Here is a 72,089-nt window from a genome sequence, read left to right as displayed (position 1 = left end):
AGACTAGCTAAAATGATAACTGCTATACCAATCATTGCAATTTTTGATAAAATGCTAAGCCACTTCTATATCTGAAAGCAGCTTGTTTTCTTGGTTGGAAAAAAATCTATGATATTTCAATCCTTTAGGGAATAAAGGATTTATTTCTAGATATTTATATAAATATTTATAGAGTGGCTGTATCAGTGAGATTGGCAGCATAGAAATTTAATAAATAATGTATGTGTAAAAATGTGTAGAGAACCCATAGACAGCTTAATGATTTGTAATTTTTAAAAATATCTTTTTGATCATCTTTTTGATTTGTGATAATGACATTGGCATTTTTCCATGGTCATGGGATTATTATTATTTTGGTAAACAGCAGGTAAACAATTTTGCTAATATTTTGTGATTCTCTTTCATAAGACTTGACATCATGCGGTCCTTCCATCTTGGCCAGTTGCTGTGCTACTTTTAAGGTAGTGAATTCTGCTTCTGGTGGCCTTGTATTGGGATGTCAACATTTAGATACCTGATAGTATTGTCTACATTTCCAACATATAAGAGTAGAAATCTTTGATAAACTCTTAAGATTTCTTGCTTATATTTTGTGATTGAGTCATTCTATTTTTGGCCTTGAAGAACTGCTTCTGTCCAGCTATAGTTCTTGTATTATTTTTGGAAGTCTTTTGTTCTTTTTTAATGGGCATCTGTGCATAAGCGGATAGTTGAACTTTCTAATATCTTCCTTCAATTGTTTTCAAATAGTCTTGTTTAACTCAGTATAGTCTACATTGTTTGGGGTTGACTATTCATTATAATGAATTGTCTTTAATCTTTTCTGACATTTTGCTTTTTGGACTGTTTCTTGGTACCATCAATTTCAGTTGTGTTTTAGCAAACAGCACAGCTCTAGTTATACAGCAAGTGGCTTCAGCTAAGTTCTCATTTAAGTGTTTGAGTGCACAGAAACACTCTGATAATTTCACATGAAATTCATCCTTATAACTCTTGAGTTTTTATAATGGATACAGCTGCTACATTTTACAGCAATTTTCTCCTCTCCTGTTCAATGTTGATTTTTAATGTTGTGCACACTAATCAATGATCAATCCCAATACTGGATTAGTTGAGATGAAACAATCCAATCCATAAAGATAGATTGATTATTGGACAAAATAAAATCTTCTTTACTAGTACTGCCATTTGGACTTTTCCGAGTCCCTTTGGGCTGTACTATTTTTGGAATACCAATTTATGATGAAATATGTTATTCTTCTGAAAATTCTGTGAATCTTGATTCATGTCCATCTCAATTATCAAATCCAACATTTCTGATATGTGTTTTGGGGATATTTTTCTCCATTCCTTGAATTTCATGTCATCCATAATGATTTTGAAGATATGTTTCTTCTGGTTCATTTCATGTATAATCATTTTGTAGAATTATTTCATTTCTCCATCAATTGAGATTACGTGGTGGATCCATATATGTATATTGAAGAATAGTACTGAGATAATTTAACTGTTAGATAGACTACTTGTCTATCTGTTGAATTCAACTCAGCTTACTTGTAATCTACCCAGTCTACCTGTTGATTCAATTCTTATTTTGTGATAATATAATAAATGACCAAATTTAAATTCAAGCAATTTCACATCTTTACATTAAATGCACATAATCCAATTATAGCCCATATGATTTATTCCAGCTCATAAATTTTGATTTATCTCAAAGGGATCTAACATTTAGCATGTTTTGTAGTTGTGAATTATTGAAGTTTGTGAACCATGTCTTACACTGGTCAAATGTAGATTAGTAGATTTCTATAAGTGGTTCACATTTCAGGACTCGTCATACTAACATATGCTTCAATGGTTATAGTACCAATAAATTGCTGTGATATGGGGGATTCTCTATCTACTATTTATATCTCTGATTGTATGTATGACAGTCATTGGTTAACAAGGTAACTGGGACCAGACTTCCTCTTGCTAAGCAATGTGGTCATAAAATGCAACAACACATGATCACATTTCTTAACAGCTTGATATCCCAGCAATTTCCATTACTATTATTATCCAAATCTTACTGGTCATTAGGTGAGGACCTACCCTGATCCATCCTATTCATGGCTTGGTCCCTGTCAGCCATGAGCCTCAGCAAGAGAAGAGTTTGCCTCTTCTTGAACTCCCCTACCCACCTTTCTACCCTACAGCTCTGGTCTTAGATCACCTTGTACAATGGCACTCCTTGGCAGAAGTGATGATGCCAATACTAGAATTGAAATGGAGGCCTGGGGCCTTCAGCACTCTCATCTAGTCACTGCCACCCTTAACCTCTACTTCAGCCCTGGCATCATTGGTGTTCCTACTGCTGCCAAGGGGTGCTCCCACAAGCCCACATCATGACCAACCACCCTAGTATCACAGCAAAAGGTTGCAACTACTTCCAGTGCCCTGTGCTCCATTGGCCCTACCGCATCCATCTGTCACCATCTTCCCTTACTGACAAGATATGCATGGTTTGACCCTATGTGAGGCAGCTGCTGTCCATGTCAGGCCTTTTTCCTCAGGCTGTGAGCAGTGTTGTCATGTGTTTTGGAAGGTTTCTAAGGCCTTCTGAAACTTAGTGAGAAGGCCGCACCTGCCTTTCTCTACATTGTGTGCACCTTTCTCCAAATCACATATGTTGTTTTCACAATTCTTCTGAAGGCTTCTGAGAATGGCACACATGATTCGGAGAACAGTACACATAGCCTTAGGGATAAGGTCTGGTGTAGCCAGCAGCTACCTTGTATAGGGCCAGGCCAGTTGCATTGTGTCAGCAGCCAGAGAAATAAAATAGCAAAGGGGGTTCCACCACAAAACCGCGGTAGACTAAAGTGCGTGTGACTAAAGCGCGGTGACAAAACCGCACCGTCAAAACCGCGCGACAACAGCGTGCCGACAACAGCGCGCCGACAGAAGCGCGCTGTAACATAACCCTAAAAATAACCCTAAACCTAATGCTAAACCTACCCTAAACCTAACCCTAAACCTTACCTTAAGTTAAATCGCGCTTCTGTCGGCGCGCTGTTGTCGGCGCGCTTTTGACATCGCGGTTTTAGCGCCGCGGTGTTGTCGGCGCGCTTTTGACGTTCGCGGTTATGTCGTGCCACGAGCAAAGGGTAGCTAAGCATGGCACTACCAGTGAAGGGGCACTATGAAGGTTGGCAAAGGTAAATGTGGCTTTTGCTGATGTGCTGGCGTCACTGGCCACTGGCCAAAGTGAGGGGCTTTAAGATGCATCCCTTGGCAATGTGGTGGTGGTACTGGGTGTATTGGGTCTGAAGTAAAGGCCCATGCGTGGTGGCAGCCAGCTGAGACTGCTGAAGCCCCTAAGCCTCTATTTCAGCTCCAGTGTTAGCATTGCCATCACTGTCAAGGAATGCCTCTATGCAGGGCAGCTGAAAGGGTAGAGCTGTGAAGGGAGACTGATAGGCTGCCAATCAACCAAATTTTGATCATGTGATTACAGGGGAACTGCAACTTTTGTTACTTTGGATACTGGACATAAATATCATTCACTCAATGCTGCCAAAACTTTGAAGGTTGCTGAATGAATGGTTATTAAGCAAAGGCAACCTGTATATGCTCATAAACCTGTATATGCTCATAAATAGATTTTTGTATACATTTACATTTTTTTTCTGATCTTGTAGAATAATTTCATTCCTATATTGCCATCTAGTGTTCAAAATATTTAAAGTATATTGTAGGAGATTATCTTTGTGTCTAACTAGGAAATATAATGAAAAAAATAATAAAAGCCCTGCTGTGAAAAAGTCCAAAATCACAGATTCAAAGAAACATTTAACTATAGTGTCTTTAGCTGAATTTTTGTAATCTTTTTCAGTGTTAGGGTTTCTTGGAAGTTTCATCAATTATAATGGTTAAAAATCCGAAAAACAGTGGTCCAGATAGAAAAATGACTGGTGTTGAGCTGTGTCTATAGCAGGCAATCTTTTCTCTTGATGGGTTTTTTTCAAGTTTTACAAAGAACATAAAAATTAATACAATCTAATAACAAATAAAGGCATAAAAGGAAGAAAAGAAGAAGAAAAAAAGACAGAAAGAAAGAATAAAAAGAAATAAAAAGAAGCTTTAACTTTTCTTCGCAGCAGATATAGATACAAAGTTATTTCTTACTTTTTGATTACAAAAGAAAAATCACTATTTTCTATTACCCAGGTTTTTTCATCAAAAGCAAGCTACGTATTTTAATGAAATGACAGAGCCTTTAGGCCAGTGTTTCTCAACCTTAGCAACTTGAAGATGTCTGGACTTCAACTCCCAGAATTCCCCAGCCAGAATTGAAGTCCGGACATCTTCAAGTTGCCAAGGTTGAGAAACACTGCTTTAGGCATTATAGATTGACTTTGCTCCACTACAGAGCAAAATGCCAATTGGGAAGATTCAATCTCCTTCAAGAGAGACTGAAGGAGCTGGACATGTTTAGCCTTATGAAAAGAATATATGACAGCATTCTTCAAATACTCGGAAGGATGGCATATAGAAGAAAATCAAGATTTATTTATGTATTGGTTTGGTTGATATTCCATCTTTCCTCAATACACAAGGCTATACGCACTTAGCACTTCTCCAATTTTCTCTCATAATATGAATCCTGTGAGTAAATTGGATGGAGAGACTAACTGGGTCAGTCAGAGAATCTCTATGACTGAATTTAGACTTGAATATGTACCTTAACCACAACAGCCCAGAGTCTTGTTCTCTATCATCCAGGAGTACAGGATACAGAATCCTAGCTTTATGTTAAATGGAGCTGATTCCTACCAATTATTAGACCCCCCAACCCCATTATGGTAATAGTAATTTAACCACTCACAGAGGTGGTGAGCTTTCCTCTTTGGATGCATTTATATAGAGGCTGGACAGCTATTTACTTGATTTGCTTTCACTTGAATTCTTGCTCTAAGAAAGGAGTTGGACAATGACTTTCCAGCATCTGTTGTGGGTATGTAATGAATGGTTTAAAATTATTTGTGTAAATGAGATACATCTTCGTCATCCATCTTCAAAAATCACTGAATTGGTGATTCCTGTTGCTTCAGATTTGAGGGCAAAAAGGTACTGAAACCAAACAGATCTTCTTCTGGCACTTGCCTTCATTAACAACAGCAGCAACAACAACGACAATAACCACCTTTTATTTCAATGTGGGATCTTTCTGTTTCTTTGAAGAGATGGAAAGCACCTGAGCATGGGCAAATGGAATGCAGTCTTTCTCCCCCTATAATGGCTGTTTTTCATTTGAGATGTTCATAACTTTGGATCACAGTTCCTGTTTTTGCAAGGTGTCAACAAGGACTTTGGACTTCATTAGCTCTTGGAAAGGAGTTCATCTTGCAGAAGGTGAGCCAAAGAGACAGTACTGAATGCCTAGCGAAGCAGCCTTCCCCTTGTGTGTGCGAGATGCTGTTGCTTCCCGCAGGGCCAGATGCAGCTAGTGTTTTACCCTCCCTTCCTTCAAATAGCAGTGTTTGGGGCGGGGGTGGAGGGAAGAGAAGGTAAACTTTACTTAACCTAATTAATTTTAATCACAGCTTTCCAATCTCATACTGTGTAAAGAATTACGAATGGGAATGCATTAATAGAGGCTATGACTCGCGCTGCAAGATCATTTTGACTGGTGCATTTATATTTTCTACATGGGTTCTTGCAGGAATTGTTAGAATTTAAAGCAAAGCAGGTTTGTCCTTCCAAAATGACTGAAATTTGAAGAGACCGATTGGGATCAGTCAACTGGATAAACTAAGTCACTTGAAATCAGCTTTCATTTCAAAGAACTGCATGACTGTCAATGAACAAATCACCCCCGAAAAAAACATTTCCAGTTGTTGTAGAGTTAATGCCCTCTTTGGCACTGGCATTCTTGTTCTTAAATAGTTTTTTTAAAGGCTGATTGTGCAACAGTTAGAGATCTTCAGAGCATTCAATAACTCATAAGAGTGTCATCTGAAAGGAAGAGTCCCACTAGTCCACTTAAGTCACTTTCATTGTCATGGCTGCCATCTTGAATGCCTAGGTCGCCTGTGGATGGCCTCAGTGGTGGGCCTTGAATAACTTAACAACTGATTCTCTGGCTGGGTAGGCGTGGCCTTTTGGTCATGTGACTGGATGGTTACCTCACTCATAACACCCAGCCTCATCTCCCGGCCACTCGCCTCAAAGGCAGAGGTGGGATTCAGCTGGTTGGGGCTAATTCCACCACTGGCTGGCCTCGCCCCCACTCATTTTGCAACCTGTTTTTTGGCTGTTTTCAGGGCCATTTTTTGGACCATTTTCAGGCTGTTTTGGGGAGCTACATTACTGCTCAAAGTGTGATGGATGAACTTACATGATCTCCCCAGGACCTACAGTGCCCCTCTGCTTCAGATGAAAGTTCAGGAGATGTTGCTTCATCTCATTTAGAAGATACCAGTTTAGATTTACCAAAGGGAAAGGAGCCCAATAGGAGAGCCATATGGCTAATGTAAAAAAAAAAAAAGGTTTTGAACTAGGTGCTAGTTTAGTACTGAGGAAACCTGGGTTAAAGTCCACCTTCAACCCTGGAAGCCCTATTCCTCTTCGGTGTTTTGGAACTGTACATCTATATGTAAGCAAATGGGCTATTTTGAATATTAAGTCTATTATATTCTTGGCAGAGACGTCAGATGGTATTTAATGGATACTTAGTGGAATAATGGTTGAAAGAACAGCTACTACATTGATTACAAAGGAGCAATTCTTTTAAACTGAAGGTTATCATGGGCTATAATGTCTAGACTGCTTCTCCCGATAATGATTAGTTGAATATTATATGCTAAAAAACAAGATGTCAACAGCATCTTGGACTTGTTCCTGCTGAGCAATCTAAAAGGGAATGTGGTCTTGCCAGTAACATGGATGGAGTGTTAGGGGGTAATTCTTTTTGGTTGGACAGGTAGTAGTAGAAAGCAACAATTATTTTGCTTTTATTTTTCCTCCATTGATTATATTCCATATGATTCATTCTACAGTAATGTCTAATTCACTCATTTAGTTTGTGAGCTAGAATGGATATAAACATGCAGTGTAACTTCTCCCTTTCTATTGTTCCTGTTCCTTTGGAATGCATAATATCCTTCAAAACTCATATGGGCGGGCAAGGATAGTTGATGCGCAAAATATACATTGCAACGCTTATTGCAAAGCCTCTCAACTATCAAACGACAACCCGGCCTTCACGTGGTGCCCCCCGTTCCCACCAATCGGGCTCTGTCGACCCTTGGGACTGGCGTCTCCTTGGGTATATCCAGCCGAAACAGCTTCCATGGATCGCCGTATCCATTCCTGGCTGCACCACCTGACAACCCTAGCCCAGGACCGAAAACAGTGGCGTCAAATTTCCATGGAAGTCGCCTATACCCACGATGGGTGAAGAGGCGTCAAGTACAAGTACAAAACTCATAGCGGTAATCTCACCACTTAATTTGGTCTTTCTGAGCTAAGAACTCAAATTCATCTTATTTACTTCTCACATTCTTAATATTAGTACATAGGCAAGGAAGGCTATAGGCCCATCATGGCAAACCTATGGCTGTTGCCCTAGCTTGCTCCAGCGTGTGCTGGCCAGCTGATTTTCCCTTCCCAGAAGTCTCCAAGCGATGCCAGGGAAGTACAGGGCTCAGTGGAAGCTCTGGGAGGGTGTTTCTAGCCTCCGGGGGGAGCATGGGGAGGCAGTTTTTGCCCTCCCCAGGCTCTAAGAAAGCCTCTGGAGCCTGGGGAGGGTGAAAAATGGGCCTATCGGAAGTCGGAAAACAGGTTGTTTCCATCCTCTGGAAGCTTCAGGAAGGCCTGCTAGGCCCAAAATGGGGTGGGGGTGGGGTATTGTGTATGCGTGCATGGGGGCGCAGGGCTCAGGGGGAGATTGAATTATGGGCATGGGTGCAGGCAAAAGCGAGCATGCCCGTGGGTGCATGCACATGCGTATCACGTGGGCAATAGCATGCGCATGCTCGCTTTTGGCACCTGAGAGAAGAAAAGGTTCTCCATTACTGCTAGAGGCTTTGTGTTCCAACATTCTTTTAGATTCTCCATTCAGTAAGTTAAGAAACTTCTTGTCAGCAACATTTTCACTTTCCACAATACGTCCATCTTTATTTGAAGTTCTCACTTGAGAAATTTCATTTCTAGCCACCGTAGAATTCAATTAAAAATCCTCTTGGTCAAAATCACTACGATTTGACCAAACACATTTTTACGAAAGTATTTCTGCAAATACAAAACCACCTTCTCATTGGGAACAACTATAGACCAGACATCAGATCATGGCACCTGAAGGCAAAGTAAACCTCTGTTGTGCATCCTTCTCCCCCATTGTTCGGGAGGATCCTTCCATCATTCAGGGCAGGGTTTGGGGAATACGGAAATAAGTGCAGGGATAGACAATGAAAGCAGTTTCCATAGGGGGTAGAAATCCACAAAACTCCAAAATAGAGTGGAGCTTTCTTTTATGACTCTGAATTATTCCTAATTCATTCTTTTTTGCATTTTTAAGTGTATTTGGAAATGGTTTCTTTAAGGCTTTTTGGATATTAAAAGTTGTGGGAGAGAAATGTTTCCTTTAACTAATCCACATCTTCCAATGTTATATTCTAGACTTCTTTCACCACTGCTGATAACCACCGGTGGGGTTTTATATTGGCCAAAGACAAAGAGAGAGAGGGAGGGAGGGGGGAAATAAGAGACTGCATTTCCTCTTAATCTACAGACATATTGGTCTGCATATGCAAAGAGCTGAAGCTATTCACCGACATAATCTACACCATATGTAAAAGTTCCATTGCAAGGTATTCTCTGTGGAACATTAAATATCCCAGCCATTCATCAGATAACTACTAGCTATTAACTCTTGGCAAGTAACATTGGCTCACGGACAAATTACAGTACAAAGGAATCATTGGTTTTGCTTGGATTTAGAATCCCTGTTGTATTAAAAACCAATGCCTTGACATCGAAAAAGATCTTTCCTCAAAACAAAACACGTGAAAAAAGTATTTTTTAAAAAAACACAATGATGAAATAAGTAAGTGAATGAGACCCATTTAAAATTGGAACTGAAACCAAAGAACATTTCATTCACTTATTTAAAATTTTAAATGATACAATTGCTTTCTGCTTTCTTCCCTCGTGTCTAATATTTTAAATTATTATAACAAAGGAGTTTAGTATTATTTCCTTCCTTCTATAACATTTCTTTGTTCTTTTATGCCCCTTGGATTTTTTTTATTTTTGGGGGGAGGGCCAGCACTTACTTCCAAACATTTCTAGTCAATAAAGTAAGTAGAGTTATTGAAAAAAAGGGTATCAGACAAATAAAGTACAAACTTTTCGAAGCAATTATTGCAATTGATTTCCTCAGAAAAGATTCTTAATAAATGCTAGAATTCAAGATTCTGCTGTTAATCTCTAAACATTCAGAATAAAGAATATTTAATATTTTTTGTCACATGGCAATTAATCAGTGGAGGGTTACGACCGGTACGCCACGGTATGGGCGTACCGGTGCCTGCTGGGAGCACCAGGTACCGTTCTGGTACGGTGCTCCGGAGGGCCCACCCACCCACCCACCCATGCTCCTTACCGGTATTTTGAGGTTTTCGGGGCTTCCGTGCACGGAGTAAATGGCGCCTGTGAGACACTCCGCCAAGCAGCTGGAACATCGTGGGTGGTAAGTACGCATCTGCGCGCTGCACGCATTCAGGTGCTGGACGCCCGGACCTGTTGCACCGTACTGGCTGCACCGGGATCCGGAACCCACCACTGCAATTCATGTAGAAACTTAAAAAGCTAAGGGAAAATCTCTTTCCATTTACTGAGAAAACATTTGGCTGCAGTGGAATGTTCTTTTAGGGGTAAAAGTCTAATAAAAAATAACCAATAATTCTAGTACCATGATGGCAAACCTATGGCATGTGTGCTAGAGGTGGCACGCAGAGTCCTCTCTGTGGGCACTTGCGCCATTGTCAGCTACTCTTCCAGTTTCAGGGGCATGCATGAGTGCTGGCCAACTGGTGTTCCGTTGCACCGGAAACCCAAAGACCAGCTGGTTGGCATACGCACCTAGTCTTCAGGTTTCTGGCACTCCAGCACACGCATGTGCACCAGTCAGCTGGTCTTCGGGTTTCCGTGTTCCACATGCGCGTGTTCCGGTTCGGGCACTCAGCGCCAAAAAGGTTTTCTACCACTGTTCTAGTGCATAGGCTTCCTGTCTCAAGCTGAGAGAATTTCTCACTCCAGAAAGGGGTCTGATTACCATGTATCCTGGGGATGAAGGTTTCCCTTCTCTGAATCAACTTTCTATCACCTTAATCTTACTTTCTATTGGCATGTTCTTTATTAGCCTTTCTTTAGATAGAATTAGGGCTATATGAGGTAAGAAATGGAAGAAAACATAACATATAATCTTTGTATTCTCCAAGATCAAATTGAAAAAAGAATCAGATGAATAAACTGTACCTTGAAGTGCATTTTAAATATAAATCAACATTTCTTTTGAGTCAAGCACAATTCCTGGCGACTTCACTGATTTGTCCAAGCAGGTTTTCTGGTAGAAATACAGGGGTGATTTGCAATTATTTTCTTCCTGGTTGTTTTTCAATTTTCCAATTCAGCCTATAGGCATGAAAATCTCTGTTGGTCATCCAAATGTTAACTAGGGTTAAGTCCGTTTTGTTTCTTACCCAGGCAAGATTAGCCATGTTGAAACTTTCAAGGATTTGCTCTGGCAATTTTCAAGCCAAATAGTCTTTTTTCTCTCCAAAGAAAGATGATACTTTTTATTTTTGCATGTGTACCACATTGAGAGCATTAACAATGCAGAAATTGTGAGTAGCTTAGAAACTGACTTGATTCATACAACTATTTTGTGAGAATTATCATAGCAGCTTGTGAATCAAGAATTGTAACTACCGTTTTCCACTTGTTGACTTAGAATTAGATGACCAAGCTGGAAACAAACGTTTGTGGGCTAATGTATGAAAGAATATATACTATTTTTATTTTTGCTTTAGTTCGCCTTTCAAGGGGGATACAATGTTCTGGTTCTTGCTTAGAGCCAGAAGAGCAAAATCTTCTTTGTCCTCATTCATTTCATTTCTTATGTCTTTTAGACTCCCAATTCTGTTCTATTGGCATGTAGCAGTTTCCGAAAATCTAGAATATAACTTCTCGCCAATGTTGCAGTCATTTCTCGTGGACCACAAAACTGTGAACTCTTAGTTTTTCTCCTTTCAATATAACGAGTATAGCCCCACACAGCACACAATAGACAGATCTTCACCTATAATTGCAGTCTATGATGTAAGAGGTTATACTTTAACATTTTCTCTTTGGAAAAGCAGAGCATCATAACTGCATCCAGTTGGCTAACCTGAGAGATGTATGCAGTAAACAGCAGTGCTTCAGATAACTTCTGCTATTCCAATTCTTATTTTCTCCTGGCCAGTGACTATAAATATGCATTCCCTTAAATTGATAGCAATGTCTATTTCAGCCACCAAATCAAATTAGCTAATATGGGTTTCAGGAATTATATTTGTCCTTTATTTATGTAAAATAATTTTGGTTTTACTTGCCAAGTATAAATTTATTTTAAAGACTTGTTTCAGAGCACAGACCCTGATGTTTATCAGCAATCTCCCAGTTTAAAGAAACACACAAGAGGGAAGAAAATATTGCAATCCTATAATTACCTACTCTTATGTCAACTCTACTGAATTCAGGCATGACCAGATAGCAAGGCTTCAATTCTATATGCACAAACTCTTACCGGGGAAAAACGGCCTAATAATAGCAATTGTACTTAGACTTATATACCACTCCATACAGCTTTACAGCACTTTCTGGGCAGTTTAGAATTTCAGCATATTGCCCCCAACAATCTGAATCCTCATTTTACCAACCTTGGAAGGATGGAAGACTGAGTCAATCTTGAGCCCCATCAAGATTGAACTCCAGGCTGTGGACAGAGTTTGCTTGCAATACTGCATTCTAACCACTGCGCCACCAGGGCTCTATTAAATATAGCTGTACTTGTTGATGAGAAGACAACAGAATGTCACATTCTAACTCTATGCATGCCAGTAATACATAGAGTTTTGTGAAGTCGAAGTTACATTAAAGAAGTATTTGGGGGTCACCATGTGGATTTGAAATATCTTATCTTTTCTTTCATGCTTTGAGAGAATAGCTAGCACAGATCAAATGTTTTCAGAATGTTCTATAAAGGACAATTTTATATGACGCAAACCTGAACTGAAAGCCAAGATTTCAAATAGCGCTTGGGTAGTTTAACAATAACAATCACTGCTGTAAAGTTTCAAGTCATTCAATACCCAAAGTTGTTCCAAAAGCTTAAGAAATGTATTGCCATGTTGAGGCTACAATCATATATTTTCTTCATGAGAAAAGGCTGTGTTGAATGCAGGTCCTATTTGCAAGGAACAGGCGAAGGATTTGGCTTCGTATTTCATACAGAACAAAAAATATAGTTCCAGTACTCATAGCTACCTTTCAATGTAAACATTTCAGTTTATAACTCCCCCCAAGAGGCAAGCCCAGTCAGATTGTGCTGCCAAATTTTTAGTTAAAAAAGATTTTGGTGGGCATGAAAAACAAGCAAAAGTATACTTAAGGTTTCATTAGACCCAATAGTTTCCATCTAATATTCCTTCGCCTCACCCCACAAATATTCACGGCCAAAAATGTCATTTATGCCTGTGATATGATTGCCATGTTTCTTCCAGCCCCCATAGGATGGAAAAAAAAATACTTAAACAAGGAAAAGTGGCATCTCTGGCTACAAGAAATTGCTTACCCCTGGTATCTGAAGATGAAATTTAATGTATTTCTATCAAACAATTCTAAGTACAGATTGATAGGTATATTTTTAATTATTTGATAAATTTGGTTTTTTTTAATTAGACTTCTTTCAAAGACCTGATTTGCAAAACTCATATGGTATTTTCCACAGTACTTTTGAAATTTGGGGCACAGAGTCATATATGAAACCATCATTTTGTTGTGTGTCTTGTTATAAAACAAACAAAAAGAAGAAGGTAAAGGGGAAAACTTACTAAATTGAGGATGTATGCGGTCAACCCAAGTTATTTTCCAACCAAGTTCTAATTATTGCTTCCAAAAGATGGAACAGAAATGCTTGTATTTTGCAAGCAAATTCACTTAATCTCTAAAGTATAAGACGATGAAACTACTATTCTTGTCAACCGCTAACTAGAGGTCTGGAAGGTTGCTCATGATGAGAAATCAAGGAAAGGATCATATAAAAGGACCGGGAAGGCCTGAAAGGGACTATCTCTTGATGTCTCTTCCACTGCATCAGAATACTTAAGAGATATGCCTAAGAAATCCCTTTGATAGAGAGGAGCCAAATGCATGGAAGAACAACACAATTAGAAGAATGCATTGTTTCACCAGCATTATCTCTTGAACATGATCTAATCAGGAGTCCTGTAAAATGACTGCTTTGGCAAACAGTTCAAAAGGAAAGAAGAACAAAAACGTTTTAAAAATAGAAAAATTCTATACTGCTCCTATTGCATGAAAACCTAATGATCTTACAATATAGCAGCCACTTAATCAGTTTTGGTAGGATAGCCATCACACAAGGGGCATGCAAACAGCCAGAGTTCATTATATTTTGCTTCGTGGTTAGTGTGTTGATTATTCATGTAGCCGCTCTTAACTTTCTCAAACAACTCAATGTTCACCCAAAGAAAACCATACTGCATTGGTTTTGGAAGAGCAGCAGGTCTACACATTCAGCACACACCAATAAGGAAGTTGTCATATTATGGGATAATTAAAAAAAAAAGAAGTTCCTGTGCTTCACTGTCAATCTGGGGTCCCATGAATCATGATGTCCCTTGACGTTTCTGTTGTTGATTTCGGATGACCTCCAATTGTTTTTTGCATTGCTGGTAGTAGGTGGAGAGACTTTTATTTTCATCTAAAAGCTTTTTATGCTCTTGTACTAGACGTGATGTATTTTGCTGGTCTTTTTCATCCTGGTCCAGTTCTGCTATTAGTTCTTGCCTATATTAATTCAGAAGGTTACTTAATTAATTCACAATATTAAAAATATTCATAGGCAATTTCATTGGTAGCTAAATTCAATAAGTTGATTAATCATTTGCCAGAAAAAAAGACACTAGATGTCTGATATACAGTCTGGATCACAGACCCATTAAGGTGCAAATACCTATTTTTGCCTACATATTTATGTATCTGAATGCCCTCTAAATTTTTAACATCTGTCATTTTTAGCCAGCACAATGACAAGCATTGTAGAAACTGCAGTCAAGAGTAATTGGAATACAATAGATTGCTATGCAACTTAACATATTCACACATATTTTTTCTATGTGCATGTAATCTATGTATGCAGTAATCTATGCATAATGCAAAATATTTGACAATAAAAGAGGAAAGATACGCATCTTTGTTGCAATCTCCCAGTATCTTCTTTTAATATGTAGCTTTATGTTTTATTGGGGTGGGTGGGTTTGTATCTGTGCGTTTGTGTGTGTAAATGTATGCATATATCCCTCCTCCTGTCTGAGCCCATGGTATGGAGAAAGATAGGGTAAAGGAATAACTGCCTCGGTGAAATTATGTATGACACAGAAACATAGGAAATCATAACATGATGGAAGTATTATTGTAAGTAACATTATCCTGAGATAAATGGAAAGATTCATTTTACGAAATGACACGAAATACTTATGTTGCAGTGAACATAAAATAGAAAATATTTTTCCTATTATATCAGTGAACCATTTGTGTCCCTAACAGCTGTCAACAGTTTTCTATGGTTTCACAAAACTGCTAAAAAAAAGACACCTAACTAACTATATAGAATTATTTTGGTACACATTCAGGTTTTGTTATTTTTACACCATTCCTAAAATAGGAATGTTCTATGGTGAGATGAATAGCTGCTAAAATAGCAAAAGTAAGAGTCATGTTGATTTCTCCCCTCATGGGTGTCCCTTCATTTAATAGATGAGGCAAGCATTCAAAACACTTTAAGTCTCTATTTTAGATTACTAAATATTTCTAGTACATCTGTGTTGAATTATTTCAATTTTCTCTAGGACTCCAAGACACCTTGTACATGCTACACTTAAGCCATGTACTTTGGGGAACCTACTTATGAAAACAGGAAATACTGGCAAGTACTCTTTTTTCACTACACTAAGAGTTAAAAGTACTTCTGATACCATCAGTCATACATTAATACAATTTATTCTGCCTTAGACTGATGGTTGAAGTAGAATGAAGAGAACTGAAGAAAATGTTATGAAATATAAAATGAAATTTCTATTTAGGCAACAAGGGTTCATTGTGAGTCTGGAAACAGTATCACAAACGTAAGATTAGCCTCCCTGAACCTGGCACCTTCAGATTAGTGGTTCAGGACTGTGGACACAGTGCATCCTACTCACTATGAAATGAAAATGTTGTGCTTTGTCAAATTTATGAATGAAATTACCTACACAATTGAACATATTTTAAAACTTACTTTCTTTGCAGCAATAAGGCAATTTCTGTTTGAACTTTCATATATTCTTGGGCCATTTTACAGTGCTGTTCAAACACAGCCATAGATTCTTTTGAGTTTGGACATGGTGCTAGAGGCTGAAAATAAAATCATACATACAGATAAAAAACCAAATCAACTGTTATATGAACATAGATGTAAATATTTTTTAATAAATTATTCCAACTCTTGGAAGCATGAGAATTAAAATTTGTCCATAATATATCTTGTTGCCAGAAATGCAAGCAAAAAAAGGTGTTTCTTTATTAATGAAAGAATATCTGTCCCAGGCAAAGAGTATCAGATGATCTATATAATATGTAATGGTGCTGCCTGAACCTTTCTGCAAAAGATAAAATATAAAAAACAAGAAAAAAGATTTAAAAAGAAAATAGGGGAGGAGAAAATGCAAATGAATAATGAAAAAAAATAGAAAAATAACTATCAACGTTTTCAATAGTTTTGAAAATAAAAATTCAGTATTAAAAAGTATTTCTGCAATCATAGGCAGTTCTAATTGTCAAATCCCAAAATTAATATAGCATTTCATTTGGTTTCTAGCAAAAAATACAAGTAGCTAGACAAAATCTTTCCTTTTGAACTTGTCATTCTTGAAGAAATGCATTTTAAATGGGCAGCTCCCACCACAGGTTTCCTGTTCTTTCCCTGGAATGGAGCACCATTCAGATTCCAATGAACCATGTTAAGTGTTGAGTTCAGAGTATGAGATGCACTATGGCAGGCGAACTTATTTTGGCTCGCGTGTCATAAGTGGGGGGAGCGCAGGGGGGGTCGTGTGCAGGCGTGCCGCACCCATAATGCAATGTGTGACCCCCGCCAGTGTGCACGTACGCACTACAGGTGCTCCCCATTTTTTGCATGCTTTTTTCGCCCTCCCGAGGCCCCAGAGGCTTTATAGGAGCCTGGGGAGGGCAAAAACAGCCCCCCTTCCCCCAGAAGCCCTCTAGAGGCTTCAGGGACCTTCAGAAGGCTTCCCTGAAGCCTCTGGAGCAGTCAAAACGACCCTCCGAGAAAACCGGAAGTGACTTCCAGTTTGCTCGGAGGGTTGTTTTGAGTGCTCCGAAGGCTTCAGGGACCTTCAGGAAGCTTCCCTGAAGCCTCCGGAGCAGTCAAAACGACCCTCCAAGCAAACTGGAAGTCCGTTCCTGAACTTCCAGTTTGCCCGTAGGGCCAATTTTCTGCGCTCCAGAGGCTTCAGGGAGGCTTTTTTTTTGCCCTCCCCAGCTTCCTATAAAGCCTCTGGAGCCTGGGGAGGGTGAAAAATGGCTTTAAAAAAGGGTGAACTCAGTTGGCCAGTGCACATATGTGTGCTGGCCAGCTGACAGGGCAGTGCCTCGTGTGCCCTGACAAATGGCTCCGTGTCCACCTATGGTACACGTGCCATAGGTTCACCATCACTGCACTATGGCAATGCTGGCATGTTGCAACCTGATCTTGGGAGGTGTTAAATTAAAACTGCAATTCATTGTATCAGATCAGTAATTCTGACTTAACACAGGAATCACATTGTGAATAGTTAGCTTCTGTGCCAAGCAAACTAATTATGTACTCTAATATATATATATATATATATATATATATATATATATATATATATATATATATATATATATATATATATATATATATATATATATATATATATATATATATATATATATATATATATATATATATTAAAAAATCTGTAATGACCTCAAATCCGGATTGTGTTACACATACAAATTAATATAGCTATCCAAGGAAATTCAACAATGAAATAACATAGTAATTTACCTGCAACTGATGATCTAATGTAAGATATGCCATTGGGATGGAGTTATCAGACCCATTGGTGTCTGTTGGAAAAATACAGATAGTCTGAATTTTAGTGTTCTCTTGTTATATGATACATTCACAGGTCTACCATAAGTACTTGTGCTAATTAGTAACTAAACTACTATAATCATGTAAAGCAGTATGACAGCTGAAGTGCTGCAATGCTGAATATACTATGTTAGTATAAGTTAAAGGCAAAGATTCCCCTTGCACTTATGTCCCCTTGCTAGCTGTTCCCGACTCTAGGGAGCGGTACTCATCTCTGTTTCAAAGCCAAAGAGCCAGCACTGTCTGAAGATGTCTCCATGGTCATGTGGCTGGCATGACTAAACCCCAAAGGTGCATGGAAAGCTGTTACCTTCCCACCAAAGGTGTTTCCTATTTTTCTACTTGCATTTTTACATGCTTTCAAACTGCTAGGTTGGCAGAAGCTGGGACAAGTAATGGGAGCTCACTCCGTTACGTGGTGCTAGGGATTCGAACTGCTGACCTTTCTGATCAATAAGCTCAGTGTCTTAGCCACTAAGCCACCACGTTCCTTATGTTAATATACTATGTTAATTTTTATTACAACAATGAAAGTTCACTAGATGCACAATGTAATTCTAGTTGCCACGAAGGATTTGCTATGGTTGAAAAATAAAGAGCTAGAATGATACCTGAAGAAGTAGCTAAAGGGGAAATATAAGGTATTAAACATTGGTTTTCACTCTTATCTATACCCAGCGTAATATATATTATATTTTAAACATATACAGTAAAAACATGCATCCTGGTAATGGGCATAATACATTAATTCCATTCCAATATACATATGTTCAAATGAGTTTCTGTTCTGTTCTAAAGTATATTTTGAACATGCAACATATATCTTGGGGATTTTATGTTGTGAAACTAAATTATTTTTTGAACAAAAAAAAATCATTTTTTTCAACTGCAAGGCTGTATGTTGTATATGTACTGTACATGTTGCTAAGTAATGCAAGTTTCTTCAGGAAAGAATCAAAAGCAATGCTAAATCCGAAATCTTCGTAAGAACATCAGATGTTTTCAGCAACTGTATCCTGTAGTATTTTCTCAAAGCTGTTTAACAAGCATTTCTCCTAAAGATATTTATGGATTTATTTATGAATAAAAGGGCAAATCTGATTTTTTTTAAAAAAAATGTTTGACCATCTGTATATTTTTCAGGATTCTATTTTCTGGTTTCTGTGTTGCTTATATGCTAAGTGGGAAACTCATAACTCCCATACTGCTCCAAAGGGACATATGAACTAACAAGAAATTGCACCTCCTAATTCAGAAAAGGTGCTTGATCTTTTTTTATGCTTTGAAGTCTCTTTGGGGGCCAAAGCCCACAATAAAATGCTCCTTTCTCCAAAGTTGGTGGAGACAGCGGTCATGCATGGGTTAATTCAGTCAGTAACCAATAGAACTGAGTCTACCAAAGTGATGTCATCGCCTCTGAGGAGCACGCTCCCCCCCTTTTTTAGACTCAGTTCAATTGGAACTGGCTGTGCTAATCACTTTCTTCTCAACTAATACTTAATAATTGACTATTTAAATTGGATTTAATTGGCTTTTACTCAAACAAAAAAGAAAATTGTTTTTCATCTAAATTGGAAGGTTCCTACTGGATCTTGGAGGCAGGACTCTCAATAGTCCCTGGGTGGCTGGAGAGACTTTGCCTGGGCTTGTTCCAAATCCCAATGGTGTGTTTTTGGACTAGGAATGTTTGTCTAAGTTTAAAAGCATTAGACAGGAAAATTTATATATCATGATTCATTTTTTGAAACTTATTAATTATCCAATGATTGGTCTTTATGATCTTAATTATCACTATTCTTCTATTGTTCTATGTTGGTCAATTTTTATTAAGAGTCATTACTTGGTATTATTTTTGTTACTTGAAATAGCTTTCTATGTAATTTGTTTCATTGTACTCAATATAAGTATTTATATCACAAGACAGAGTATAAAATAATAACTTTTCATACTAGATTTCATGTCTGTCAAGGGAGAAAAATTCATGAACATTGCATGGGCATTGCTTTCTAGCCTGTCTTAAATGAAAAGATGTACAATTGTTATAATTCATACATCAATATCTTTGCATATTTTATGTTAAAATGAAGTGCGGATTCAGAGAGTATTTAGACCCCCTTCACTTTTGTCAATGTTGTTATGCTGCAGCCTGATTCTGCAGTTGTTGAAATTCATTTTTTTTTCTCATTAATCGATACTCATTACCATATAATGACTAAGTGAAAACACAATTTTAGAAATGTCTGCAAGTTTATTAAAAATAAAAAACTGAAATATCACATTGGCATAAGCATTCAGACCCTTTGCAACAACACTTGTAGATTAATGAGAAAAAAAAATGAATTTCAACAACTGTAGGATCAGGCTGTAACATAACAAAATTGACAAAAGTGAAGGGGGTCTGAATACTTTCTGAATGCACTGTAGCTTACCAAATATATTGAAATATACTTTGTACCAAAAAGTATTTATTTATTTATTTATTTATTATTTATTTATTTGTCTTGTATGCCGCCCACTCCCGGAGGACTCCGGGCGGCTCACAAAAGACAAGGGAAAGGGGGAAACGAGACAAAGACAACATATTAAAAACAAAACCAACATTCACAATTTCCGTGGAGGTAGATGTTTCTCAGACCCCCCAGCCTGCTGGAACAGCCAGGACTTGGTGGCTTTGCGGAAGGCCGAGAGGGTAGTAAGGGTCCGGATCTCGACAGGGAGCTCGTTCCAGAGGGCCGGAGCTGCAACAGAGAAGGCTCTCCCCCGGGGAGTCGCCAGCCGACATTGGCTGGCAGATGGAATCCGGAGGAGGCCTAGTCTGTGAGATCTAATTGGTCTGAGAGAGGTAATCGGCAGGAGGCGGTCTCTCAGGTACCCAGGTCCGATGCCATGTAGGGCTTTATAGGTAGCGACCAGCACCTTGAAGCGGACTGGGAGAGTAATAGGTAGCCAGTGCAGCTCGCGGAGGATAGGTGTAACGTGGGTGTACCTTGGTGCACCCACAATCGCTCGCGCGGCTGCATTCTGGACTAATTGGAGTCTTCGAACACTCTTCAAGGGCAGCCCCATGTAGAGCGCATTACAATAATAAGTAAACATCTAACTTTCAAATTTGGGAGATAACTTTGCAGGTTCTTTTAAAATACCTTTTCATGATGCAGCACCATTTGTAAAAGGGCAGGTCAGCATCTGCCTTATCTCCCTTCTTGACTATGAGTAGCAATGGGACTCTTAAATAGTATATGATGGCACTTGTAATTACTTTTTTGCACTCTATTTACAGGTGTGTGAAGGACGAAACAAAGATGGTGCGGCTATGGCAATATTCTCATTTACCCTAATTTACTCCATGACAGATGCTCAGCAATGTTTACCAACAACTCTAGAGTTACAGTCTAAAATTGTAGTTTTACACGCCTGGTTAATATACATTACCATGTTAATTACCAACACTCCATAAAGCATTAAATGATAAACAACCATAGGGTCAGGGATTCTTTTACCTGCAGAATCATCTGGGGTCCATGGTAGATTACGAGCAGGTTTTTCTGAGGTTGGTCCCGAGGTAGTGATCATTCTCACACTAGGACTAGAGGATCTACTGCTGTTTCTGCTATTCTGTAGCGATAATTAAAAATAAACAAACTCTTACTATTAATGCAAGCAAATGACAATACTATAAATACAAAGTTCTTCTACGGATTAATTAATCACAGAAAGATTTTGTCATCTTTATCTCACCTAAAAGCAAAACCAAATGCTGTGGTCCAATGCAGACATTTCAGTGACCTTCTATTAGAACTTCTGCCTACTATAGCTATGCTTTGTTGCATCTTAAAAACTGTATTATATAGTTTAATAAGTACCAAAATGGGAGAAGGAAAAACCAATTCAGGAGGTTTATTACAGCCTGCTTTCTAGTTTACAAAGAAATTGAGCAAGAGGGTACACAGTACATAAAATCAAATAAGGAGAAGAAGTGAGTAGAAATTTCTCTCTCTCTTTTATCTGACTCCTAAAAATAGGTTTATTCGTGGAAATTAAATGCAGAGGGATTCAGGACCAATACATGGAACAACTTTTTAAAAATGCTTAACTTTTTGAACTTGCATCAGGTATCTTGATGGCTACTAGTTTTGAAAGGGACTAGAAAAATTCATGAAAGAATTAGAGCTGTAGTGATGCAGTGGTTAGTGATTTCTACTGCAATTTTTTTATTATTCTTGATTTGCTAAATCAAGATATCAGGATTTTGTGTGTAAATATATGTACACTGACAGTCTCCTATCTCAAATTTAATCCCTACTCATCATAAAATTACAAAGATCACATCGACATGTAACTGCATATAAACCCTGCATTCACACTTTAAAAATTACCATTTAAAATGTTACCAAAAGCCTAAGTTATGTATAAAAACAAACTGTTTATAATAGCGGTTTTACCCTTCTTCCTTCAGTGCTTTCACTTTTAACCATCAACTAATACAAATGAGATACTCTGTATCTGTACACATTCATGTAAGTAATATCATTTTGTAACATTTTAGATTATTTCTTGTTTCCCTTAACCACTAAGTCCTAGTAACTTTTTCAATATACATCAGTGCTTAGTATTTAGCAGTAAAGAAACGCAACTGTGAAATTAATCAAAGTTGTAGTTCTAAGCATCCTTATTTGACACAAGCCTCACTGAACATATTTGCATATATTTCCAAGAGAGGAAGATCAAAACTTTACTGAACCCAAGAAATACATAGTTCATAACACAGTTTGATAACCATACCTGGGATTTCCAATGTGTAAATCATGTCTTTTAAATGTAATTTACCTAGAACTAACTCTTATATATCTTTCAATGGCTTATTTTTCAGAATTATAAGCTTGTAAAGGCCAAGCTGAGAGAAAAATGATTACATATTTTTTTGTTAATTTAAATGGACTTCCTATAAAGGAAAAAAAGATTTCATCATTTACATTATGTATTCCCAATCCTAGTTTTCATTAGATATATTTATATATTCCAATTTTTAGATATTCAATTTGATAGGTGACATACAATTCTTAAATTTATAAAATTCAGGCAATTTTAAAATGAATTGTCCGCATTGTGCATTTACCTGGTTGGAATCTGTTCCAGCTATACTAAGATCTTGAATGGATCTGCGCCTCTGTTGTCCGTTGCCTACTAGAATGAGAAGGAAAAAGAAACTACTGAATTTACATCAAGTAAGAATGTTGCAAGAGTTTGTACAAATCCAGCAAAGAGATAGTGTCTGTTTGTATATAGGAAGGAGAGGGGAGAGCAGAGACAGCTGCCACACCCACCCACCCAGCTTGTCAACAGAAAGCATATCCTAAGGCAATAAATCTTCCTGTCCCATGAATAGCGTCTGAGCTTTTTTTCACCATCTTCTGTCAGTTGTGCTTTAATAGGCTTAAGAGTTGGATGGGCAAGTGTGGGGGTGGCTTTGGCACTGATGATATCTATTTCAAGGAAGTTACGTTATGGGGATTTCTCATGTAAGGTTGCCAGTTATATAGTTTATTTGGTTAATCAATGAAAAATTGCAGCTTCAAAAATGGTTTAACTAGGTTCAACTAGTGGTGTTCCTAGATTTCTTATTTGAGAAAGAATCCACTGCACTGATTGGATCCAATGCAGAAAGAAATAGTTCTTCAAGTCTGCACTAACGTTTTAAAAAGCTAACTTGTTTTTAGTCACAGCTCTGAATATTATCAAATGTATTAAAAAATGGTCAACATATCCATTAAAAAAATATGATGATTGACAAGGCAAAGAAAAAATTTATCTGGCTTTTGGTATTATAATTGTCTTTGTTCTTGGGATGTGGTATCAGCTGTCCAAAAGGAAAACATCCCAAAGTTGCAATTAACAGCTGACATAACACTCTAGAAACATAGTCTTTGAAGACTGTGTTACATGAACAGACTAGTAGCAACTATTCTAGCAAGGAATTGAATTATGGCTATCATTTGCATGATTTCCCAATGTCCCCCATACAGTTTTTCACAATGTCCGATTTCCTTTTGCTTTACTGAAAGATATTTTTAAAAATATTCTAACTTCTAAAATATGTAAAAAACATTTTACATTTAAAAATGTATTAAGAGCTTACTTTTTAAACTCACCTATAAATATATCTGTGTAGGTATTTTTTTTAATTCAAATCAAACATTAAATGAGATGAAGAGAATGGAAGCTTGAGTACCATAACCAATTAAATCTCTTTTTAAAAAATAAAACAGTATGTTGCTTAATATTTTGGAAGTTGTCCAATAGATGCAAGAGTAGAAAAATACATTTGTCCCTTTCTTATCCTCCTATCTCTTTGCCCTTTTAAAAATCTTTTCAGGTCAAGATGAAGTTTCGCAGTTTTGTTCCTGTTATATGAACCATTAATTCAAGGTGGGAATACTCTTAAATCAGGTAATTTTAGTAAAGGTTCCTACGCACATGCGTGCTAGTCATTTCCGGTTCTAGGGGTGGTACTCATCTCTGTTTCTAAGCCGAAGAGTCAATGCTGTCCGAAGACGTCTCTGTGGTCATGTGGCTGGCATGACTAAATGCCAAAGGCGCATGGAACTGTTATCTTCCCACCAAAGTGGTCTTTATTTTTTTACTTGTATTTTTTACATGCTTTTGAACTGCTAGGTTAGCAGAAGCTGGGACAAGTAACAGGAGCTCCCTCTGTTGCGCTGTGTTAGGGATTTGAACTGCTGAACTAGCAACCTTCTGATCAAAAGCTCAGCATCTTAGCCACTGAGCCACCACGTCCCATTTCACGTAATTTTAGGGTAATACTAATATGACTACTTCTGTATTAGAAGCACCAAAGTACTTCCATGACAAAAGGATTTGTTGGTGACATCACCATTGCCCAGGGAGATCAGTAGTTGAACGCCCCCATGAAATTTCCCCATTAAAGTGGCATTCATGTATCTACTTGCAGTTGCCCACTTTTGAACTCCTGGTTTGGCAGGAGCTGGAGTATGTGACAGGAGCTCACCCCACCCCAGTGCAGCAACGGAACTTGAATGTGAGACTGCTGTTCATCAGCCCTGTGTTTTAACCTTGTGGGTCACTGTGTTCCCTTTCGAGGATAGAGTATTGAAAAGCTACAAGCAGGACAAGATGAGTAGAAAAATGAAAATATTGATGGGAGGGGCGCATCTCCTTATAAGCAATCAGTTTAACCAGTGAATTTTCCCTGTTATAGAATAAAGCTGTGCAGAGAGAGGATTGAATCAAATTATTTTTCCAGATGCAGGCTACAAAATATTTAAGGTTCTGTGTTGAGTCAGATGCCCTCAGTTTGTTTTGGAGAACACTGAAGAAAATATGGAGATAAAGGATTTTTTTGATCACCTAGTTGTGGGTATGAGCAGCTTTTTACACATTTTCCGCAAAAGATTTTGACTGGATAAGATACACAAAATAAGTACAAAATCTCAGGGCTTTGCAACTTGTACGAGACTTTAAATTAGGATTATGCTTGTTCGATTAAAATTGTATGTTATTTTCCCACCAAAATGCTAAAATAATGCATATTATTGGGTATATGGGGAAATTTGCATATAGGTTCAAATTTTTTGAACTTCTAGAAAGTATGAAGTAGTATGAAAACATGTACTCACATTTTCAGTCAACTAAATCTTACAAATATTATACTTTTTGATGCATAAAACATTTTTTAAATTAAAGCAGTAGATCATTAGCAGAGCTATGCAAATGCTCTGCAGTCCAAGCAATTCATCATGGGCCTCAAGGTGATTAATCAGTAGATCATTAACAAATTTACAGAACCTAGCAAATTAGGAAAAACCTCAAGATGACTTGTCCATTACTAATATAATAATGATGCCCACATCCACTCTTTCTAGAAATAGCTCAGCTGAAATAATTTTGTAAAAAGTAGCTGGAATATTCAAACTGAGTTTGGATTAATAACATTTTTGAATTTGGAGATCCTAAGATAAGGATTGCAGAAACACTTATCATGCTCACAAATAATATTAATAATAGTCAGATTAAAATAGAATTATAAACGGAAACATATATTTTCATTCAGGGAAGTTGTGCTAAGTGCAGACTGAGAAACTGCTTTAAAGGAGAAACTCAAGCCAACAGAATGAGTTGAAGCAGGAGGTTAGGCTAAAGCATTTTTATTGCTGCTACCTATTACCGGCTTTTGGCAAACAGCTCAAGCGCAGCCAAACAAAATAGCTATACAGTAAATACTTGTTGCTCCTGAATCAATAGTAATTGTTGAGGAATCCAACTTTAAAAGCACTTATACTGTAGAGTTTCAATTACAACATTGCTCTAATTTTGAAAGTGGTTTTTTTTAAATTTTAATGTTTACATATGGAATTTAAAACAATGGTATTAACACACCAAAGATGACTACGGTAAAAGAGAAATATTTCAAGTCCAGCTGATTGTACAACATTGGAGTAAGAATACTGTATGAAATATACTTGATTAATGTTTCAAAATTGACATATTCAGATGGGTAGCATATACATGTAATAAATAAACAAATAAAACACATCAGGATTTTGGAGCCCCTTTTCTAAAATGAGATGCCTCTTCTGTTGGAAACTGTTCCTTAAGTTTTTTCTCCCACAAAAATTTGCTTCTGATTATGGATGATGTACATAAAATACTGAATAACACAACTTGCTAAAAAACACACAACTTTAATATATATAGGTAATCCTTGACTTATGGTGGCAATTGTGAATTTCTGCTGCTAAGTGATATAACCATAAAGGGTGACCTCATTGTTTTGCAATGGTACTTCCTGCAGTCTCAGTTTCCACCATGAAGCTAATTCCATGGTCATTAGGTGGATTGACTTCCTGCTGGCTTCCCACGGGCAACATTGGTGGGGAAGCTGGAAGGAAATCACAAGTCTCAGGTGGCACTGCTGGGAGAGGGAGCGAGGGAGGGATGGAGTTTGTGGGAGTGTGGGTAGGTTAAGGAGGTCATGCACGATGCAAGGAGCTGTGTGAAAGATGGGTTGGAAAGCGTGCGTAAGGAATGAATGAGAGATGAATTGTGGTTCTGGGAAAATGTATGAGAGATATGATGTGGGTCAGATGCATGAGGTACCAGGAATTATGCAACAGGCACTAGTCAGGTGTGCAGGAGGCATGGTGAGGGCTAGGAAGGGTGTACGATTGGCACATTGAGTTTCTGAGGAAGCCAACAAGGAAAGTTGCAAATGGTGATCATGTGATTGTCAGGGCTGCAACTGTTCTACCAGAGGCCACTGACAAGCATGTTCACTATCTCTGTGTACACTCCATATGAAAACCAAGTCAATAAATAAATCCTTTAATAAATTAATTAAGTTAATAAATAATCCTTTTCTTTCAAAGCTCTCTGGATCTCCAGCCTGATCACAATACCAGAGGGGAATAAAGATGGTCACAAGATCTTCTTACATTGAAAAAAAATCTTGCTACATATTTGTTCATTAATATGAAAGATAAACATGTGATTAAAAAAAACACCTTTCCTCAATTATTTTTGGCCAGTGAGTAATCAATCACCCATGAACAGGAGCAAAAAGTATTTAAAGGTTTAGTCATTACTCCAGCATCTGTGTCAATAGATTCACACAGCTGGCATGCAATACCTGGTTTGATGATCTCTGGGACATCCAGAATGTTGCCAAATGAAGCAGTTTTACGATGGCCTCGTTTAGGTTTGGAAAAGGCTGAAAAAACATATATACACATACAATACACATGCAAACGACTATAATGGTAACACAAAATCATTCAGACTAGAACTACTCTTTTATAAACTTAATTTGGTTAAACTCATGCAAACAAAGGACATGCAGACTGAACTGCATAGCTTTCCGTTCATGCTTAAAACAGTAAAGCATTTGTTAAGAGCAACATTCATAACTAGGATCAACAATATAACAAAATACATTATTAGTTGTAGTTAGACACACAAAATTCAAATGAACAGAGTAGAAAGAGTAACAAGGAAACAACAACAAACCCTAGCTATGAGCGACTAGAATTTTTAACTGATTGCCCTGGAAATGTATATTAAATGCATAGAGATAGCTTTTCACAATTTGGGGTGCAAAATAAATTTAATTAACTAACACAACTCAACTTCTTTTTTAAAAAAACAAACAAACAAAAAAAAATAAGCTACGCACTATGGCCCAAATATTTTGACTATACATTTTTGAATTTTTTTTGAAAATTATTAATTCAATATTTTTAATATTTTAAATGTAATCTGTTTCTCTTGTGAAAGACGCACAATCAGCCATAATATTAAGGATAATATCACATAATTAATAGATTTAGGAAGGAGTACAAATACTAGCTAGAAGTAAACTCTGGAATTAAATATAACTGTTAATGATACCAGTTAACATAAAAAGATATGCAGAGGAGGTGATGTTTAAATATTAAATTAGAACCTGTTCTAGAGGCAAATGCTATCAATATGGCACCTGATAATAACATCTCCTAAGGGAGTCCTAACATAACCTACCAAGGAGACTTTTTCCTGGGCAAGGTTGTTGAACTGGTAGAACAGATCTGAATAACGATTCTGTATCTTGCAGTTAAAGATTTAATGTGTGTTTACTCTCAGCAATTTGTATAATAGCACACAAGTGAGATCTGCTTCTTCCACTGGTCCTCTAATATAATTTAATTTATTCTTAAAATATTCCAGCTACAATAGGTTTTGATTTATTTTGCACATCTGAGCATGTTTTTTATTAGATAAACAGTATTCAAGAAACTTGTTTCCTAACAGATTCATATGAATATACATCCTTTTATCTGGAAATTTCTCCTGGTAATTATACTTGTATACGTTGCCAAAACTGCCCAACCTTAACACTAAAATACTGCTTCTCATCTTCACTATAGATATATATCCCACTAATGTCAGAAGTTGGGTGTCAAACGAATGAGAAACCAGAAACAGTTCCTGTGTGTGTGTGTATGACTTTACAACAAAGGTAAAATGTAGTTGAGGTATTTAACAATAGTCTGGGACCCACAAAATGTGGCAATGCCCTTATGACATGAAGGAGCAGGGCCAGAACCAATTTTTGTTGGCTTTTAATTTTTACTTCTCTGAAACCCCTTTGTTTTCTCATTCTTCAGGATATTCTATTTGCTTCTTCTTCATCTTCCCATTCAGCAGGCTGCCTTGGGAAGTTGGATTATTTAATCTTGCCCGATTCAATCAATTACAAACAGGATTTGATTAAGTGATGCACCTGATACAAGGATCACTGTTTGACTGCTGGTGAATGAAGTATGAAGACATTCTAAGTATTTACCCACTACTGTAATTGTAATTAGAATCAAAAGAAAAGACTAAATCTCAGTGATAGAGACTTAATTAACTTCTAGAAAGTTTGGCCAATAGTTCATTAGACATAAAAAGAGAACGATTACTGCAGAAATGCAGAAATGATTGCTTATTCAGGACACGGTAATAGATTTTGAACGTCAATCATTGTCTAGCATTTGAAATATACCACACAGATTGATAGACTATTACTATAAACTAATTTTGATTTTGTTATTGATATTGTAGCCTGTAATTTTGAGCCTTATTAACATTATAGCCATCAAATTAAGTCATGTTTATGCTGTAATAAATTAACACTAGAAATACATAGCTCTTAGATCAAAAGAAATTGGCAAAATTATCTCATAATGGTACCCTGCCTAGAGTCACTTCTTGTAACAATCTATTTAAATTTGGTCAGTCAATTAATCAACAAATAATATTGAAATATGAACAATTATTTGCAAAATTAAAAATGTTGTACAAAAAACATAATCTACTTAGGGAGAGGGGGAGTGTGGAAGATGCCTGGTTCAGTATAAGTATCCTATTGATTATAATTTTTTTTAGAAAATTTCAGTGACTTTCTTGCTTCTTCTGTAGAATGCATCTCCTTTCCTCCTTTGTACCAAAGGCTTATGGGATATTCCTGAGCTGTTAAGCATTATCAAATCAAAGAGATGAAATTCGCACAGAGAAGCTTCATGGAAAGAAAAAGTTCTCCATTGAAAAAGTCAGTATTTATATTGGAGGATGACAATGTCTGGAGGTATTATAGGGCACAGATAATGTGCTTACCCTTATTCACACAAAGGTCTTAATGTTTTGTAACATTTAGGAAGGGATTAATATAAAATGCAATCTAAAACCTGACTTGCATAGAAATGTATTTGATTTTCCTTATTTTAGCACTTATATATCTAAATCTTAAAAGCTGATGGAAATTATAATGTGGTGTTTGCAGGCAGTAAACACCATGGACCAATGTCCACCATGGACAATTTCTTTAAAATCTATTACATTACAGAACATAAGCCTCCAGTACCATCATTATTTTCAAATATGCTTCATATATTTTGTCCATTGTTTTTCTTCAAGCATTTTGATTTTGCTTATTTCTGATGAGGCAAAGATGAGAATTGGCATTTTGGAATGTTACCCAAATATTTGCCTTAAACTCTGTTTTTCCTCCCCCCATCAAATTTCTGGTCTCTGACTCTCATCATTACTTCTGTGAAATGCATTTAAAGGCGAATGCTGCAATCTTAAAAAAGTTATCTGGTTTGCAATTCATATTTCAACTTTGCAACAATTTAATCTCCTTTAGTTTGACTACTTTGTTTTGGAGAGATGAGAGTGGTATTGGGGAGGGAGGCAAGTTTTTGTGGCAACAGCCATGGAACACAGCTATTGTGCAGGATCACAATATACTCTCAAAATGCCAAAAATGCTCCTAAAAACATTTGGGAAGTTTAAAAATAATATCTTTACCTGCAGAAGCAGCAATTCTTGCTTCAATTTCTGACATGTCAGCGCTCATTAGCTTGCCTTCTCCTGGAACATGAGCTGACTGTGGTCGCCCACGAACATCTGACAAGCTCTCCACACTACTACCACGAGATGGAGGTAAACTCAAACGGCCCTGTTCTCCCTGTAAAAAAGTAATCGTACTGATTTCAGAAATGAACAAAAATTGCATATTTAGAATAATTATTCTCAAAAAGTTATGAAAACCTATAAACTTTACAACACAGGAAGAGAAAGGCTGCCAGGAAGCTTTCAACATTTTGCAAACCCACTATTACCACAGAAAAACTCTGCAAATATATACTTTCCTTTTTCATTCTAAGCTTTAAAAAAGTAATGAAGATTATTAATATCATTTTTACATGGGACAAATCACCTTCTGCTTATAGGGATGGCAGGTTTTTTAAAATGTTCTTTGGTTGCCACAAGGAACACAATGGATAAAGCAAAGTTTTTGTAATGTTCTTGAAATGGGTGAAGTTAGGATTTCCTTCGGTGTTTTGTGGGAATCTGAAGATGTTTTGGGTGGCTAAGCCAAATAACAATAATAGATAGTTACCAAAATTTTGGCAGTCTGATTTAAAGGATGGAAAATATTTGAGGGAACCATCTTGCTCACAACTTTATAAAGGATTTTCATATCATTTTGCTTCAAAAGAAATGATCTCAAATACAAATTTCTACATTCTTACCACCTGCTTTGCTGGATTTTTCATCTGTTGGGCCAATTTTGTTTCCAAACGTTTAATGGTGTCATTCGTAGCGGTTCCTTGAAAATCATTTGCTTCTATGTTGATATCACTTTTGTTACTGGTGTTTGTGGAAGTCATGTCCATAAATGAACCTAGATTTTTAAAAATATGTTTAGTTAAAGTTAAGATTTATGTCCTCTTAAAAAAACTGGTAATATCCTCAATGTCTCCATACAAGATAAATGCTGAAAAATCTCAGCTCTGTGCACTTGTGCCACAGCCCTGGTATCTGGTATCCTTGCCCTGACCACTGCAGTCTTGAAGCTTCTTCCCTCTAACAGTGTGTTTCCTTGTAAGTAAAAGATTATCCTTCCTGGCTTAAAATGTATGAGTTTGATGTCTGAAACATATAATCTGATTACCTGTACTAGTAGCAGAGTTGCTTTGGCCTTCATCAGAATACTGACAGGGATACTGTAGAGGTTCGTCAGCTCCTGGAAAATACTGCAATGAAAAAATAATATATTACTGGAATCTTGTAATTTCCCCTATTACAAAGACCATTTGTAAGAAAAGTGCCTAAAAGCTGCTAAATTCAATTTGTTTCCAAGATAATGCTATAAGTTGTGATTTAGTCAATGAATTTATTATTTAATAATTATAACATGAGAAGCCAAACCAGGCTAAGCAATTACCAAAAGGTACTTATAACAAAAAGGGCTAAAATATCGTTTTTGTTTTTAAATCAAATGCATTTTTTCTTTTACCTATAGCACTGAAAAAATGATATTTATTGTAGCAATTAAAATACACTCTTCTTCTAGCATGCTACAATTAATTAGAAATTTCTGTTTCTCTACAAATGAAAAGTTTCATTTGAACAAGAGGATCTCTGGTTAATTTGCCTCTCTAAAAAAATCATTTATTTTTCTGGCTTTTTAAGAAGCCATACTTATGTTAAACATTGGTAGAGACCTAGGGTATCTTCCAATTTTTTTAGAGTATTCCTCATTACAACTATGTCAAAGAAAAAAAGGCAGGAATAAGAAAACAAGTTTAATTTTGGAACAAAGCACTAGATTGTGTTTTGTTTTGTGGAATGTGTGTGTTAATTCCATGTATTTTAAATTTGTTAAATGCTGGTTAAATATTATTGCAAAGTTCAGAGGGTTTATTATTTTAGGTCCCTCAGAAGGCCATGAAAGATATTCTACTCACTTCCAAAATTTATCTTCACGCTATCAAATTCATATTTTCTATTTTACATTCCTTCTAGAAACCAGTTTATTTCAGCAATATTTAAGATTTAAATATTATACCTGCATCAAGTGTGTCATTATTTTGACTATTTCCTCCATGGAAGGTCTCTGTGAAGGATCTTTAGACCAACATCGAGTCATTAAACTCTCAATAGGCTTAGGCAAATTTTTTATCAGTGGTGGCCGCGTACCTATTAAAAATATACAATGTTTATAAACAGTAACATTATAAAGAATTATATGCATTTCCAAAGAAATTATTTGGCTCTAATTTGACTGAACTAACTTATCCTTAAAAGCTTAGGACAATAAAATATTTGCTGAGACTATTGTTTCTTTATCCCACTTTACACACAAAAACTTGTCATAATCCTGAACATAAAAAGATATTTTACCCCTTTATTGACTTACTCATGATGCAGAAGAGACTAGTTTCCAAAACAAAATATGAAATTCATATTCAAATGAGCAAATGCCAGACCTCCTCTAAACTAGCAGTGCTTTAATCTTCAGGCATTGTTTGACTACAATTCTTATTGCTGGTCCAACTAGAATTAATAAAAATAGGAGTTTGGTAATGTCTGGAGAAATACTGTACTTGTTAGGGATTCTATTTCAAACTGTTACTCTCGTATATGAAGAACAAAAATAAGTAGAATATGGCTATATTATAATATGGCTATATTATTATATCAGGAGTAAGATATAAGCACTACATTTCAATATTTCAGTCTTCAAGCAAGATGAACCTGGGTTCCAAAGATTTTGTCCCAAGGAAAAATAGTTCTCTCCTATGCTCAAAAGAAGGCGGTTAGAATGTGCTGTTTTCTCCCTCAAAGTGTTTCTAGTTTAACCAATAGAGCAGCAGAGACAGACTACAACTCGGCCATTGGTGGCTGATATTGGCAGGGGGTAATAAAGTGATGGGGTTGAATGCAATGTCTAAATTTATGGTTAGAAGAAAATATTACTGCACTGCTATATCACAGCCATGACTTTATGTAAACTAATTGGAAGGCTGCACATGCATTAGAAATAGGTCAGGCTGATACCAAAATAAGCACTGATAAAGATTAACTTCAATAGCCAGCATGCCTGGAAATAGGCTTACTGCTTTTAAAAAAATCGTGACCCGACAAAAGCGCGAACGTCATAAGCGCGCCGACACCGCGGTGCTAAAACCGCGATGTCAAAAGCGCGCTGACAACAGCGCGCCGACAGAAGCGCGATTTAATTTAAGGTAAGGTTTAGGGTTAGGTTTAGGGTTCCGTTACAGCGCGCTTCTGTCGGCGCGCTTTAGGGCTAATTAGTCGCTCATTCATTGTGCGGTTTTGTCACCGTGCTTTAGTCACCGCGGTTTAGTCAGGCGCGCTTTTGTTGTGCGCGCATTTGTGGTGGAACCAAAAAAATATTTCTTTGAGGAATTTAGGTTTCTGATCCTCTCAACTTTTATCAAAATATGAAAGCAAAGAAAAAAAATTAAAAAATGGGAAAGTGGAAAAGGAAAAAGAGTAGGGTAAAAGAGAAAAAAAGAGAAAAGCGTTGAATTCCAACTCTTTTTAGCACAGTAGAATAAGGTAATAAGATATAATGTTAACTTTTTACTTTTACATAGTAATATGTACTAGTCATTTCTATAACAACAAATGTATCTAATCAGCAAAACTCAAAATCAAAGTTTTTGACCTCAAGCCCAAAGTCCAGGAGGACTTTGAGGAAGTTAGGTTTAATGAGTAGTGTTTTATATGCTTATTATATGCACCTTTTAGGTTTTTAGACAAGTTGTAGGCATTCATTATGTGCATTACATAAACATTTCTAATAAAGTTAACTTTTTTCAAGTAATGAATTGTATTTATAAAGACTGCACTGTGTTTGTATTTTGTTCATGTTCCAATCTCTAAATTTTCAGAATATATTCTATAAATACAAAGACTAGTGTGTTATATTTGACAGCTTGTTGGCTTCAGTCTGTATATGCTAATATATATATTTTGAGTCATCTTGTGTACTTTCCTAGAGAGATTTAAACCTGTTTTTGATTGGTTTAGCATGGCTGTCTAGCAAAAGGTTTTATTGCTTTCTTTAAACTGAAATCAAGGGGAAATGATTATTTACAATATGTTTTATTGATGAATTCTAATGCTATTCCCGTAAGAGTAGCAAAACAGGCGCAAAAGTGTATGAAGGAGAAAAACTGGCTAACTGTGCATGTAAGATGAGAAAAAGCAAATAATAATGATAATAAGCAGCCCACCCCAACCACTTAACTATTTTCATTCTACTGTTTTTGAGAGAGAAAGGAAGAACACATGGTAATTATAACAAACACCATCCCACCTATTTTTGTAATCTTGGAATGAACACTCAAAATATTTAGTTAGTCTCTTCAAGGCAGATCTAACACAGATATGTATCAATGGAAGATTTTGGATGGAGCTGTTTTGCACCAAACTCAATACAAAAACCAGTTTCTGTTTCATTCCAATCCCCATTAAAAAGTGTTCCTTTTTATATTTAGCTCTCTCCGCGGCCCCAGTCTATACAAAAGCAGGAAGATAGGATAGTAAATAAAATAACAAGAGGCAAGAACAAGAGATTGCATTTCATCTTTTTTCTATTAAACTTTAGCCTCTGCTTTCTATGAAACTGAGGCAAATTATAATAATGTAATCAGACTTGCCACCAACATGTCTAGTGTGGCTTTTCAGAAGGCCACTGAGACCTGTCAGTTTCATCAGGTATTAGGGCAGGATGTTAAGGGAGCTGTACATATCTGTTAGCCAACCAAAGTTATGTACTGAAGACAGAGGAGGCAAGCAAACATACAACATGTCCATCAGCACATCTAGAGTACTATATAGAAAATCAGTGGCAAAATTCAGCAGCATTTTCCATAAAGACACTTGTTCATCACTTAAAATTTGAGCTTACCATTGTGAACTGCCCACATGATCCGGAAAGCAGGTCCACCAATCTCATCGAAAGGTTTTCTGCGAGTAATTACTTCCCAAAGAATAATACCCCAACTGAATACATCACATTTTTCACTGTAATTGCTACCTGAAAAGGATTATTTATACATGTTTTTTTTTTAAATTAAATGTGCTCTATTACTAACAAGATTATAGGTGTTTTAATTATAATAAAATATCAAATTAATCTGGAAGTAAGCAATTCTATAATTGATTCTTCAATATACTATAAAACAGGTTGATTTAAACATGTGCTTTCTAACAGAATACATACGGGTGTGAATCCAATGACTTACATATTCATGCACATGTTGTTCAATGAAAAACCATCTCTATTTTTCTTCAATTACACAATGTGATTCATAGCATCAAACCTCAAAGTACAAGAAGAGAGGAATTTTATGATCATATGCTGACTGATTGCCACTATAACCCTGTTTTATTGTAATATTGAATGCTAAACCCCTTATACAACTTTCACATGATTTAAATTTTACACCAATTTAACATTAATAAAAAAGCTTGAAAAATGTTGATTTCAAATATCTTATTTGATATTTTCTAACATTTTCACAGGTTTACATTAGAACAGAATCATTTCTTCATTTATAAGATTATTCATATATACTGCAGATTCTTAAACTGCATTAATTCAAATGGCAAGCCTTCAACAATTTAAGTCACATCATAACTATACAGTTGACTGTGTTTTCTACTGGCTTCTGAAATAATTTTATAAACAACAGCAAAAAGTATATCTGCAGCAAATGAATCTCTGCAAAATTACTACAAAAATTACTAATTACTAACACCTGAGAATGGTAGTCAGTTTCAAAATTACTCTGTTACCTTCAAAAACTTCAGGTGCCATCCAAGCAGCACTGCCCTTATTATTGGTCATGTGAGTCTGAATATCACAAGCTGTACCGAAATCACATATTTTTAAAACAGTTCCTCCTGCCACCAAGAGCAAACTGTAAAACAAATAGAATTTAATTACAGTATGTATTTTGCCAAAATAAATGTTAAGAAGCAGATAAAATATTCTCTAAGCAATTTATGTACAGGATCTGTAGATTTAATATACAAAAGTAAAAAGTAGATGTCAGATTTTTACTGTAATTAAAAGCAATATATTTCTCTTTAAAGGGCATAAGTAGACAATCTTTATTAGTAATTTGTAAAAAAAATGACGGAAAAGTGAATTTGGGAAGACAGAGGTCAACAATGAAGAAATTACAATGTGCTTTAGTGTCATAAGACAGAAGGGAATTTTTATTCTATTGTGCAGTACAATCAAATTGAATGGAGCAACTAGGTTTATACCTATTCGTTATTGAATGCAAAAATAACTAACTGCAATGTATCAAGATCAAGACTGATTTTACAGGAACAACTATTGTGTTCCATATCTAGTTTTAAACATTCTTCAAACAAATTTATATGCCAAATTCATTCTCAATGACTCTGGCGGGCATACAAAGACACAAAGTATAAAAAAGCAATATAAAACAATAACAAAGCTTCTAGTGAAAACACCCACCTGGTGACAATGAGTCATTTCATGAGTCCATCTCACTCTATTTACTTTTAAAAGAATAATTGTATATTTTATTTTATCTTGCTTTTATTTTGGTGAGAGACACAGAAGTGATTTATCCGAGTGATAAATATAATAATAAAAATGTATTTCACAAACGAGGTAACTTTGCTTAACAGAGCCGAGGTGGCGCAGTGGTTAAATGCAGCACTGCAGGCTACTTCAGTTGACTGCAGTTCAGCAGTTCGGCTGTTCAAATCTCACCGGCTCAGGGTTGACTCAGCTTTCCATCCTTCCGAGGTGGGTAAAATGAGGACCCGGATTGTTGTTGGGGGCAATATGCTGACTCTGTAAACCGCTTAGAGAGGGCTGAAAGCCCTATGAAGCGGTATATAAGTCTAACTGCTATTGCTATCATAGATGCCCACTGTTTTTAACAATCCAGGCCAAAGTATAGACCTGAACTTCAGCATTCCTTTGTAAGTAATTCCTCCTTTCATATTTTAACTGAAAGACTGCCGCTTGTTATCTGAGTCCAATACATCAGTGTTATTAATTTTAATCACAATATCATAACATAACAAGCTTTAGATCTCCTGCAATTATTACAGCTGATTATCAAGATTTATCAAAACATGCTTGATAGTAAGATGGGCGGCATACAAATTTCATTAAAAAAAAACCCTATATTCTTTACTGACGATGAAATATAGACTATTTACATAACATTCAAATAACTTACATTGCATCCAAGAATTACTATTACAAACTACAATGTTTTCTAGGTTTATTAGAAAAAAGCCTTTAAGAATGACAGTGTCTTACAGAATTCTTGAAAACCTACTTTGGTGGTTTCAGGTCCCTGTGTATGAGTGCTTTCGGTTTCATGCTGTGAAGGTATGCTACTCCTTGGGAACATTGTAAACACCAACTCATTGCATGTGCAGCAGTATAATAAGGTAGAGGCTCAGCACCGTGTAGGACTGAAAAACAAAGGTACAAACTAAAAAGAATTTTATTGTACATTACAGAAGATATAAAAGGGGAATGCTACTTCTGAAAGGTGCTCCATGACGAACAAAGTACACAACAGAATTATTTTTGTTCCTATGCTTCTATATAACAAAAATATTGGTTGCACCCATCACAGACCTCCAAACATTGTTATAAATAGTAATGTTCAGTATGATTTAAAGGGAAAATGATTAACTGTATGAAATAATCTCTCTGTGTGTATGTATGAGTGTATGTGTGTGTGTGTGTATATATATGTGTGTTTGTGTATGTACGTACACAACACACACATATATACACAGCTGTGTGAAAAAGCCCTTCATGCTTTCAGTTTTAAGCTGTATTTACATGTTTGATCAACTTTTCACTCATAGAAACCACACAAAATTAGTACTTTGATGAAAATTTCTGTAGTTGGATTGAGTTGCATAATTTTTATTAATATAACCAAAGTCTTTTTAAGGTTTTGAGTGAGTTTATGTGCTAAAACAAACCTAACTTGAATTTTCGAGAATGTTAGGATCGAAAGTAGCCAATCAGCAGCGAGCTTTGGCTGACCAATTAAAATGCACAGAGGCTAAATCTATGAGCCAATCAATGTTGTCATAATCTCTGACTATAAATAGGCATGAAAAGCATTGAGAAATTTAATTTAGCTCTGACTGCGGGCAAGGCTGAAGACCTTTGCTTTCGCCAGTACTGAGCAGTGGTATCGCATCATTGTGCTTCATGAAGAGGGTTATTCCTGTACAGAAATAGCCAAGAGAGTGAAATGCCATTGCACCACAGTGAGCAGAGTGGTTGAAAAATACCAAATAACTGGTTCAGTTGATGACAGGCTCCACTCTGGAAGACCAAGAAAGTCACCAGAATGGCAAGATCGGGCTCTGCAATGCATTTCGATGGCTGACAGGAAGCTCACCTCACCTCAGATTACAAGAATTTGGGGTGAAACATGTGATATAAAAGTGTGCACAAGCACAGTGCATCGCAGACTGCTTGCCAGAGGGCTCAAAGGCTGCAGGGCTCGAAGTAAACCTTTGCTCACAGATGCTCACCGCTCTCGTCGACGTGCATGGGCCAAAAAGTATGCCAAATGAAACAACGAACAGTGGGCCAAGATAATCTTCAGTGACAAGAGCAATTTCTACTTGACTGGGAATCAGTGCAATAAGTATGTCAGAAGATTTCAGCTGAAGAATTTAGGACGTAGGGCCTGAATCTATCTGTGAAGCATCCATTGCTGATCTGGGGCTGTATTGCTGCTTCTGGTATTGGTCAGATACAAATCATGCGAGGAATCATGAATTCGAAGTATTATGTTGAAGTCCTGGAAAAGACCATGCTTCATCAGCTCAGCAACTTGTATGGAAGGACTTTTACTTCCAGGATGACAATGCTCCTTGTCATCGAGCCAAGTCCGTCCAGCAGTGGATGAAGAAGCATGGTGTTCAACTCCTGGATTGGCCAGTTCAGTGCCCGGATTTGAACCCAAATGAGAACTTGTTGGCCAAGATTGGTTACAAAAAAAGCAAAAAGCACCTGAAGACCAAGCAGGAGCTGACTGAATCCATTATTGCAGCCTGGCACCACATTGTCACCAAAGATCACGTGCAAAGGCTTATATAGTCTATGCCAAAGCGATGCCGCCTGGTGATAAGCAATAAGGGCTGGCCAATTTCATATTAGTAACCATGTTTGATTACTTAAACGGTAATTACAACACATATGCCACTGGGTAAGCATCAACTAAGCTGTTTTCATACTCATTGTAAGCATGTAAGAAAATGCACAATCCCCATCCAAACAGCACCAAATTGCAAATTCACTTAAAAACTACCAGTATTTATTTAAATATATCAATATTTGCATAGCAGTTAGCATAAAAAATCATAAAATCAATGGCCTATCCAAAAATGTCATAAATTGTAAACCGCAAAGCATGCAGGACTTTTTCACACAGCTGCATATATATAAAACAGAGAAAAAGAAAAAAAATTATAAAAGTATTATAGGTAAATATTTAATTTCTTGCTTCCCCTTTCTTTATATTACAACTGATTCGCAGTATCAGTTGAGCATGTTAATAACATTTGAATAATTTTTGTCTCAATCTCATTTGAGGACCCGGATTGTTGGGGGCAATATGCTAACTCTGTAAACCGCTTAGAGAGGGCTGAAAGCCCTATGAAGCGGTATATAAGTCTAACTGCTATTGCTATTGCTATTTGCTCTTGAGTCATCACTACAAGATCAAGAATGCCTCTCAGAACCCAATAGGAAAAAATGGTCAGCTTTTTTTTAAAGGAATAGGGTACAGCCTGAATTGGTTAAAAATGTAAATTTCTCCATCAATCCATCGATTCATCCAGTATATCATTTGCTTTATGAGGGAGACCCATAATGCTTAACAAAAGCTATCAGTGTAACAATAAAATTTAGCCCAGAACAATCAGTGTCATACAATTATTATAATAAATAAGAAGTTATACAATAATGTATGAACATAAAATGTGATGGCAACATTTTAGGCAGTGTTTTGGACAATGCAGTTCAAAAATGAAGCTCACCATTATAGAGAGAACCTCCTTCAGCATATTCCATTACAAGACATACCTAAGGAGGAAAAAAATCAGAAGACCAATTTATTACTTTTTTAATATGAAAAAAAGTATTTAGAACAATGATTCTTATGATAAACTCCCATCTTATTTTAATAATATATACCACATTTTTTGGACTATAAGCCTCACCTAGTTTTTGGGGAGGCAAGCAAGAAAAGAAAATCTGCCTCTGCCTCCCAGTGATTTGCCTCCTTGCAGCAAAAAGCAAGGTCAGCTTCAGCACAGCCTAATTTAGTATGTGCAGCTGATTGGTGGTTGGATCTGCCTCCCATCAGCTGTTCCCGGCTGCGGGAATCATCCCCACATATCGTCGCCTTTGTGCGCCCCGTTTTCGGCCTCTGCAGGTTCCATTTTCGCTCTCTGCACATCTTGTTTTCGGCTCATTCCAGGTGGTAGGGATCACTCCCGCTGTTTATCCCTGCCATCTGAAATGGGCCAAAAATGGGGCACGCGGGGTCTGAAAACGGGATCCACAGAGGCAGCAATAGGTGGCAGCGGCAATGGGCAGCAGCGATCCCTGCAGTCTGGAACAGCTGATAGGTGGTATTCCGGAAGGCAGATCCAATAGCCAATGAGCTGCATGTGCTAAATCAGGCTGTGCTGAAGCTGACCAGGCTGTTTGCTGCACGGAGACAAATTGCTGGGAGACAGAGGCCGAAGGGAGGAGGCCAGCGGGTGGGCGGGGCTTCGGCAACATTTGCTCTATAAGACACACAGACATTTCCATCCACTTTTTGGGGGGATGTATGGGGGGGAGTGAGTCTTATACACCAAAAATATGGTAATTCTGTTTTAATCCTAAGACTATGCAGAAACAACTACATGTATAGATTTGGTCAGCGATGTAATTGCTCTATTTTTTTCTTTTTTCTGCTTTATTCAAGTACACAATGCATATGCACATTAACACATATTAAAACTGCTGGTAATACTCTTATGGTCATCTACAATATGTTTCAGTTGTTAACATTTATGCATGGTGATAAAAGAAAATAAATTTTAGAAGCTGTTCATTTAATTTAGAACCAAAACAAAGTAGTGAAACACTGATCAATAAATCTATAGAACAAAACTGGAATGGAAATTGCAAACTTGTATATTTCAAACTGAATGCGAAAGGACTTCTTGATTGATTGATTGATTGATTGATTTGATTTATTACATTTGTATGCCGCCCTTTTCCCCGAAGGGGACTCAGGGCGGCTCACAATTCAATCAGGGAAGGGGGTACAGACAAGGGAATAAAAAAGACGAGACATAACAATACAAAATTTAAAAAACACACAACAACCATACCATTCGAGAAGGGGGGCAAAAACTCTTTAGCCCCAGGCCTGTTGGAACAGCCAGGTTTTAAGGGCTTTGCGGAAGGCCCGGAGGGTGGTGAGGGTTCGAATCTCCATGGGGAGCTCGTTCCAGAGGGTCGGAGCAGCCACAGAGAAGGCTCTCCTCCGGGTAGTCGCCAGTCGGCATTGGCTGGCGGATGGAATTCAGAGGAGGCCTAATCTGTGGGATCTGATCGGTCTATTGGAGGTAATTGGCAGTAGGCGGTCTCTCAAGTACCCAGGTCCAATACCATGAAGGGCTTTATTTCTCATAAATGAAAATTTCAACTTAGAATATGTAAATAAACCAATAAAACTAAAAAAGACACAGATATTTCACTTAAATAAAGAGACTGTCCAAAAGTGGTTACTTACTGGATTTAAACAAGCTCCATATAACTTGACGATATTAGGATGATTCACACGTGACAACTGTCGAAGCTGAAATTTTAAAAAGCAATGTATTTTAAGTTCTCTTACATAAAACTTTTCTTTGTATAAATAATCATAAAAAGCAGTTTAATGATATAAAGATAAGATTCTGCATACATATAGGAAAGAGCAGCACATCAGTTCCATGTTTAAATTAGTCAGAGTATATTGGCTAATGCAAAAGCTATCTTTTAAAAAGAATGTCTGAAAAATTACTGGGCAAATGTAACTCTCTAAGTGGATGTGGGTATGCCAATTTATCAATGTGATTGTTAAATGCCTATGATATTACCTTGATATGTATTTCAGTTCAACAATCTTCCCTATGTCTTTCAACTGCTCTCAATCTATTCTCTATGCTGGGAGTATCTCATAATATCAGGATATAATTAACAGTATCTATAATTGATTCCAGAAATATGTTTATCAGTTCTGTCTTGGGATAATGCTGTAATACAATTGCTTTATAAACTACAGCATCTTTTAGAAAGACTCTCCTACATCCACACATTTCCAACAAAGAATTTGAAAGACTAGGAACACTTGGCTTGTTATCAAGAGCAAATGATAGACAGCCTTCATTTCAACTGCAGATAATTTCAAGGTAGAATAGTTTGCCTTTCTCTTCCTTCAATCCTGTACCCCTAATTCTGAGCTTCTGCACTCAAATACAAAGAAAGCTACTGGACTGGGCACCTTTCAGACTGCCAAAAGATTTAAGGAAGAAGCAGCTTCATTCCATTATTATTATTAGTAGTAGTATTGATGCTCTTAGAGTCAACAAAAACCCTTCTCACTGTTTTATGAATAAAATTAAGATTAAGATTAAAATTAAGGACTGATTCCTGTCTTTTATAAGGGGTAAAAAAGGTTAACTACAGATACCTACTATTGCTGGGGGGAAAAAAGATACAGAGACAATCAATTTTGATTTAGATCAATTCAAATGAACATTACAGATCAACTTGCATTCAGCTACATCAGGCTGATGCTGAATTTGTAAGCTTAAGATGTTAACAAGAGACAATAGCCTTAGATCCAGCAATTTGCTTCACATAATTAAAAAAAAACCTTTACATTGTCGATTTTGTTATATATATATGTGCATATGAATAAGAGGTGTGAAGGGATTTAGTTTTGAAAGCAAAAAAAATGTTTTTAAAGTGGTGGCACCATAGACTCCATTTGCAACTCCTTAATCCAAGAATGTCTGCGTTTTTTTCTGTTGCAGAACCTGCCCTCTGGGATGATAGCCTCACAGAGACCCAAATGTGACATGTTTGGGAAGTTTTCAAAGAGCTAGCTATTTTCCCAGATTTGGATAAAATGGAGATGGAGCCCCTGCTGGATGTAATTTCTTTTATATAGTATGTTGTTTCTGGAACAGTTCATTAATTCTTTTTTGAGTGTGTGGTTTTAAAACTTTAAAGTTTTTTAAGATGCACATTAGCTATAGCTTCTCTAAGAGTTACAGAAAGGTGCTATATTTCTGCCTCTGCACAAACATTTTATTTTCAAATCCAAAGCACAGTATAGTCCTAATTCTTTTATAATATTAATTAACTGAATGGCATGATAATAAAATACTTGTAAGTATTAGACAGAAAGGAATAGAATTTACTGGATAGCTTTAAGAGTAAGATGTATGCATTAGTATTTCCCATTGGAAAGTTCTGCCCTAAAGGCCAACCTAATTATATTCACCTTTTTTACTTAATGTATTTTCAAATAATGTCTCTGCTCAATAACTTAAGTAGCAATAATCCTATGAAAATATAATTCACATCTTATGGAAAGAAAGTAGGTCACTCGTAGATATTAAGCAGTATGTTAGAAACATGATTTATTCCTGGTGGATAAACTGCTTGAACAATTTCAGGTGTATCTGACATTATGATTATGGTGATCCTATATGGAGTCTCTGCATATGTTTATGTTTATTTATAACATAAATAAAATACTGTCATGTTCATACATTCTGTGTGAATTAGTTACAAGTAACAAGTAGTAAGCATATCAAATCACTAGGAGGAGGAAGAGAAGATTTCTGCACTTATTGAAAACAAAAGGGGAAATATTAATTTGCTTGGGTCAATATGACCAAGGAAGCAGCACACATATTTGAGTCCATGCTGATATCACTTAGAAAATGCAGTATTCCTCAAGAGAAAGTACACAGGGAGCATGTAGTTCAGTGAACTCTTGAACTCTGATTGCCAGTTCACCCTCTTATCCATAACTCAAATTCATTTCAAAAACATATATATATATGTAACACACACACATATATATATGTAACATATATATATGTAACATATATATATACATGTAACATATATATATATATGTAACATATATATATATATATATATAGTACTATATATATATTAAAAAAATCCCCTGGATAAATCCATGAATACCAGTTCTAATTACAGCTTACAGACAGTAACATTTTAACTGTACATATTTTTTTAAAATTATTCTGATACCTATCAAATTCATTTGAACAAATTCTAAAGTGAAATTATACCTCTACAATGAAGGCTTTCCGTTCAGATTCGCTTTCTATTTGCTTAATGGCCACATCTTTTCCCCGCCATTTTGCCTTGCAAACTACTCCAAAGGCTCCTCGACCAACAACCTGAATAAAAAGACAATGGGAAATTTTGAAGGAACTATTAGAAACAATTTGCAACTTTTCTTAATATTCTACAAAGTCATCGAAAAATACATATTTATATTCTGCAAGAGGTCTGTCCAAAGTTATAACCTGTCACCCTTGAGAAGCTCTTTATGCCTGCTAAGCATTTGACAACTTTCAATTTTGGTAGTCCAAGAGACAAGCAACAAAATCATGAGGTTTTACTTAACTTTTAGACACAATTAATGGATGAATAACTTGCAGGATTCTGTTATGATGTCTAGAAACAAACCCAAAAAGAACCTTAGAAGAGAGGAGCATGTTGGAAACATATTAACCAAGGCCTTTTCCTTTTCTCTTATCCATTCCAGTGTGGAAGCTTAACACAAAAATATTTAATTTCTGTTTATTGTGGGTCTAAAATGTATGTCTATGGAAAAATGCAACACAGATGGTGTGAAATTAACACTATATTCACATTTCATTAAACCAAGGCTTAGCCATAATTTATCGAACAAGCAATATTGGCCTGGTTCTCACATCTCACAAAATGAAATCCCCAAAAATTAGCATGTGTACCTAGCCACATTCAACCCAGAAAGAAAAGTTAAATCCCACAGAATCTAATGAGATATACTCACCAAAAATGTTTCATAGGAGTGTGTCTTTTCAGCAAAAGGAGCATCAGACTTGACATAGCAAAATGTCCCAAAACATTTTTATACAAATTAAAAGAATTTTATTGGGAGTACCATTATTATAAGACATAACTGCATGGTTATTATTTCTTTATATGGGCTTAGATGTTTCTAACATTTCCAAATTCAATATAGAGAAGGTAACACAATTGGAAAGCAAGTTACAGGGCTGTGCATGTATATGCATTAATGTATTTAAAACATTTCTTTATTAACTTCTGAAACTGAGCTATTTTAAAGTGGTTTATAATATAAACATACAGTTTTAACAATGTTAATATTGTAGAGTAACAGTATAAGTTGCAAATTATAAGTGTTAAAACCAGACAAATCTGCATCTTTTAAAACAACAGTATATAAAAAAGCTTTACTATTAAAAACAAGCTTTCCTTATGTCATTTGTTAATTCCACAATATTGTACACTGTTTAAAAGATTTACTATCAGATACCTATAATACAGCTTATCTTTAAGTGTGACCTCACTTATGCCATTACTAAGATCTTCCTCGGCATAACTTTCATTGTAGAAAACAGATTTGGAGATATTGATCTGCCTGAAAAAACACCTACTCATACAGTTTTGGAATCATTTTAAATTGGCTAAAACCAGTAAACAGATATATTTTTAAGGAGTTCTCACTTATTTCTATAGGACACACAAGTAGTGTCTTAGTAATGAGTTCATTATCCTGGGTGATTTTCAAAATTCTATATACATATAACTTCTACTGATAATGTATGATGTATACATTTGTTTGGTCATTTAGACCCAGAAGGTTTTCTTCCTTAGAAGCAAACACCTGTTTTGTTCTCATTTTATTAAATGTAACAGACTTTTCTTTAAAAATTATAAGTTTTAGATAAAAGCTGTAACTGCAAGATGAAACAACTTTCATGATAGGAGCTGCAACTGCAATATGTTGTTTTTTGTCTGTCATATCAATTTGCAACGGGTAAACTTTAAAACTAGATTTTAGCATAAAAGCCTGGCCCTAAGCACTTAAATAAGTGCTTGGACATGTGGTTTTGTTGCCTTTTTAAAAAAAACCACTCAATTTTTCTGTCAAACTGAGAAACAGGTTCACTATTACCCAGTGAGTTTCCCAAGTGTGAATTTATATCTAGATCTTTTCCTCCTGCGGTCAACATTTTGCACCGTAGGCAGTGCCCTTATCCTGAATATCTTCACCAATGGAAACAATTGGCTTGTGCCCATCTCGGAATAAATGAGAAAAACCCAAATCAAGGCATCTTGACTTGAGATGTGACACTTTTGCAATGCTATCTATTTCTCCCCCAATATCCCGAGTAGACATTTCTTCCAAATCCAGATCACAGATACACACACATTCACAGCCATCCGAGAAAGTTTCTTCGAAATCCAGGAGTTTCTCCAGAAAACTTACGCTCAGGACCCCAGGGACAATCTTCCCCCTCCCTCCCACCATTGCAGACCCTCTCACCTCTTCCACCTCTATCTCTTTGTAGTCGATTTCTTCGAAGTTGAGCACCGGGGGGGTTTCAATCATGTCCACGGAGCTGGGAGAAGACATGCCTTCCCTTCCCACGGGGTGCAAGAAGGGGGGCGCGTCTGACGGGGCACGGGGCGGAAGAGACCCAGGCGGATCTCGAGGGGCTCCCCTCGCCAGCCTGGGTCTCCGGATCCTCTGCTCAGCAACCACCACAACAGCCTGGCCGAGGCACCCCCTGGGCCGCGGAATAGCCTCATACGAGGCTGTTTCGCCCGGGCTTTATTGGGGCCGCCGGGAAGCCCAGGCCGGGGGACCCCGGCTCGTCATTTTTGCGACTCACGCTGGAAGCCGCCCACGGATCACTTTCTCCCTCGCCCCCTTTTTTTTTTTAAACCGGGCAGGCCGCGGTCTTTCCGGGGTCGCAGTTTGGGAGTCGCGCCCCTGCAGCAGGGGGGAAAAAAAGAGACCGAGAGGGAGAGTTGAATGGGGAGGATGGGCGCCGCCGCTCAGAGCTGAGCCGCCACCGCTGCCGCCGCCTTTGACATGGGGGAAGTTGCATGGGAAGAGGGCGGCTATTCTCTCCACTCTAGGGGCTCCGGTCCCCCTTTCTTGCTCCGCCAGCAAAAGGCCCGACCAGGACCGCGGCCTGGTAGCAGAAGCGGCGGCCCGCCTCTTCCTCCCTCCCCGCCTCCCTCTTCCTGAAACTGCGCCGCCTTCCTCCTTTGCGAACTTCCCAGAAGGCCGTCGAGGGAGGTCGGGAGCGGGAAACGCGATTCTTGGATACCCGGAGCCGCTCCCTCCGTTGTGGACAGGAGCCCGGAGGGTCCCTTTCGGCGGCAGCGAAAGTGAGAGGCGGCAGAAAAGAGAAGCCGTCGCCGCTGCTCGGCGGGTTGGCTCGGGAGGCGAGAGACTGGCGAGGACTGCCGCTTTCTCAACGCTGCATCCTCTTAGGACGAGCGTCTCGGTTTTCGCTTGTTTTGCCATTTCCTACTCGGGACCGTAAGGATTTTTTTCTCCTGGCAGCCGGGGAGGAGTGAAAAGCCACGACATGCGAGCATGGAAAAAGGAGCTTTCGAGGAAATGCAATTCAGAAATGAAAGCCGTTTGTTTGCCATTTTCCGACCGGAGTGAGAGGCAGCGAAGAGAGGCAGAAGGAATTTTTCTCCTGGCAGCCGGGGAGGAATGAAAAGGCATTCAAAAGTTGAGCACGGAAAAGGAGCTTTCGGAGAAATGCAACGCAGAAATGAAAGCTCCATTTCCGTGCTCAATGTCGTGGCTTTCTACTCCTCCACGGCTGCCAGGAAAGGGGAAAAATCCTTCTATCTCTTTCGCTGCCTCTTTCTCCAGTCGGAAATGGCAAGCAAGCGGCTTTAATTTTTGCATTGCATTTCTCTGAAAGCTCTGAGAGGCTCTTTTTGAACTTTGAGCCTCCCAGCAACAACGTTATGCGGGGGGAAAAACGGGGGCTGAGAAAGAGACTGGCTGGCTCAAAGCTCAATGGTCGAGGGAGAGGAAACTTAAGGCCCTTTTGCCCTTGCTCCGTTGTTGGTGTTTCCCGCCACTGCTGAACTGGCAGAAAGCACATCAATCGAAACCACGCGGCCATCGCAGCCTTGAGGAGAGCTGTCGCTTCTCTCCCTACAGATTCAAAGTGGGAGAGTTTCAGTGCAGTGATTGGCTGAGGCCCTGGTTTCCTTTCCCGCCCTCGCTGTATCAACCGCCAATAGCAGAGAGGTTTGACTACGTTCTTTCGCTTGGGGACTCTGGACATGCGCCTGAGACGAAAAGTGTACTGTAGTAACCTTTACAGTTGCTGAATTAAAGACGGAGTTGGGATGGCTCTGGGCAACAGCCATCCCAACTCGTCTTTAATTCAGCAACTAAGAGCTGGTGGGAGGAAAGAAGTTGTAGGATGGAGCAAAAGATGGATTGTAGGCTTTAAGAGCACAGCCCCCTTTCTCCCACAACACCCACATCCCTGCTGCATATCTCCGACAAGAGAGCCAGGAGATAAATTGCACCAGGAATAGGGACCTTCTGAAGATCACTATACCTGCATCAAGATCAATAGTCCCTGCAATAAAAAAGAGGAAAGCAACCTATTGAATGGAAAGGGTTTGCAAACCCATTTTCAGAGTTTTCTCCTGCTTCTTCCCACATCCCTCCCATGCCCAAGTATTTTAACATTTTTGACATTGATTTATCAATCTTATGAAAGGGTGAGATTTCTATTTAGCAAAGATTCAACCGTGCTTTAAGACCTGTGGCAATAGAATTGAAAGATGGAGCTGGCAACTCAATATATTTTGTGGCAAAATTGGAGAAGCCCAAATGGTGTTGGTCCCATTACCCATAAATAATAAAGTCGGTATGAGAATGGCCTTTTGGAACCTCCTCACAACAAGTGAAAAAATTGTAATGCAAGATCTTTGCTCCAGTATTGACCTTTCCTTTCCCCTTTCTCCTTTCCTTTTGTTTCCTTTCCTTTTTGTTTTTTGTTTACTGTAGATTGACTGTGTGACTTACAACATTATAAAACAGAAACATTAAAACAACATTAAAACAACATTAAAACATTACAAGTTAAAACATTAAAATTAACAACAACAAAAACTAGCTAAGAAAGGAACCAATCTATAAACAAGGTGGAGGTGGGATCTTTTTAGTTTACTAACCATCTCCAGAGTTCGATTTTGTTCAGAGATGTTGGATTTTTTGGAAGATTGCTGAATAAAAAGGCAGGGTTTTAAAAGAAGATTGGTAGATTTAGGTGCAAGAAGAGTTCACATGCTAGTGTCATTTCTCAAGCGTCATTTCTCAGATGCCCCTATCTAAGCATAAGGTATTGTAGCCAAGCGAAAATAGAGGGCTGTATCTATTGACCAACTGGGGAAGTAGTATAACAGTATGGGCTTTCCCAATCCTAATCCAACATATTAGCCACTATGCTTCACTGACAGATCTTCCAAGAGAAGGATGAAAAAAAAAGTAATATCTGGGTTGATTCCCCTCACCCAAATCCTCCAGTTAGAATTCACTGCATATTGCTTAATTGTATCCTAATAAAGAACAATGCCTGTCTTTGTGTTAGAATAATGTGAAGCTATGTTCACACTATTTCCATTTTCTTGTGGGAAGAGAAATGGGGCAAAGTGGCACAAAAGCTTGTCTTCCTCTTCTTGCTTCAGGACTGGCAATGGAAGTGGAAGTCATGGTGTTTTGCCACAATAAAAGAGTTCTAACTCTCTTACACTGCCAAAAGGAGGATAACATTAAAAATTCGTGGACAAGGACTTGGAGTAGATATGTTTGTCATAGTGTGAGATGGCATAAGGCAGCCCTCCCCATTTCAGAATGATTTGCAACAGCCTGATTTGCAACGGCAGAAGCTGAAACCCTTTTAAAGTCAAGCAAGAAAAAAGGAAGTTAAAAAGGAATGTCCATACATTTTACAAATTTTTCCCTTTTCACCTTAACCATGACATTTGGTGGAACAAGATGAGGAGTTTTTTTGTTTATGCTAGTAGCCTATCTATATTTATTGGTCAGGCTGATTAAAATTGTGGCCTTATGCCCTATTCTCAGTTATTCTTGTAAAGACTTATTTGACATGCTGTTTGTAATATCTTTTTATACAGCTGGAAATCACAGAGTCAGCACTTCAAATCAGTGAAGAGGAGCTTTTACACAGAGCATCTTTTGTGGATATGTGGGTTGAATTGTTGAGGGTGATATGTCAGACAAACAAACAAAACTCACCTTTAAGCAAAATGGTCAATAAGAGCCACAAAGTGCTGAGTGCTTAAAACCCAACAATTGGCCTCCAGAGAGATTGCTAACTGCTTGAAAATGCGCGCTCTTTTGGTTTGTGAGTAAAATATCATCTTTGGTAGTTGCAGAGAATTTCAACAACGTTCATCCTGCTGGGAAAGAGATAATTGGTTTGAACCAACAAAATTGCCATGTCATGACTTTTGATTTAGGCTCACAATATCTTTGAAGTTGTTTTCTAAGCAATTCACATACATACAAACATATAATTGTGTTGCCCAGTCTGTCTGTAACACAATAGCTTTTTCTTTATGCTTTCATTTTTTAAAATGCAGTAGTGTCAGTAGTACTAGATAAATAAATAATCTGTGATAAAACTATAAGCCTCCATTCTTCCTATGGAAAAATTCCTAGGACTGTCAACCAAAATTTCTTCCACCTTCTGTTGACAATTCACTTTAATACTATGGTAAGGAAGAAAAAGACAGAAAAATCTGTGTTGTTTGGATCTTCTATACAATTAACGAGGCTGGATGATTAAATAATAAATGCTTAACTTAAAAGCAATAGCAATAGCAATAGCAGTTAGACTTAAATACCGCTTCATAGGGCTTTCAGCCCCCTCTAAGCGGTTTACAGAGTCAGCATACCGCCCCCACAGTCTGGGTCCTCATTTCACCCACCTCGGAAGGATGGAAGGCTGAGTCAACCTTGAGCTGGTGAGATTAGAACTGCTGAACTGCAGATAACAGGCAGCTGAGATGGCCTGCGGTACTGCACCGTAACCACTGCGCCACCTCGGCTCTGAAGCACTCCCATCATATTCATATAATTCTGAAGAGAACTCAAACTTTAATGTTTATTCTTGCTATGATTAGAAAAGACAACATCTTTCATTCCACTATACTCTAAAGCAGGGGTGTCAAACTTGTGGCCCATGGGCCGGATGCGTCATGCTCTGGCCATGCCCACCCAGTTTTAGCGAAGGAAAAAAGTCACAATACCTCATGTAATGATAACATGATGCTATCAGTTTGACATCCCTGCTCTAAAACTTCCTTCAAACTTACTCTCTATATGGAACTCAAGCATGCTCTTAGAAAGTGGTTGCTGAGTGCTTTGTTCTAGAGTTATTTTTTATTTTACCACTAGCTTACAACCATTGTATTTCCTGGACTTTTCCCATCCTATCCAAATCCTAATCAAACCTAATTAGCTGCTATAATGGTAAGTGGGAATGGCCTTGGGAGATAGGAGGAAGAGTTGCAGACTCGCCATCAGATGAAAGATATCACAGATAACTCCTTCTCAGAGAAGGAGAAGGGAGCATGGGAAATGTTTTAGTATCTAGTTTTTTAGAAAATTAAAAGGAAGAGGAGAAATTTAACGTCATGCAAAGTTCTGTCTTAGTGTTGGAATACAATGTTAATGTATTTTGTATAACTACAGCAGTATTCAGTGTTACTTTCTGGTGTTCACATTGAAAATAAACAGAGTCAGTTTGTTATTCAACGCCGACGGCCATCCAGAGAATATCAGCACGGGGTATATATTTTTCAACCAGTAGATGGCAGTGTTTATAAGTTTGCAATTGCATCTATGGTATACTCCCGGGATGGCGAACCTATGGCACGTGTGCCACAGGTGGCACGCATAGCCATTTATCAGGGCACGTGAGGCTTTGCCCTGTCAACTGGCCAGTGCGCATGTGCTCGCTGGTCAGCTGAGTTTAGCCTTTTTAAAAGCCATTTGTCGTCCTCCCCAGGCTCCAGAAGCTTTATAGGAGCCTGGGGAGGGCGAAAAGAGCCCCCCCCGTCCTCGGAGGCTTCAGGAGCTTCCCTGAAGCCCCTGGAGCGCAAAAAAATGGCCCTATGGGCAAATCGGAAGTTTGGGAAGTGATTTCCGGTTTGCTCATAGGGTCCTTTTTAGTCCTCCGGAGGCTTCAGGGAAGCCTGAAGGTCCCTGAAGCCTCGGGGGGGGGGGGCGGAGGAGGCTGTTTTTGCCCTCCCCAGGTTCCTATAAAGCCTCTGGAGCCTAGGGAGGGTGAAAAAAGCATGCAAAAGGGAGGGAGCGCCTCATGTGTGCATGCGCACTGGGGGGGGTGCATTGCATTATGGTGTGGCACGCCTGCACACGACCCCCTGCGCTCCCCCCATTATGGCACGTGAACCAAAAAAGGTTTGCCATCACTGGTATACTCTGTCTTTTCTCTGAATAAAAGTCCTGTTTCCTTCTGCAGTTAAGCAGAAAAGCACATATGGACTCTGCACTGTCTATTCTGTGGGACTATATTCAGAATTTCTAACACTTAAAATAAAAATAGAGCTAGTACTCCTGGTTGTGCTTCTACCAGGAAAGTTGAATAGTTGCATAGCCTCCTTACATTCGCTATTAAATAACTTAAGAACATGTAGAATTGGTTCATTTTCTCAGAGCTGGAATGTCTGCTGAGTCTAACCATCTGCTCAATGTAGAAATGTAAATCATCCCTGCCAAGTAGCTGTTGGTTTCTTTACCTTCTACAGTCAAAGGAAGTGGTTTGGAACCAGAGAAAAACATTTAGGTTCCTATGGAAGAGAGGAACGGAAAATTAGGGACAACGTTTCAGCAGCTTTAGTTGCTGATGTTTATAATAATCGATCTGAATCTGCTATCCCTCAGATGTGCTGAATTACAAATCCCATATTTCATCAGTCAGTCTGTTTTATGATTAATACTGGCTGGAAAGGCATAGGGATTATAATTTAACTCATTCGAAGAGCTCCAAATGCTGCTTCTCTACACACCCATGCATTCTGTCTTTCACACCATGAGGGAGATGGGTGGTTAAGAAGTTTGAAAAATGAATGTTTGAATGAATGCATGAATAAATAAATACCCACACAAATAATGCCTTTCTTTGAATTTTCAAAGAGGAATAAATAGCAGTCTTTTCTCATCCACACAGTAGCAATACTGGGAGGCATATTAATTGAAAGAAAGGTTGAGCTAAAGTCGTCTAGAGAGCTAAATATTGAGTTGGTTATTGTTTCTTTATATATCGATGGGATTTCTTATTTCATAATCAGTGGATTTTATATGTTCCTGCATTATCATTGGCAGGTGTCCAGCTGTTTAAATACTTAGCAGATGTAATTGTGTGATCCTGCTATAGAATATCCATGTAAAAATAATGTAACAATCATGTAAAAATCTTTTGGCATTTTCTGGTTCTCTCAAATTCAAATGCTAGTTTATTGCACAGATACTGTACGGGTGGTTTATGATTTCAGTATCAACATTATTCCTATACTGTTAAAATAAAATCACCACTTGATGAAATTTCAAAATAAAATGTGGATCAGATCATAGTTGCTTAGAGATTTCTTGTTCCTATGAAGATGAGAAGTTGCCTCAACATATTTGCCTAATAAGGAGACAAAAAATGGAAAATTGAAATTATAAGACTAAAGACTAACTAATGGAGAGAAATATTCCCCATATCTAATTATAGATTACTTTAAGTTCTTTTTAAAAACGTATTTGTGGTTCAATAGGAACGAAAGTAATGGCAGATAAATGCATTCATATCTCTGTAACGTCATAGAGTACTTGCTGGGTAATAGATTGCTTATGTCTTGACACAAAGGATTTTGTCAGTGCATTGCCTGAATAATTTTCCTATTTAATCAAAAATTGTGAAAAGTATGAAATATATGCAGGGTTATATCTGACTGATCTCTGAAGTTAACTAATTAATTTAAGCAAACTTGAACACAGTTTCATGACTGATTTATTAATGATCTTAGTAGAGATAATCCAATTGAAGCTGAACTCATGCCAAACTGACAAATTCATCACAAGGTTACATATTTTAAAATTGCCATTTTTTGGAGGGGAGGATGGACCTTCTTACTGGAGAAAAAAATGTCCACCCACTCCAGTATGCTGGCAAAAATTAAAATGAATATTTACAACTAAAATAGTGGTAGATAACAGCTAAGGCAATATTTTTCAAAACTGGCAATTTTAAGATATATGGATTTCAACTCACACACTTCCTCAGCTAACTTTGCTGGCTAAGGAATTTTGGGAGTTGAAACCCACACATCTTAAAGTTACCAAGGTTGAGATTGAGAAACACTAAATTAAGGCAAGAAGGAATCTAAAAAAAATAGGAGCCAAAACTGACATTTCTGGGCTAAATCCAGAAGATAGTCCAACTATTGATATGCTAAGAGGCAAAAGGAAAATCCAGTTCTACAGAGTTATATATACAATTGATAAGTTGACTATCAGAATCATGAATGAAAGTAAACGAAGTTGTCAGAACAAAAATATTAAAAATGAATATTGACGTCTTGAGAATCAGTGAAATGAAATGGTTCTGAATTGTCACTCAGAAGACCACTAAATCTGTGGACAAGAAAATAATAGAATAAATGGGGTAGCCATAATTGTTAATAAATAAATACTAATCAATGCTTTTGGAGAACCACGGAATTGATAGAATGAATATTATGGTAATCCAAGTCAATGCTACAACTACAGATGTAGAGGATATTAATACTGATTGGTTCTACCTGGACTTGTAATAGAAAAAAGGAAATTATCCAGCCAACTTCCAAAGAAGAGTAAAAAGGGACATGGAGTTATATCCAATTAAGCAGTTCAAAGAAATTGAGGATACAATTGATTTGAAATGACAATTTAAGGAGCCAAGGTGGCGCAGCAGTTAAATGCAGCACTGCAGGCTAAATCAGCTGACTGCAGTTCTGCAGTTCGGCTGTTCAAATCTCACCGGCTCAGGGTTGACTCAGCCTTCCATCCTTCCGAGGTGGGTAAAATGAGGACCCGGATTGTTGTTGGGGGCAATATGCTGATTCTGTAAAGCGCTTAGAGAGGGCTGAAAGCCCTATGAAGCGGTATATAAGTCTAACTGCTATTGCTATTGCTATTAAGAAAGTTAAAGAAAATTTAGTTAAGTATTTTTGCAAACATGCACAATAATCAAAGACGATATAAAAATTAGCAGAAGACTAAATGATTACATCCTATTATCATAAATGTCAGCTTAAAAGAACTCAAAGCAGCAGTTACCGACAGACAAATCTGATTTGCTTATTGGGCTATATTTAAAATTGAACATTTCCTTGTCATGCTTCCTAACATACCTATTTAATAGACAGTTTTAGGTATATTGAGTGAGGTTCTGAATTAAAGGAGCAGGTCTTAACAGTTTCTGACTTAACATTTAGGAGGAAGTGGTAGTTGCAGATGTTGCTCAGAAATAGCAGAATCTATTGGAGATCTCAAATAACCAGTCAGCTGTGGATGCAGAGAAGGAAATTGAGTCACCTGACTTAGAGATTAAATAGGAAAAGTTCCTCATTTGGGTGGCAACATCAAGGGAGTAGAATAAAAAGGCACAGTGAAAATCCTGAAAAGAAAGAAGATTCAAGAAAATAAAGGTCCCTGAGTCAGGGTGATGAAGCAAAAGCTTGATAAACAATGTTCCAAAGTTGAGGCTAAGCATGAACTGCTTCTGATTTCTGGCTCTTGGAGGTGGGGGAAGGGAAGCTTTTCCCCCCTTGAATTCTTGCATTCCTACAGAGTTATGAGATGTGTAGCCATCATAAAGCCCTTTTATATAAGTTTGACCTTTTGTATGTGCAGTTGCTGTCAGAGGACCCAGAACTTCTGTTTTGCTTGATTCTGATTCATCAAGTAATAGAATCTGATTTGGAGGAAATTTTTTATATCCCTTCACAAGACATTTTTTGAAATTTTCAACAAAACTAGCTGCTAAGAGACAAGCTGAAGATGACCAATGCAGAATCACCCCTCTTCTTCTTTTTTTTTGCAAACTTCTCTTCAGTAGCTAAGATTATTTCCTCAGATTTATGTCTCAGAATGAGAAATGGCCATTACAGTGACCGACACTTCTGATTATAGCAAACCTTGCTCAATTTATGATCCTCCTACAAGATCTGGAGTTTGATTCTTGAACCCCAAGTAATCTAATTCAAACACAGACTCTGTCTTCATTTGTTGTTTTTATCTGTTTGTTTGTTTTTGCATACTTATTATTCTTTTGAATGTTTATTTGGAATGAGCTGACTCCAGAAGAAAATCTGTTTGCTAATTTTCCCCAAAGAGAACATTTGAACACTTTGGTTCTTATGTGCTTTTCTATTTGCATGTGTTAATTACATCGTTTATTTTATATTTTGAGAAATTGTTGTCTGTGTGGTCCTTGAGAAAATTCACTACACTGCACCGTTACCAGAATTTTATTCATATGTGTCAGAATGTCCATATGTGTCTGGGTCACATTTTAGAAGAGGGCTGTAAAACTTCTGGCCCATGATCCGGATGTGTCACATGCTGGCCACGGACACGCCTGGTTTAGCAAAGGGGGGAAAAAGTCCCACTATGTCATGTGACGCCACTGTGATGATGTGATTCTGACACCCCTTTTCTAGAACATAGAATTGTTCCATTCAAATTGCTAGAGCCAGAGTAATATACTTTTCTGCCTTGTGAGGTTGAAACAAAGGATGACCTGAACCTAAAATAACAAACTCCCATGCTGGGTACCTTCTAACTGACATATAGTTTCTTAGTATAGGACTTGCTGAACATCATAGTGCCACGTTATATCAAATCTTGGATTATGTTATGTAATATATGAAGAACAACTATTAATGTGGAGACAATTATTTTTCTTCCCACTTATGTCAATGGCAGAATAATTTCTAGTTCTTATGCAATATCTGGAGTTTTATTAAGTCAAGTCATTAATTCGCCATGAGTGGGTTATTTATTTAAAGCATGAACAAACACTTCTCACTTAGCCTTAAAGCTCTCTATAACCTTCAATAGTATATAAAAACAGTAGAATTTGTTCATGACTAAACCTCGTCCTCGTCCTCGTCCTCGTCCTGCTCCTCCTCCTCGTCCTGCTCCTCTTCCTCCTCCTCCTCCTCCTCCTCCTCCTCCTCCTCCTCCTCCTCCTCCTCCTCCTCCTCCTCCTCCTCCTCCTCCTCCTCCTCAAGACTGCAGTGAAACATGGTCAGTGAAATATGTTGTCCTAAACTTTAGGTCTTTTGTTTAAGCATTTGTGCTTTTGGAACGAGCTTCAGGAGAAAATTGTTTCCTTGTGCATAAACATTTTTGAGAATTCAGCCCAAGTATGTATGTATTGGTTTTTTTTCAGGACATCTGCAAAGATAAGCACCCAGTTTATTGCTTTAATACCAAAAACAAAACAAGCAGCAAAGGTTCTGAAATTTGTCATTCCAGATAGTTCAAGAAGGTTGCTATGGATACTCATGATCAGGGGTGGGATCCAGCTGGTTTGGACCAGTTCGGGCAAACCAGTAGTTCTGGTGAGTAGTTGGCACCGCCTACCCACCCCTGCCCTTTCCTGTCCTATATTTCTCTGTTTTGTAGCTCAGTTGATTCGCACAGCACAGCAGATTGCTGCTCATCAGCTGTTTTACTCACCGGCACGGACATAGACGTTAAAATGGATGGTTTTGAATGCTGCATGCAGGCACAAAGCACACATTAGACGCATGCATATGCAAAGCGCTCATGTACGTGCTCACCGAACTGGTTGTTAAACCAGTTGCATCCCACTGCTGCTCATGATCCATCAGAAAACCTTAAAAAATGCCCCTAATCTTAGAGGAGATGGGAAGGAAAAAGGAAAGCAAGGCAAAGAAAACCTCTGAGTTTTGATGGCTAAGGCCTCTACTGAGAACAGTCATGATGGATAGAACTCATGGATAGAAACCCAGATGAACCTCCACTATCCTACTTCTAGAGCAGATGGTCTTGCTACCCACAGGGTAGTTGGCTGCAATCATCTCTGTGAGGAGGTAGAAAATACCCCCTTCCATGCTAGTAGAGAGTAAAAGTGGCAAGTTTCCAGGATGTACACAAATATGTTCCTTTTCTGTGGGACCCAGGTTCCACCTGTGACCATTTTAGTTTTGCTGCTTGCGCACTGGCATATCTGATTTCATTGCATCAAGCATTATTGGCAGAGCAAGACTTCTAAAAAGTCCTGTAGGCTCTGATGAAACATATTGAAAACAGGAATAATAAAAATGTTCCTTTCACATTCTCATCTCTTATAGCACATTTTGCAATCTAATACATCTGTCATGGTGAGAAACATAGTTGTTTTAAAAAGAGATTACCCCTGGGCTTTATATGTTTAATTAAAGGGCATGTCTATGTGTTTAGGCTTCTGGTTTTCCTTTAAATTCGACTTTTCAAATAAGATAGGCATTTCAGATAATGTACTACACTACATTATATTATCTAAATAAAATATAACAAACAGAAATTGCATTGATTTCCATTTGTATGTGTGTGGGAAATAGCACATTATTTTTCCCACAAGGTGGTACTGTGGTACCATGATTACTTAACTTTTTACTTCTTGTAGATTCATTTGTTCTGAAACCCATTTTTAGACAGTTAAATGAGAGCATTTGAAAAATTAATCATGTCTGAAAAATACTGTGATCACCATGTTACTGTTTTTATTTTGCAAACTGGTTATAGATTCTGTTATAAACCTTTTGCAACACTTTCCTATACATTTTTTATTTTTAAAACTTTCATTTACAGAAGTTTCTTTGTGGAAAATACTTTTTTAAAAATGTTTTGAAATGCAATCAATGTTTGCTGGAAACTTGGATTTAAATTCTGAAAATGCTTATTGGGAAAGGGTGTAATTGAATTTACTGTGATAGTTAGTTGTATGTCCTATATCAGAAGTTTTGAAGAGTATTTCACTAAATGCAAAGGCAAGATTTCAATTTGCACTAGCACACATGTGGTGTTGCAGTGGTTAGAATGTAGTATTGCAGGCAAATATTGCCCGCAGTCTGGAGTTCGATCCTGATGAACTCAAGGATGACTCAGCCTTCCATCTTCTGAAGTTAGTAAAATGAGGATCCAGATCATTGGGGCAAAAGCTGACACTAAATCACTCAGAGTGCACTACGGTATAATAAAATGTGGTAATAAATGTATATATTTAATGTATGTATATAGAGCCAAGGTGGCACAGTGGTTAGGGTGCAGTACTGCAGGCCACTTCAGCCGACTGTTATCTGCAGTTCAGCGGTTCAAATCTCACCGGCTCAAGGTCGACTCAGCCTTCCATCCTTCCGAGGTGGGTGAAATGAGGACCCAGACTGTGGGGGCGATATGCTGACTCTGTAAACCGCTTAGAGAGGGCTGAAAGCCCTATGAAGCGGTATATAAGTCTAACTGCTATTGCTATATTGGGAAATGTTAAATGTTAGTTCCATTCACATTACATAGTATTAGTATGATTCAAAATACTATTAATTGATATGATACAGGTAGTTCTTGACTTATGACCTCAATTGAGCCCAAGATTTCCATTGCTAAGCAAGACAATTTTTAATTGTGCCCCATTTTATGACCTCTTGTGCCACATGTGTCGTTCATGGAATCACTGCAATTAAGTGAATCATATGGTTGTTAAGTGAGTCTGGCTTCCCCCATTGACTTTTGTTTGTCAGAGCCAGCTGGAAAGATTACAAATGGTGGTTGCATGGCCGCACAACAGTGCAATTGTCATAAATACATGCCAGTTGTTAAGTGTCTGAATTCTGTTTATGTGGAATGCTGCAATAGTCATAAGTGCGAAAACTGTTTATAAGTTGCTTTTTTCAGTGCTGTTTTAACTTTGAATGGTCACTGAACAAATGGTTTGTAAGCTGAGGACTATTTGTATTGCTACTATATGAATTGAGAAAATCACAACTTTTGACAGAGGCAAGTGGATTAAGGGTAGACAGCACTATTCTAAAAGTCACAAGAGAGAATTCCACAACGGAAAGGTCTTACACACACACACACACACACACACAATTACACTGGCCTGCTGAAATGTTTATAATATTCTCAATTCTCAGTTTTGGATTCTGGACCATTAACCAACACCATTTTGTCCCCTACAAATTGGGCAATACCTCACATGGATTAGTAATAAACAAGTACTGTATGCTTTACATTTCAGTTTTGGGTTTTTTTGAGACCTGTCAAAGGTGTATCATTCTTTGACTAGTTGGTTAGATAGCAATAGCAATAGCAGTTAGACTTATATACCACTTCATAGGGCTTTCAGCCCTCTCTAAGCGGTTTACAGAGTCAGCATATCGCCCCCACAGTCTGGGTCCTCATTTCACCCATGGAAGGCTGAGTCAACCTTGAGCCGGTGAGATTAGAACCGCTGAACTGCAGATAACAGTCAGCTGAAGTGGCCTGCAGTACTGCACCCTAACCACTGTGCCACCTCAGCTCTATTCAGGAGTACTTCTGACAGGAACAATCACAGCTCAAATTACACTCATCAGGATAAAATGTCCTGTGCTTTTGAAGCCCAAATTAGAAGAGGCAAAAAGTCACAGATGTACTTTCAACTCTTCTCTTCAGGGCAAAGATGGCACCAATATACAGGTAATCCTTGACGTACAACAGTTCATTAAAATGGTTCTGAAATAAGCAACTTATGATTGTTTTCAAAGTTACGATCTTGCAGCACCCCCTATGATCATGTGATCAAAATTCAGATCCAGTTTGCAACTTGTTCATATTTATGTGCCCCAAGGTCTTGTGATCCCATTTTGCAGCTTTCTGACAAGCAAAGTCCATGGGGAAGCAATATTCACTTAACAATCGGGTAACTAACCTATCAACTGCAGGGATTCACTTAACAACTGATACAAGAAAGGTTGTAAAATGGGGCAAAACTCACTTAACAAATGTCTTACTTAACAACATAAACTTTGGGCTCAATTGTGGTGATAAATCAAGGACTACCAATATTCATATTTATTCCATCACACATATCACACATTTGTTATTGCTCAGGGTCAAAAATTTTCACATTGCTCTTCAGTAACTATGAGAAAATTACAGGTATTAATCATGTTGAGCCTTTTAGCTTGGAACTTGTATTCAGATATATTTGTTTAAAGATTCCTGGAACAGAAAGGAAGATTCTGGAGAATTTTCTAACCTAATTTTATGTTCTCATAAAAGAAGATGGAGAAAGAGCTCCTGCAGTACTGGAGCTTCAGGAAGGTCTTGGGTTGAATTTGGAATATTACCTATTGACCTGTGGTGGTGTAGTGGTTAGAATGCTGTATTGCAGGCTAACTCTGCTCACATTGCCAGGAACTTGATTCTATCAGCCTTCTATCATTCTGAGGTCAGTAAAATGAGGACTCAGATTGTTGAGGACAATATGCTGATACTTAGAAAGGGTTGTAAAGCACTGTGAAGCAATATACAAGTCTAAGTGCTATTACTAAATGACTCTCTCTTATCTATTATGATGTTACCGGTACCTATTATTACGGTATTACTACAGGGTTGCTAGCCATGGTCCTGAATTCAAGTGAAGGATCTTGGAACTGGACCTGCACAGCTGCATATGTCAACTGAGGACTATCCAGCTAAGGCCTGTTCAAGGTACATGATTCACTTCTCCAAAGGGAACCTTTTAGGAACAGATGGGAACCATTGCTCAAACCTTTTCCTTTCCCTTCCAAATTCAATATTGTGTCAGATGTACTGTAGTTGCTATCAATAGGCCTTTTTGCTGAGTCTGAAAAGGGACAGGAATGGAGATAGGCAAGAACAAGTTTCTCTTTAAAACAAAGAAGACATTGGTTTGCATCTGTCCCAAAAGCAAAGTGATGGCAGAAGGAAGAGTTATAGGGGAGAGGGAGGAAGAAAAAGAGCAGAGTTGGAGGCAGAAAATGAGAATCACCAAAGGAGATAGGAATGGATGGTCGGGAGGGAATCTTGCGTCTTTTTTGATATCAGAAAAATTCAGGAAGCTAAGAAAGGAAAAGCTGAACAAGAAAAACTTGCACCTGAGTATCAAAAACTGCATGTTGTCATCCAGCTAAGAATGGAAGAACCACCATAGGAGGAACAAACTGGATTATGTGAAGATACTGCATAGGCAATCTACTCATTCTAGAGAAAAGAAGTCCCTATTACCATATTTTTCCTTGTATGTAGTTATCATATGTGTTCTGATTTGTGATTGCTTGATTCACATATAGAGTCTATGTGGAACTCAGCATTTGTTAATATTTCCCCACCAATTTTCACCCAACTTTGAATATCTTCTTTTATCTGGATAATGCAGTTTAAAACTAAACAAATTCATTCTTCTAATAATACTTACCCTAAGGTATTTAGTAGAATCAGGAATAAATAAATCATACTTTTCTTTATTTACAGATTTAAAATAGATGGTATAGCTTGCTACAATATTAGACTTATTCCAATTTTCTGCATACTCAGAAAGAGACCCATGACCCATGAATACTATCTTCACTGGAATGCAATACATTTCTGGTCTCAGAGTGTTGGTTAACACCATTTATAGTTCTGAAGGATCACTAGTTTCCTTAAACATCTTTAACTAAGACTTTATTATCAACAACAAAGTCCAAGTTATGAAGTGTAGCTGCCTGGCACCTAGGTTTTTCTGTGATAGTTTTGAGATCGTGAATATCCTCCCTATAAGGCATGCTTCATATCACAATCTTTTTTCTTATTTTAGTATGCTCATATTTTGATATTTTAAAAAACTCTGCCATAGTGTTTTAAAATTTGTTTTATTCCTGCTGTTTTACTTTTGCTCCTGAAAGCTATTAAAGCCTTGCTAGCTGTTGTTTTTATTTAATGTTTAGATTGCCATTTTAAATCATTTTGTAGGCTACCATGGAAAATAAGATTTGTTTGTAAAGGCAACACATATTTTAAAAAAATAATTAAACCAATACCTGATTGACAGATAGATAAGCCACTATTAACCAGACAAAGAAAGACAGAGTACTTAGGACAAGTAATATGTGATGGAATGATAGATTGCTTTCATTCTACTAAAGTAAGTAAAGAGTTATGTGGGTGCTTCTTTATAGAGAGACTAAGGGAAAATTCGAAGAATTTGGAGAGTGAGGAAGGGAGGTTAAGAAAAGAGATAAGTGGTTGCTAGTGCAAAAATGTATAAAAGAGCCGAGGTGGCGCAGTGATTAGAGTGCAGCACTGCAGGCTACTTCAGCTGACTGCAGTTCTGCAGTTCGGCTGTTCAAATCTCACCAGCTCAAGGTTGACTCAGCCTTCCATCCTTCCGAGGTGGGTAAAAATGAGGACCCGGATTGTTGGGGGCGATATGCTGATTCTGTAAACCGCTTAGAGAGGGCTGAAAGCCCTATGAAGCGGTATATAAGTCTAGCTGCTATTCCTATTGCTAAAAGCAAGAAAGGAAATAAAAGTAAAAAGAAGTTGTTTATAAAAAAGACAAGCATAGGCTATTCTTGTGAGAGTATTCCATACTTAGAGCAACCACTCAGGAATTTTGTAGACACACCATTCTAAGCAAAACCAGTGCATTCTTGAAGTAGTATTATTCAATAACACTTAATTGAAGAGCAGCTGCTTGAGGGCAGGGGTGTCAAACTAATGGCCTGTGGGCCAGATGTGTCACATGCAGGCCACACCCACCCCAGGGAAGGGAAAAACATTGTGATACATCACGTGACGGCAATGTGATGCCACGAGTTTGACACTGGTAGTCTAGGGATTAAGGTATTGGACTATGAGTGGGGGAACTTGAATGCAAATCCTGCCATATGCCTCACTCTCATCCCTAGAAACAAGATAATTGTTGTTAAAATGTGGAACTTGTTTAGGCAGTCACCAGGAGTCAACACTACCAGCACCCAACTTAAATTGTTCATTATATTGGAGGAGAAATAAAGTAAAATAAAATCAGCATGTCCTCCATATTGAGATACTAAATTTCTTAGAAAAGAAGCAATCTTAAAGAAGAAAACTTCTGTATTAGAATTTTTCAGTTTATAATTCTGAAGCAGTGGTAGTGAGATTGTAAGTGAGGATAATAATTCTCCAGATTGAGTAGAAATTGTGCCACTTGTAACTAAATAAACTCGGTTACACGACATTCTCTAATGTTGGTCTGCAGAGTGAAATCCTAAATTTGAGTTGCTTTGTTGCGTTTATATCCCACTGTAATCCAATGACACTTAACACATCAGAATGTAATTAAACTATAAAAATACGTTAAAATTCATTTTTACTTGGTTAACATGATTATAATCACTGGTACATCACTGCCTTATTCATTTCATACAGCAATTAATATGAAAGGACTACATTGTCTTGAGTTCTATCAATACCTACCCAAAGGGATTTCAGGAGTACAAGAAGATAATGGTGAGCACATTTTGGAAGTTCTCTCATTTAATAGATTAAACCTCCCAAATATAACCCTGTCTATAGATAACCACCTGGGAATCTTGATTCTTGGATCCATTATCTTCCAGTAATGAAACAATTAATGTTGGATTCATGGAGGCTGTTATTCACCTGGGAAAATTATCCCCAGGAAATTGGTCTCGGCAAATACTCTTTGTTATGTCTTGGTGCCTTATGAGGAACATTCTGATGCTTGAATCCAGATGGGTTATGGAGCTATCTATGCATGAAGGTTCATGTTTGTATGAAGCATGTTGATGATTTCCAGGTTCAAGTCCTGCAGGCATAACATTATGGATGGGTCAGGTCTGTTTCTGAAAAACCAGATCCTAAATATGGTTTCCTTTCCAAATTCTCTTTCCGGGATAATACATTGCTCATGTTTTTCAATATATGAGGAGTTCAAAGATCATAAAATAATGTATATAAAAAACCACGTCATTAGAAATATTGATATTCAAACGTCATGAAATGTCAACTTTAGGTGTAAAGTAAAATTCTGAACTTTCAAAAAACTATACATAATTTCCACATGAGAATATTTAAATTGCTTATTTAGATGACTGGCTGCTATGTTTTGGAATATTGTTTGAAGTAAATATATCTCACTTTTGGAACTGTTAATTAAATATTGCATCTGGCTTTCTGCTATTTCCATACATCTGCAGCAGTATAAATGAAAGTATTGAAAATATAAAATTTAAATCAAAATAAACATTTTATTAGTAAAAACTGTTTATAATCAATTTCCAGCCTTTCCTGTCTTTGTTTTATCAGAATTAATTCAACACACACAATAGGAATCTCATCTTATTAAGATGTATTTTGGTTAATGGCATCTTGAGTTTTCAATGGCTTTTCAAACTTTCAAGTTTGTTTTGTCTGAGTCTTTTCCTTATACTTTATAATTATATTTTTCTTTAGAGCACGGGACTGTGTAGACAGTTTAAATGCCTCTAAAAATAAAAACATAGAACAAGACAGGCAATTGGATTATGAACACTTAACACTGTTAGAATACCTGTTGATTGGAAAACCTGCTTATCATCCTGTAGAGCACTCACACACACAGTTAACTAAACTGTGTTTTTTTGCATGATCTCATAGAAAATGAAACACCTTCAAGTGTAGCACCTTCAAAGGGATTAAACAATTCTTAGAACTATTCAAACTGTAGGCAGAACTAGAAGATCAGATTATTTAAATACCAATTCTTTGGAGAAAGTAAAGCATGACCATTGTTGCGTGCCATATGTATGTGAATAAAAGTTACATTACGGATCATTTAAAAAAAACCACATAAACAGTGAATGTCAACTAAAAAGGCCATGCCAACATTGACTTTTGGTAAAAATAAAAGTTTAGGGAGTATTTGCTTTTGTAGAGTATTTTTCAATGCAGTAATAAAATAGAACGGAATTTGGGAGAATGGATCCCTTGCAGATTATAAACAGGATGTGAAAGCTGTTTAAAACCAGGGAGATTAAAAAAAACACCTCTGGTTGAATAGAACTTGGTTTCTAATGCATTTCAAGGAAAATCATTATCTAGGGAAATCTGATGCTTGATCAAAATGTTTAGGATAATCTCTCTGCTACTGAGATATTGGTACCCTCAGAAGGTTGTGTTTGTGAATTGCATTTTTTCATTTAGCACTTCTTTACTATCACCTCAAAATAAGGAAGTTCCTGGAAGTCAACAATAGAATTGAATAACATTTATTTCCCAGTATATAATCTGAAGCTTATTTGTTTTGGATAATACCTCAGGTATATAATCTGACATTCCTTTTGTGATATAAATTAAAAACTTTAACCTTAGTTTTCTTTGTCCTGAGGGAGTCAGTATTTGTTGTTCACTCGTGCCAAATGTTCTAATGCTTTGGCTCTGGTTTCTTTTCTTTCATTCTCAAAAGCCCAGTGCAAAGATGATACAATTGAAGCCTTACTTCTGAATACAAATCCTCCTATGTGCTTTCCATCAAGAGCTCTTATATCCGCTAATAAAGGTATTTATTATCTCAATAGAACAGGCTAATCCAAAGTGAAGTTTCTGTCAAACATGATACTCCATATGGTAAAATTACAGTTGCCCTGAGAACCTTACATTTTGTACTTTTAACATTTTTATGTCCGTTGACTTGATACCAACCAGCTATTCAGCATCTACTTATCACTGAATTATGAAAATGGCAAACCATTTCATATTTCTGCCCACAAAAAGTTAAGCTTAACGTGTGGGACCCTTCACCTTTCCCTATTTAATGAAAATAGAATATTAGGCATAATCGGGTATTGTTGTAGATTATTTATATTTCATATCTGCTCTTAAAAGTAATTTATTTTTCAAGTCAGCTTTAAGCATGCAATTAAAATCAGTGTTCTGAATTATTTTTTACAGAGCTTCCTTTTATAGAAAGGAAGACTCAAAAAATGAGATGAATCAAAGGGAAATAAAAAAAATGAGACCAAAGCAGTAGAAATAAAATGACAAGAATCATGAGATTAAAAACAATTCAAATTTATAAAACCAGATTTCAGCACCACAAGGGTAATGATAATTTTGGATACTTTTGTACAAAACAGAAACCTCAGGTTAGGTGTACAAGTGCACTGTAAGGCATTGTAGGGCTAGAAATGTCTGAAAACAGACTATAAGATGATCTTCATTTGTAAATGCCTCATGCATGCTTATAGAAAGACTGGGATTGGTCTTTGTGACTAACAATCATAGCTGTCCCTGATCCTAATTGAAAGAAAAGCCTATATGTGTTCAGGATGCTCATGTACTCTAAGATGTTCACAAGATGGGATCCCTACTTCCTCCTCCTCCTCCTCCTCCTCCTCCTCCACCACCACCACCACCACCACCACCACCACCACCACCACCACCACCACCACCACTACTACTACTACTACTACTACTACTACTACTACTACTAGCAATTATTTTTATGTATGTATGGTGTTATGTATTGAATATATACAGTTGTGTTAAGCCTTGCTAAAGTGAAACTAGCCTTTAGATGACCCTAACTGTTAACTCCAACTGTTTTGGAGGGAAACTTAGAACATTCATATTTGGACGGGCGTTTTCAAGGATTATGATTGGTTAAGGCCTTGTGGGCCCAGGGCAGGGGTGGGTTTCTCGCCCCGTTCCAACCGGTTCGGTTGGAACGGGGCCGGCGGCATCCTTGTGCACGTGCGTGGTGCACGCATGCGTACTAGCATCTGTGCGATGCTCCAGCTGCTCCTGGAGGATCGCGCAGGCGCTGTATGCGTCCTGCGCATGCGTGGAAGCGCAGAACTCATCAAAACCGGGTAAGGAGCGTGGGCGGGCGGGTGGCCCTTCGCCGTTCCCGGAAGTTACTTACTTTCGGGTTCGCTGACCAACTGGTTCGCGGGGACCGCCGCGAACCGGTTGAAACCCACCCCTGGCCCAGGGTATAAATTACAGGCATTGCCTGCTGTTCCTTAGTTCCAGTTTAATTTAATAAATGCTGTTGTAGCTATGCTGGTCTGCTTTTTGCCTATTGAAACCCACAAAAAAAATTGATTAATTTTATATCTTGCCTCTTCTTAGCACTCCCGCTTCCCAGTCTTTCCCACAACTTTCTGAGGTATGGTCTGAACAAGAGTGATTGGACTAAAGATTACTTCCATGTCTGAGGTTGGATTTGATCCTGCCTCTTCCTAGTACCAGTCAAACACTAACCACCACACCAGAGGTGGGTTCCTATCAGTTTGCACCTATTCGGTAGAACCGGTTCATCAAATCTACCGAACCGGTTAGAAGAGGTTCCACCAGTGGACCCGGAAAGCAGGCCACAGCTACAGAAGAGTTTCCAAATTTTTTTGAAACCCACCACTGGTCCTTGGATATGATTATTCTTATCATGCTCATATTTATAAAATTCAGTGCCTCTGTGAAAGGTAAGGATGACTACTGCGTTTGTGGTGCAATCAAAACATTGCGTGTGTAAAAGTTGTTTTAACGCAACACGCACACGCAAAGATGCCTTTTAAAAAACAAGTTTACATCATATTCTTATGCATGCCAGTGCTGTGTGTGAGGTAATTTAAGGTGGTTCTGACAAGTGTCGTTGGCATCTTCATATCCGGTCACATGGGCAGCAAGCCACTCCCATCTGGTCACATGGGTGGCAAGCCACTCCCACAAAGGAGGCTACACCCACAGAGTAGGTTCGAACAGTTTTTGAAACCCACCACTGCACCACACCATACTACCACCTATCCTTTGTGCTAAAGTTGAGGAAGAACAATCTTTACAAATGTCATTCAGATCTTCTAAACCATGAAATCATATCAACAAATGAGTAACTAATTTTTCCTTTTGTATAGTTATGAATAAAAATTAGTAAAATACAAAAGCATCCTCTTATCTTCAAGGGCAGGCAATTAAACTGGCATTATCCTCAAGTACTGCCTTTAATAAAAATCAGACTTAATATCTTATTCATGAGGACACATTAAGAAATACACCTAAAAACAGATTTGCATTTAGCTTTTTTTTTTAAAAAAAAAAAAAATCGAGGGTTTAAAATATTGATCTTTTGTGTAAAAATGGCTAGTTTTGAAAATGCTTTTGTTCAGATAGAATGCAACATTGTGTGAGACATTGCTTGAACGTCTCAATAATAAATACACATTTTTAAAAGAAACTGTCTGAATTTGACTGAAGAGTAGTAAAGACTTAGAAGGGTCTGTGTCTGTCTGCTGCTGTCTGATTTATAATGGAGCATATGGGAAGACTGGGGGTTCACTGTTTTCTTCTTTTGGTATTTTGTTTACCAATTTATTATGGTTAAACTTTTAATGTCTGTGCCAGCAAATCAGTGTTGCCTGTTCACAAATACATATATTTTCTCTATAACAATCTGTATCTTAACCTGGTTCTTCAATCTTCCAAACGTATATCCATCATCTCTGTAACTGAATCCATCCTTCTGCTCATCCTTTTCTTCTCTTTCCTTTTTCCTAGCCTTCTTCATAAGAGCTAAGTCTTCAGATGACATGTGCAAAACAGAATAATTTCAGCATGGTTATTTGTGCCTCAAGGGAGAACTTTGTGTTGATTTATTTCACAATCCAGTTATAGGTAGTCCTCAACTTATGACCACATTTGAGCCCAAAATTTATCTTGTTAAGCGAGAAAGCTGTTGTGTGAGTTTTCATTTCCATTTTACAGCCGTGGTGGAGCCACAGTGGTGCAGTAGTTAGAGTGCAGTACTGCAGGCTACTTCTGCTGCCTGCCGGCTGCCTGCAATTTGGCAATTCAAATCTCACCGGCTGAAGGGTGACTCAGGCCTCCATCCTTCCAAGGTCGGTAAAATGAGGACCCAAATTGTTGGGGGCAATAGGCTGCCTCTGTAAACCGCTTTGAGAGGTCTGTAAAAGCACTGTAGAGCAATATATATATCTAAGTGCTATTGCTAAATGCTATTGCTATTTGTTAAGTGAATAACTGCAGTTGTTATGTGGTAACAAGGTTGCTAAGGGAATCTGATTTCCTCATTGACTTTGCTTCTCAGAAGGTTGCAAAACGTGATGCCATGACTCTAGGACTCTGCAACCGTCATAAATATGAGTCAGTTGCCAAGCATTTGAATTTTGATCACATGACCATAGGGGATGATGCAAGTGTCATAAGTGGAAAAACTGGTCATAAAACATTTTTTTCAGTGCCACCATAACTTTAAGTGTTCACTAAACAAAATGTTGTAAGTCAAGGACTACCTGTATTTGTTTTTTACTGGCTGCCCAAGGGAATCCCAGGAGTTTTCTACAGAACCAAAGTTCAAAAATGTCAATATTCTTCTTATCCCGTTTCTTTTTCAAAGTGTAGCTTTTACTTCTATTGAGGGTTACAGGGAATACCATTGCTTGCATTTTTTTCTGATTTTTGTAAGTATAAACACATCAGGGCTTCTGAATATTTTTTCTCCAAATAAACTGTTTTAATCATTATTTAATGAAAAGCAGCAACCAAGTGCTGCCAATAAATAAACATAAATACAGGATGGCATCAGTCAGAAGTTACATCTTTCTTTGAACTCGCAGGTTGGTTTGAATTATGATGCAGCATAAACAGGATAGCAGTTATGGGAAGATTATAAGTATTTTGGCAAAAATATGCTATATGACTTTCCATGGACAGATGTGCTTGATTCTTACATACTGTATATCTTCATAATCAATAGATGTGTCTTTCTAAAAATGCAATGTTTAAAATGTCATACTAATTATATCTAGAGAACTTAGCTGCTTTAACTTTTGTGATCTGGTCTTGATTGTAATAAAATGTTTGTTTGTCCATATATGGAGAGCAGGACTTGGCTCCAGTACAGATATGAAGATTTCACTGGAAAGACTTTATTGATAAAATATATCATATGACCTTGTTCTGTATGAATTCTGAAAACATGTCTCCCTCAGGAATAACTTCCTTTGTTTATACTTATATTCTTCTGTTTAATTTTTATAGAGAATGTAGTGCATATTGCATTTTCTGTATATTAGAATGGATGCCTAAAATGGACTTATTTTTCATATACATGATTATACTGAATCTATTGTTGTCTTCTTCTTGCTAGTTTCCCATTTTGAAAATAGTGTATTACTATGGTCAGTAATTAAAGTTGAGTATAGTTTTAAGACTGTTGGAACAAAGTAGAAGATAACCAGTTTGGTGTAGTGGTTAAAGGCACTAGGCCAGGAACCATAATTTCTAGTCCTGCCTTAGACACAAAGCCAGTTGGGTAACTTTGGGCCAGTCAATCTTTCTCAGCTCCAGGAAGAAGGTAATGGCAAATCTATTCCAAAGACTTCCAAAGAAAACTGCAAGGACCTGCCCAGCCAATTGCCAGGAATCAACAC

The 72,089-nt window shown here is 37.5% G+C and overlaps 1 protein-coding gene across 4 annotated transcripts; it reads right to left on the bottom strand.

The window, feature by feature from the left end:
- Window positions 1-12,892: 12,892 nt before the first annotated feature.
- Window positions 12,893-47,759, bottom strand: MAP3K7 (mitogen-activated protein kinase kinase kinase 7). Of its 4 annotated transcripts, none has more exons than XM_087718742.1 (17): window positions 47,080-47,759; window positions 44,807-44,917; window positions 42,220-42,285; window positions 40,466-40,511; window positions 37,726-37,864; window positions 36,191-36,315; window positions 35,301-35,429; window positions 32,427-32,557; window positions 31,530-31,611; window positions 31,111-31,259; window positions 30,380-30,539; window positions 27,183-27,263; window positions 22,635-22,702; window positions 21,019-21,133; window positions 17,429-17,490; window positions 15,614-15,729; window positions 12,893-14,124 (listed from the first exon to the last, which is right to left on the bottom strand). In XM_087718742.1, the coding sequence occupies exons 1-17, from the start codon at window positions 47,167-47,169 to the stop codon at window positions 13,944-13,946; spliced, it is 1,851 nt and encodes a 616-aa protein (XP_087574868.1). In that variant the 5' UTR covers window positions 47,170-47,759; the 3' UTR covers window positions 12,893-13,943. The 4 variants fall into 4 exon arrangements, with proteins under 4 accessions (XP_087574868.1, XP_087574867.1, XP_087574869.1 ...); XM_087718741.1 differs by having other exon boundaries at window positions 31,108-31,259; window positions 47,080-47,758; XM_087718743.1 differs by lacking the exon at window positions 27,183-27,263 and having other exon boundaries at window positions 31,108-31,259.
- Between the last annotated feature and the right edge of the window lie 24,330 nt (window positions 47,760-72,089).

Source organism: Thamnophis sirtalis, unplaced genomic scaffold (genome assembly GCF_051295495.1).
Source record: "Thamnophis sirtalis isolate CommonGarterSnake01/CBP01778 unplaced genomic scaffold, rThaSir2_p1.2 scaffold_6, whole genome shotgun sequence".
NCBI classification, from domain to species: Eukaryota; Metazoa; Chordata; class Lepidosauria; order Squamata; family Natricidae; genus Thamnophis; species Thamnophis sirtalis.
The sequence above is the reverse complement of the archived record's forward strand: the minus strand, read 5'-3'. Positions and strand labels throughout refer to the sequence as shown.

Coding starts and splice junctions, on each gene's coding strand:
- MAP3K7 (XM_087718741.1), bottom strand. CDS start 47,169: ATGTCTTCTCCCAGCTCCGTGGACATGATTGAAACCCCCCCGGTGCTC. Junction 31,260..31,529: donor CAACTCTGCTACTAGTACAG/GTAATCAGATTA, acceptor TTAAAAATCTAG/GTTCATTTATGGACATGACT. Junction 15,730..17,428: donor CATTAGATCATCAGTTGCAG/GTAAATTACTAT, acceptor TTTTATTTTCAG/CCTCTAGCACCATGTCCAAA.